This window comes from Strongylocentrotus purpuratus, unplaced genomic scaffold (genome assembly GCF_000002235.5).
Source record: "Strongylocentrotus purpuratus isolate Spur 01 unplaced genomic scaffold, Spur_5.0 spur5_scaffold_2, whole genome shotgun sequence".
In the NCBI taxonomy this organism is placed as follows: Eukaryota; Metazoa; Echinodermata; class Echinoidea; order Camarodonta; family Strongylocentrotidae; genus Strongylocentrotus; species Strongylocentrotus purpuratus.
The window spans coordinates 934595-998180 of record NW_022145605.1 but is presented as its reverse complement, the minus strand read 5'-3'; the positions used below and the strand labels follow the sequence as shown (position 1 = coordinate 998180).

The window sequence follows — 63586 nt, the reverse complement described above, 5'->3', positions numbered from 1 at the left end:
CATTTTTTAGAGCTTCCCCTTTTTAACTCGGATAAGCACACCTTTCATTTACACATGTGCCTAATAGGGTCCCCTTTTCCTTATGATAAGGGCCGTTAAAAAAACAGCCCCTTCCCTTCTCATAAGGGCCCATTTTCACCTATGAAAAGTGTCCCTTTTCATCTCTGGTAAATGACCTTTTTCAGACACGAGAAGTTAATTCTTTTCACTTCAGATAAGTGCGATCTTCATTTCCGACATTTGCCCCTATTCAAATCTGAGAGACGCTCGTTTAATTTTGAAAAGTACCCCTTCCCCTCCTGATAAGTGCTCTTTTCAACTTTAATAACTGTCCCTTTTTATTTTGAATCGTGCCCCTTTTCCTTTCTAATAAGGGACCTATCCCCTTTTCATAAATGCCCCTTTTCACCTCTGATAAATGCCTCTATCAAATTCTGATGGATGCCCCTTTTCCGTCGATTTTTTTTTCCATACTCATAAGTGCCCTTTAAAAAAATCTCTGGTGAGTGCCTCCTGTCAGGTGTAAGAAGTGCCCTATTTTAACCTTTGGTAATTACCCTTTGGAGTTTGCACCTTGACACATGCTCCTTTTCTTTCAGTGTCTTTATCCCTTTCGATATAAAGTGTCCCCTTTACCACTCATCATTAAACATGCCCTTAATTAAAAGCGACTAAGAGTAATTTCCCCCAAAACTCACGCGCTACGCTCGTTCACATTTATAGATGATACAATTATAATTTTTTGATGTTACTTAACAAAGGTCTTTTCAGTCTTTCGGTATGAGAATGTGGCATGTGCGTATAATCCCATCATTATTGGGGTTTTTCCTCTTTATATGGAGTTGCAGCCTCTCTTTCCCCGAAAATTTATAAGATGTAATTGTTCACACTGCAACCTCACAGATCTTACATTATTCTTCTCGCTCGCTTTGCTCGCTCGCGAATGATTACTAAGACCATTACACCCAACTGCAAAATGTGATGCTTAAGCAATATCTTATATAATATATACAGAAAAACAAATATGGAAAACGTCCCTGATAATGTAATCACAATGTAGGGGTATATACCAATGTCTAACGCTTTGAGATGTCGCTTTATAGGTGCCCTTTTTTTGTTGGTTCCCCCAGCTTGGAAGTCGCTCCGCTATCCCTGCTTATGTATTAGCGTTAGCACGCGCCAGCATTAATTTCGCGTTTGCGCGCACAGGGGGGGGGGGGGGGGGGGGATTTCATTGGGGGATGTGCGCCCTTCTGAAGCCGGAATATTTTTGATTTTTGAAACTGGATTCGTGAGTTTTGGTTAATACTTTTAGGGGGAGTTTGATTTCATTTCATAACACCTGCAGTTAATGCGGGATGGGGTTGCAGCCTCTCTTTCCCCGAAAACTTAAAAATTACCAATATGCATTTTGTATATCTTATCTCGTATAATTATTTGGTGACAAATAACACTTTCACAACATACATGATCTGTTCAAATTTCCGCTCGCTCGCTCGCCAAATTGTGAAACCAGAAAAGCGATATTAGGGCAAGAGGGTTCAGCCCCCACTGAAGAAAATGTCATAAAATTTGCGCGCGAGCATAAATTGAAAACGGGGAATGTTGATATCGGACAAGAGACGTGACGTGAGCCTGCCCCTTTTCAAAATCGTAAGTCGAGTTGAAATAACTGTCTGCGCGATTTTCAAATTTCCGGTAACTTTACCAAGACTACCGGGCCAAATTTCTTATCATTTTGATGATTCCAGAACCTAGTACACACCAATACTATATGCTAGATGATCAACCTTGTCTGATCAATTCCACAACGTTTCTTTCACAATGCAATCGCATGGCCAGAACTGGCCTTTATCTTTATACAATAATATCATAACTTTCTTATTTTTAATAGTTTTTTGCTCAAACTTCCAATGACCTGTTTCTCTCATTTTTTGCTTCTATTCAAACCAACTTAATATCAGGGCGCACTTTCCCTTTTCCTTTTCAAGAACGATGTTATAGAGTATAGACAGATAAAGTACAATCGAACGAATGAAAATAATATTGGGATGACATTTAAACAACAAGAACAACAATAATACTTATTCTTCATGTTGAGTTGATAAAAAGTACTTGATTGATAAGAATACGATTTCCCTTATCATGACGAAATGCTTATCTCGCTTTATCCCATCTCTTTGCCCCCCCCCCCCATTATGACACACACTCTCTCTCTCTCTCTCTCTCCTTTTTTTTCTCTTTCTCTCTCTCTCTTCCTCTCCCTCTCTCTCTCTCTTTCTACGCTACGGAGACGAGACCAAAATTGAATATTATATTTTTATCTTTTGTATTTCATGTTTTATTGATCCCTTTCATTTCAATTAAAACATCACATAGTATCAACATAAACTATGGATCATCATAACAGTAGAACAATAGAACAATGACGTTAGATGTAAACATGTCTAACATACATAAACAAAACAAAACACATCAAAATAACTAGTTGTCGATTACTAATATTAAGAGATTACATAAGATTACAAGAGATAACCAGAGCTAACGTTCATGAGAAAGAAAAAGTATGAGCAGGCACATAATGGCCAAATGTAAAACAAACCTCATTCTATTTGTTCTACTGTTTATCTTTTCAATTTCACTCAAAGGCACACGTCTTCGCACTTTGAACGTTCGAATTAACTTTAACATAAACAAGCTCTGTAATTCCTACCGCAATTTGTTCACGTCAAATTTACTTTTTTTTTTTAAAACTGTTTTTAATTATAATTTCATTTTCTTTTTAAAGTTTCATAATGTTTATTTTAATCATCTTTTAAATAATAATAATACATAAGATTTGTAAGGCGCAAAATCCACTTGACAATCAAAATTTGCTCAAGGCGCAGCTTGTGCAAAAGATGAAATATATGATAAACACAAGTGCAATAGGAAAGGTAATGGTAATCAATTATATGCTAAATTAAACAGACATTTCTTAAGATTGTTTTTTAACACTTCACCAGAATTGCTATTTGTAATCCATTGAGGGAGAGTATTCCATAATGAAGACCCATCATGAGCGAAAGTTCGCTCCCCCAGTTTGTTTTAACCCTGGGAATATCTTCTCTCCCATTTCACTTTATTCCCTAGCAGTATGGATATAACACTTACAGAATGGTTGTAAATTACTCATGATTATTTTGCTTTTGCTTCGATGACGGTTTGTCAAAGGAATGAGATATTTCAATATAGGGCAAATAAAGGTCCCACTTCAAGTTTGCATAATTTATTCAAACAGATGCAGATTACAAAGAACATAAACAGTAAAACGAAGAAGACTGCCGAAAAATATGCATGCCTCTTCGTGAATTTGAATACCTTAAAGTTTATCAGGGCGGTGGAATTTGAATGCATTTACGTGCGTTTTTAATTTGAACGCGCCTTTTACACGTTTATGTGAAGAAAAACAAATCATGAAATCGCATGCTAATACAATTAAATTGAATGAACTAGTGAGCTTTTTTAATGTTGATCTTGGTGATCATTCAAATTCGCTCGAAATGGAATGATGTTAAATCGGATGCAACGTTGAAGAAATTGGGAGGGAAAACCTATATTACAGAAGTGAATGAGAGTAGGCTTTGTATCGCCGAACAACACCTGGACCGCTGGAGTAAAGGAAACTAAGAATAACCAAGCTTCGAAAACCGAGCTGTAAGGCCATCAGGGCGTATAGCCAAGTCGAAGGAATATCTAGTCTTCTAGTAGATCGAGTTAGTTCTTTGACGGTAGATGAAGATTAGAGTCAGGATGAAGATCAGCACACCTATACCTCCAAATAACTGAAAAACTATCTCAAATGAGTTCGTTATGTCGTATAATCGACCTGTGTAATTCAAATGGAGATAGAGAGAGAGAGAGAGAGAGAGAGAGAGAGAGAGAGAGAGAGAGATATGTAAACAGTTATCAATTCATTTATAATTTCAATGTTGCGAATTACTTAGCCTGATATAAAATTTTAAACACGGCCGGTTATTTCATAGCAGAAATATATAAGTCTTACGGGGCAGCCAAACGTTCATAGAATTTAGTGGCGTGTCCATGGAAAGGTGAAGCTGGTGTAGCCCTCACCTCCAGCCTTCATCCTCCAGCTTGCAGGTTCAGCTAAACAACAAAACTCGGTCTTAGTTCTCTAATCAATAATCTACGTCAAGCTCATATCGCATAGAAAGTGTGAACATAATTCGTTAACCTTCTTTTACAATATGTTGATAATTATAAGTTGGTAGCCAAGGGCGACAATTTATTGTCATACGCGGGGGGGGGGGGGGGGCGTGGGGGGGGGGCGTGGGGGGCGTGGGGGACATTTTTAAACGCGTAAGGACCAAGCCTGCGAGAAGATTGTCAATTTTTGATAAGCGAGTGAATCTCAGTACTCTAGAACACTTATCATAATCTAAACAGTGAGTTGATGCCTTAGCTGATTTTTTTTTAATGTATGTTTTTGCATTTTCTTGGTCCCCCTTATTCTTTTATCGGCGTGTCCTCCACCGCTATCCTTCTAGAATCATCTCCCTAATAATTGTGTATGTTTAGAACTATCTGCTTACCAGTGATGTAGCCAGACGACGCCATTCCTATACCAGTGAAGAAGAAAGAACTTGCTAGAACGCCGGGGAAGTTGCCTTCTGAAACGCTAGCAGCTAAGCAGGCATAAAATGCTATATCGGCACCATACAGTCCAAAACCCGCGATGAATGAACAAGCACATAAATAATAAAATGTCGAACTAATGTAGTATAAGAAAACGGCAGTAGTTAAAATGAGCGTAAATATACCATAGAGGATTGTGGCCCAATGTGGGCGTGTTCTTAACACCATAGTGATGAGTAAGCGAGTCAAAAGACCTCCAACCACACCCACTATAAGGAGATATGGGGCGCGGTCAGGAGGGATCCCTACACTGACAGCAAAAGATACCACAAAGAGAGACCATCCTGCGAAGATGATGTCAAGAAGAAGTTGGCATGGTAACATGATGAAGACAAACTCACGTTCTTTCCACAGAGCTTCAAGCGCTAATGTTTTTATCATTATGTCGAGGAAATATCTTGGTTCGCAGGACGACATCCCATCGTTCTCATCTCCTACACTTCCATTATTATCCCATTCGAAGTCTCCGTCTTCACTTTCTTCTTCCATACGCAATAGACTATGCTTGTTATACCTGGATTTTTGTATTTTATTCGACGGAACATGACATGGTGACCTGAAAGTAGCACAAAGTGGAATAGTATTAGCAGTGAGTCCACCAAGGATCAAGAAGGTCCCTTGTAAACCATATACACCTAGGAGCTCGTATGTCAGTAGAGGCAAAATAATCGCTCCCACTCCTAGACCAATTGAAGTAAGGGCGTGCATAGATCCAAACTGATCTCCAAAGTGTTCTTGCAAGACGGCATACGAAGTTTGGAAGATCATTGAGTTTCCACAGCCTAAGACAGAACAGAGAAATGTAGAGAAATGATTATTATCAATTGGAAAGTAGGATGAACCATGCCTTTTCTTCAATTATCAAGACGGATCCAAAACGTTTTCTGAACGTGAATGGTTCATACAAAATGTCCTAGGGGAAAGTGGGCGTAGGACAAAGAGAGAGAGAGAGAGAGAGAGAGAGAGAGAGAGAGAGTGAGAGAGAGACGGAAAGAGAGAGAGAGAGAGAGAGAGAGGGAGAGTGAGAGAGAGAGACGGAAAGAGAGAGAGAGAGAGAGTGAGAGAGAGACGGAAAGAGAGAGAGAGAGAGAGTGAGAGAGAGACGGAAAGAGAGAGAGAGAGAGGGAGAGTGAGAGAGAGAGACGGAGAGAGAGAGAGAGAGAGAGAGTGAGAGAGAGACGGAAAGAGAGAGAGAGAGAGAGAGAGAGAGAAAGAGGGAGAGTGAGAGACAGAGAGAGAGAGAGAGAGAGAGATAGAGAATTTGTGTAGGGGGGGGGGGGGGGAGGTGAAAAACTATTGCCCTGTGTTTTTTTTCTCCGTAGCATGTCTTCTCTGCTTTTTTCCCTCCTTGTAGAACATGAGAGAAACAGTTCACGAGCATACTCAATAGTGGACTATACCACTGACCAAGAAGTTAGCAAAACACATGCTAAAACTCGTGATCGTAGCAATCAAAGTAATTACATGTACCTACACAAATGTAAACCATTAATATATGATGACCTACCTGCAAAGGATAATAAAATGCCCATGATAAGTGGTGATTGTGTGAAGAAGACACACGAGATGGATAAACTAAAGATGCATCCACCCGCTACCGCTATGGTTTGTTTGCTAAATCTACCAGCAAGACGTTGTGCCACCGGACCTGTAAGGGGAGAAAGAGAGATCGTTTTATTTTACCTCACGTTTCCAATGAAAGATTTTTTCTTCAAATTCTAACAAGCACAAAAAATGTTCAATGTTATTGACAGAAGTTCAGATGAATTGAATAAATGCTATCAAGCTTTAGCATAATTATGCATAGCCGTGTTGATCGTGGAATAAAGATAATAAATTACGGGTTTCCATAAAGCATAATAATACATAATTACGAGATAATCGTAATATGCTTATCTCGTATTTGAATATATCCATATATTATAGTAGATGCGCTGTATAAATTATCGTGGTTATTATTATTATTATTATTTTTATAATCGATATTATTATTATTATTATTTTCATTATTATTATATGGTTGAATTACACAATAAACACTATCGTGGACAGGCATAGAAGCATAATAATATCGATCTCTGAACCTCTTGATATAAGTTTGACAATATCTTAATACAGAGGCTTATACTTACACATAATATAAGTCACGGTGAAATGAATTGATGATATCAACCCAGCGACAGAGTAAGAACAACCTAGTTGTGCTACCATGGCAGGAATCATGACTCCAAAAGACTTAAAGAGGCCTTGGTGTAAGAATTGGTACAGAGTCTTTGACAGGATAATGATGTAGCGCCATTGATCTTCATGATGTATTCCTTCCATCGCATACACCTTCATTGGAAACTCTGAAAATTCAAATTAATTATTCTTCTTTCGTTCTCTTTTACAGTAGCAGTATACTAATATCAAGTGCTATAGCGCATAATAATCTGCATAATTCACTTTGCAATTTGTGGTTGTTGTAGTTGGTTAAATGGTTAAAAACATACATTGACGTCCTCCTTAGGTATCAGCAAACATCATAATCAGTGTTAGAGCCTATAGCAAACGTATTGTAGCATCGATGCCCTTTGATAGCTCTAATACAGTAGTCAAGATCGTATACACTATGTGTTGTCTGATTGGCAGCCAATGCAACAGGCCGGTTTACTACAATATTCAGATTGTTGTATGCCTATTAACAAAGGTCGTTCTTGACAACCTGAAAGCTTGCCATATGCTTGCCACACATAGCAACAAGTAACGTATGCAGATTGGATTCCTAGTATTATAGTTCGTTCATAGACATCAGGTTTAATAATGGAATAACTCGTCACTAGGTCCCCAGGAAAGAAACATCCATACATTTGAATAAGTTCGTAGACCCTTCTATAGCTTCAGCAAAGGGCCATGAAAATGAGTTTTGCTGCGCGATTCTGCACGCTCTGAATTAAGACATTGCATCTGAGATGTATTGACGGTGCCAGGTAAAAATGTCAGAGGAAAAAATGTCAGAGGAAAAAATGTCAGAGGTAAAAATGTCAGAGGAAAAAATGTCAGAGGAAAAAATGTCAGAGGTAAAAATGTCAGAGGTAAAAATGTCAGAGGTAAAAATGTCAGAGGAAAAAATGTCAGAGGTAAAAATGTCAGAGGTACAAGCAAAACAAATGAGTGCCGTCATAATATCTCAGCACTTTATCACTCAGAATGTCAAGACGTACAGCTACTGCATGGGCTAGTCTATTATATTCATTTCTAAATGGATGTGTTGTATATCGTACATGTCCTGAAGATAATATAATGTGGAAAATAGATTTTGATTTTTTTTTTTTTTTTTGGGAAGCAATCAGAGAAGGTTCATCATCTAGCATAAACATGTAAGTATTGGTGTGTAGTGCAAGGTTTTGGAGTCATCAAAATGATAAAAAATTTGGCCCAGTCTTGGTAAAGTAACAAGCACTGTAAACAGAAAGATATTGATATGGGACTACACAAACATATGGCATACAAATCGGGCAGGCATACAAAGATGTTACTTGTTATATCTGGGATATGAAGTCATTTGAAATAGATTTTCAGGGAATAACTTTTTGCTTTGATGTTCTATTACACTTGCATTGAACGCTCACAAATAATTTTTTTTTTACCTTTCCCCAGAACTCAACCTTCTCTTTAATTGATGTAACATGGGCGGCTTTCTGCTTTGTATCGGAGTAACAAAGCTGCTTATTGATTTTCTCCCAGACTATTTTATACCGCAATAGTAATCGACAATATTTTATTGCAACGCGCGCACTTCGGGAATGTGATGGTGCGGTTAGCATTGATAACATGGCTTTCTGCTTGTTTCAGAGTATCAAAATACCAAGCCCTCAAGAAAGTGGAATTGTCGGAAATATGCATTTATTGGAAATTACATATAATGGTAGACATTGCCACGCAGTTAAAATGTCCAACAATCTTCAAATACGAAGGAGAAGTAGGAGGGGGAAGGTTCATAGATATCTGATCCTATTTTGGGGGCTGTACTGACTTTTCTTTTTATTTAATGATTACACCATGGAGCGACAACTCAGCCTATAAAACATGGCCAAACTTCTCGATTTTAGAAATCTTTTTCCCCAGAAGTTTGCTCAGTGTACCAGTACCATTTGCTTATACAAAAACATAATATACTGGTATATAAATATTGAATAAGGCAGACTAATGGGACGTGGATGGTGTACTCCGAGTTTCAAGCCTTGCAAGCGGTCATCAGACAACTGATAGCATACATGATTCCTCTACAACCAGGGCTCAAATTAATTTTTTGGGGCTCAAATTAATTTTTTGTCCACGGGGGCTCTTCCCCCCAAAAAAGAGCCCCCGTGAGCCTTCTCACGGGGGCTCTTTTAGTACTGACGGGGGCTCTCTGTTATACAAATATCCATTGAATTGGTACCTATGATACTCCTCAATTATTTGCTATTTCATCATTATCATTTCAATCAGCATTTTCCCTCTTACAAATTTACAAGCTACATAGCTGTTACTGGCCTGTGTATATAATATATACGCATACAACACTGATCTTTATGATGTCTTTAACGTGACATAATCTTCTTCTCCCCTTGCAAACGAGAAAGAAAACAAGGTCATTAAAAGGGATTAAGCGACAAATAATGATTGTGATTCAAATTGATGCGAATATTTGGTTGAATAAGCACTGCTATTCACCCGAATCTTCTTTGTAAAAACAACTTTTACAATTCTCAGCCATGCTTACTGAGTTGAGACGTTCCATTCAATGTAAAATACTCATTACAGAATACACTTCTCCTAATCTGAAAGTGATCTTACAACACAGTGGCAGATTTGCATGGCTGAGATTTGTAAAAGTCGTTTTTACAAAGAAGATTCTGGTGAAAAGCATTGCTTATTCAAAAAAATCCTTGCATCAAGTTGAATCACAATGATTATTTGTCGCATGATCCTTTTATTAAATAACCTTGTTTTTTTTTTTTTAATGATTACACCATGGAGCGACAACTCAGCCTATAAAACATGGCCAAACTTATCGATTTTAGAAATCTTTTCCCTAGAAGTTTGCTTAGTGTACCAGTACCATTTGCTTATACAAAAACATAATATACCGGTATATAAATATTTAATAAGGCAGACTAATGGGACATGGATGGTGTACTCCGAGTTTCACGCCTTGCAAGCGGTCATCAGACAACTGATAGCATTCTTCAAAGTACATGATTCCTCTACAAGTTACAACCTTGGTATACGCTCAAAATAAGACTTAACTAATACAATACAATAAGACAGCGGTGAAATAACGACTGCAGAATATCCCTCGCTGTTCTTTTTCGATAAGCCTGATATATAGCCCGGGTGTAAACATAACAATCTTGTCACATGCTTTTGTTTTTATTTTAAACTCTGACATTTTTACCTCTGACATTTTTTCCTCTGACATTTTTACCTCTGACATTTTAAACTCTGACATTTTTACCTCTGACATTTTTACCTCTGACATTTTTACCTCTGACATTTTTTCCTCTGACATTTTTTCCTCTGACATTTTTACCTCTGACATTTTTACCTCTGACATTTTTACCTCTGACATTTTTACCTCTGACATTTTTACCTCTGACATTTTTTCCACTGACATTTTTACACCGAGCCGTATTGACTCCATAAAAGAGATAGTTGGCATAGTCAAGTCTTTATGAAACAACAGCTCGGATTGTATCCTAATATGCTTTCCTGTTTAGGTATAATGCGGACAATGTTCAACAGATAATGGTGAAGTCTGTGACAAAGATCTGATACATGTTTACCCATCTTCAATAACGAATCAAACTTCACTGGTCTAAGTACTTTCTGTGATCCATGCAAGATCGTTCAAGCCTTCGTCGAATGCGTGTGGTTACAAGGTCTCGGGAGTTTACTACTGTTCAATACGAAGCTTCCACGTTTAGCATACAGTTAAACACAAATTAATGTGTGCATAGTAAATTTGATATAAATTTGCCTCAATGGAAAGTTACTATATTATTTTATGCCTCTGAATGCGGATAGCTTGCTGGACCCAAGAAAGACATTGTATGTCTGTTTTATATCCCTCATGAGACATTGCATCTCACTATTACAAAGAAACATGTACTGTGAGCATTCAGCAGCATAGACCTACATTAAATAAAAAGGGGGGGGGGGAGGTGAATGACTTACCAGAATAAAATTCCTTCTCCTTAAATTCCAGAATAATCTAAATTCATCCAAGTCAAGTGAATTTCACAAAAAACAAGTTTTTAAATGTCAGAACTTCCAAGTAACAGCGTCAAACAATTCGATATAAGTCTCAAAGTCAAAACAAAAACACGAACGTATTTACATGGATGGCTTTTCCTTGTTTTACTTGATGAAAATATTGATCGTACAGCAATGAAAGTGATATTGTGGCTGCCGATCTTTAATGACGTTCATCGTGTGGGAGGCTCTGGTACTGGAAGTGGCACTCCCAGTAGTGACCGTTGTGGTGGGCTGCCCTTGTGGATTGAATGGAAATTGATCGGTATTCAGAAAATAGTATCAATTCTTCAAAGTTCATAACAGATTTTGTGAAATGTCATGCAAGCAATATGATACAAATCATAATTACCTGGCAAGGGCATGGGGAAATAAAGTTTTTGAGCATAAAAAGGGAAATCAATGGGATAAAAATATATAAAGCAATTGGTAAATAGTGAGGCAATGACAACACAAACTGATAACCAAATTGGCAATTTGTGTAATGATTTTCTAAGTTCAATATTTGTTCATAGTTTTAAAAAAGTTATAACTTCCTTATCCGATTTTACTCATGTTTGCGTGTGCTCCGTTTCTCTTGTTTTCTTACATCTATTAAAAGCAAATTATTTTTGGAGTAGACTTAGCCTTCTAGTTATAGCCAGAAGCAAAAGAATAGTAAGCCCGTGGATGCCATTCACGTCAGAACCACACAGATTCTTGTAAGGTGATATACCAGTATATGCATAGCAGGTAGAAACATAATCTGTGTTTCAATGTCAAGAGCGTTGTGGGTAGTTAAATCCTGGGTCAACATGGCGTTTCAATTAAGGCTACAGAAACTTTTGATCTTAACAAAATGATCTTGCCTTTGCCTTAAAGCTTTCAGAATAGGAATGAAAAAAAATCTTCTGCAGAAAAGCTGCACTTCTGACGTGAAAGATCGCAACAGTCAGTGCTAGCTGTTGTGATCTGTCACGTCAGAAATTCTGTCCATCAAATCATCAAGTCTCAGATTGAGTAGATCCAGCACAATGCCGAAGGTTGATTTATTTAGTGAATAGATGCGAGGAAAGTACGTTCCGAACCGATGAAGGGAGGGGGCCAAACTACTCCCCTCCATCCCCGAACAATTTTAAACCAAGAAAAAAAAAGGGGGGATGGCTTTTCAGTAAAGTGAACGAATTATTGCGAGGCAAATAATTTCTTTAAATATCGTGAAAACATAAATAAATTATGGACACTTTCTCAAAAAAATTCTGCTCGGCCGCAAGGCGAATTATCAAATCGTGATGATAAGAATAGATTCAGAAGCTAAGCTTCATAAAAAAATATAAAAAATTCAGACAAAAAGAATTTCACCTACATTCTAAGAAGGTAAACCCCATTAGCCATTATAATTAATTAAAAGAAGCTTTTATTCACTACATAAAGAATGAAATTACGTATTTTAAAACAATTAATATAATATCAATTTTGTTTTAAATCATATAATTTACAGATTTTGAAGTTCCATTCGAATCTGTATAGGGCCCTAAACAATTAATTTCTCTCTGAATACATGGATAGTCAAATTAGCTCACATGTCCCCCCCCCCCCCCCCCCATGCAAAGGCCCGGCTAGACATGCAACTGTTCCATACATAATTTACTGTCGAGTATTTGTGCCATTGTTTCTCCAACCATAGGGTCTGCCCGATTTTCCTTTCTTTTCCCAACGTGGGTAAAACAAAAAGATTTGGACCAATTATCTATCAAAACGCTTTTATCTAGGCCTACCTACTGGTTGTTATTAGGGGTCTTGAAATAGCCTATCCTAGTCTAGAATCTTTTTAATACTAAAAATGTAATTTTTGTAATGATATCATGATATTTGATTTTTTGATCAAATGTGTATTATCTGATAAAGATTTTTAAAGTTATATAATAAATATTGAAAGTTGGAAATTACAAAAAAATTATGTATGGCGCATTGAAATATGAAAATAGAAAAACAAACGGAGGGCCATGATCGCCGTAGCATGTAACAGACCTGGGACTTGATGATAGTTAAATCCCATCCTTTTGTCTCTTCTTGTCCTTTCCCTTTTCGTTAGCCACTGTCTTCTTCTCTCTCCCTCCCCCTCTCTCTCTCTCCCTCTCTACAGTTTCTATCATTTTCTTCTCTTTCTCTAGCTCTTTCCATTTTTTGAGCATGTTAACATTGCTTTAACATTGATGATATTGTGCTTAAAATCCCATCAAGTTCGGTGCAATGCGAAATCATATATTATTCAAGGCAAACAAAGAAAAACGACAGGGTTAATGTATACAAATGAAATTAGATGGTTAAAATGGGCCCTAGAATGGATTTACGGTTGTCTGTAAACAAATTATTAATATATCACTTTGAATAATGCACATCTCGTGGCCTTCAGTTGTTTAATTGTTTAATTATATTTAATTATGTTAAATTATTTTCGTTCTCTGTAACTTCTCATGTAATTTCTTAAGCTTAATGTATTTACCTTGTTAGGCGCCTAGAGCATATCTCGGGGTGGATATGTGCGCATTATAAATGTTGTTATTATTATTATTACAAAAAGGTCACTTTTTCTCACTCTCTTCGCTCACTTGCAATTGAATCGCGAGACCATTACACGCAAAGGCAATTATGGCATGGAAAAAGTATACCTACATCCAGATCCACCTAAAGATATGAAAAACGTCCAAGATGATCCTTGATAAAGTATTAACTGGAAAGTTGGGGTTTCTATGCCTCAAACTGTATTTTCTCCTGCTTTGTGTTCATACTTCGTGGTTTTTCTGTTTTCTTGGAGTGCCCTTTTTGTTGGTGCCTCATTTAAAGATGCCCCATCACTCCTGAGATGTATTTCACCAGTGTTTCTATTTTATTGGTTTTCTGTATAGAAAATCAATCGACCTACCTGCATCATTTTTTCTATGCCATTAATGTATAAAGTTATTGAAATCTAGATAATCAGGAATACTTTTATACTTGAAGACATAGAGAGAGAGAAAGAGAGTGAGAGAGAGAGGGAGAGAGAGAGAGAGAGAGAGAAGCGAGATATATATAGAGAAAAGGGGGATATCTAATACAAACTTAATTTGCTTTAAATACTCAGATTATATAGGCCTATAGTTAACAAATAAATCATTCTTACCCTTCCCAAGTTTTTTTAAGGTATGTGATAAATTGATTTGTCGTAATTTATATTTCTTGAGAATGTGACATTAAAGATAACATCTAAAAGAATTTTAGAAAGGCCCTAATTCAAGCAGTCCACCATACAGTCCATCACACACAAAACATCAAAATGCACATTGAAGGATTTGAATGATTCAGTTGTTAACTGTACAATCATGTAGAAGAAAAATATACTGCTTATTCCGCTTCATTAACATCAGACAATTTTATCACCTTTTCCCCTTCTCCTGTTCGCCTCTAACACTTTATCTCACAAACATAAATATAAATACACCCCATACTACATAGTCTATACCCACATACACTATATTCTTCTCTTTTACATTTTATCTCACTTCCGTGTATAAAATCCCAAGTTTTTCATACTCCATCAAATCAACGCACAATATATCTCACCCAAGTTACACGTCAGCTGCTATTCTAACCTTCGTAAAGTAATTTCCAAAAGAGCGTTGATAACGTATAGACTCCGTCAATAATGAAAAGTTTGTCGGAAGAAGATCTTTTCATCAATATCTTCTCCTAAATTGTGCTTCAGTCGGAGTCAAGATGAGACGAGATTTATATCGTCCGACTTCCGCTGGCTTTGATTCAGTAGGGCGTGGCGTGACCTTTGGGCGTGACCCTCAGCAGACGATGTATGTAACTACGCACGCAAATCTTGTCTTCGTATGAACTTCATGTAACTTTCAAATTAAAAAAAGAAGATAGTTACCGAAATCAGTCTTATATTTCTACCAGGGGCAATACGGAGTGCCTTTCAGAGTAGGGACGCACCAACAAAAAAGGGCACCTATAGAAATGGTAACCTTTAAGGTGAAAAGAAAATGTTTAGATATTTGTATATTATACCCGTATATTATCAGGGATGATTTTCAACATTATCTCTACATGTGGTCCAAGATAATGCGTCATGACAATACTTCGCGGTTGTGATGTGTGAATGCTGAAAGATTTATTAGAATTTCACTTGAAATAGTAATATAAATGCAGTTTATGATTATATTGCTATCAATGTATAAATATTGTTCCGTTTCTGAAATTATAATTTGTTTTCAAAATGGTATTATGTTTATGATGATGTACATTTGCCGTTATTGTAATGCGTATTTGTTCTTGTATTATGTACATGTAGAATGATTGTAAAACCAGTGGAAAAAGAATTTCCTGAATGGAGAATAAATGACGATCAAATTAAATTAAATTAAAATTGAGAGCAAGTGAAGCGGAGGACCAAACTTTTTTTTTGATTTGTGGGGTCGCATATTGTGACCATCCGATTGCGACTGATTGGGATTTATTATTTAGATGAAATCACCAATCATGATAGGATTCTAAGCAAAATCTCATAATGAAAAATATATAAGACTTTTAATATGTTGCTTTAATAATGAGATACTACAAATGCAAGCGAGCAAGTAATGGGGAAATTTGAGAAAAAAATCATGTTATAGTACGTATCGTACACAAATTTTAAGCGACATTGGGAAATATAAATAAAAGGGGCACGATCAAAGGTAACAAGGGGAATTTATTAAACAGAAAGAGTTGTACTTATCAAAAGGGGAAAGGGCACTTATTACAAAGGAAAGGAGCAACGTGTCAAAGTAAAAGAGGCACTTATCAGATGTGAAAAGGGAAACTTATAAGATGGGGGAAAGGAACGTTTATTTCGTTACAAAGGGGCATGCGCAAGGGACACCTATCAGATTTGAATAGGGGCGCGTATCAGAAGTAAAGAGGGCACTTATCTGAAGTAATTCGCAATTTGTGGGTACCTGAATGTTGGGGTGCGCCTCTGATTTCAATGATTATTCTATCTGAGGGCAATCTACGAGATTACAGGAACCGTGTACGACCTAAAAATATTAAAATAATCGAGTAGCAGGTCTTTTTCTCATGTTCAGTGTGGACATTTTTGTAAGGATGACCCTTTCTATCAACCTTCAAACTTTTCGGTTTTACCTGTGAGAATTGCTATATACGAAACTTGTACTATACAGTGCGTATCAAAAAAGGTAACCAAACTTTGTTAGCTTCTTATTAAAAAGCTGTAACCTGTGTTACCTTGAATCATAGTATATTTGTAAAGAAATACTAATACCCTAGCTGTCTAATGATACCATTTCCATAATTGTTCAGCCCCTCTAAAATGTCGGGAGCCCAAATTTCGCCACACATTTCACCTAAATTGTACCATAATGTGAAAGAGGATGTCATTTAAGACTCACTTCTGCGCAGATACCCCCCCCCCCCCAAAAAAAAAAAAAAAAAAAAAAATGTGTTTGAAGACAAATATTGATATAAGAATACAAAATTTGGGTTTTCTTTTGTCGGTAGAAAACCTAAATTTTGCATTCTTTCATCAATAATTCGACTTCGAACATTTTGTTTTTGAAAATCCTTGCAGAAATGTGTCTTGAATGACACCCTCTTTCACATTATGGTACAATTCAAGTGAAATATTGCCATAAATTTTTGGGGCTCCCAACACTTTAGAGGGGCTTTAAGAATTGTCATACTCTCACAATTTTAAAGAAGTGTCTGAAACCAAATATTTTCTAATTTGTTAGATGTAAGCTTCATATGATAGTTTTTATTTTCTTTCTTGTTTATGCGCTTTGTATCAAATGAAAAGGCGCTTTTTTAATGTAATATAATTATTATACTGTATTATTATTGTTAATAATAATTACATAGATATAACTGGAAAACTGTCAGATGAGCAAGGCGGAAACCATTAGAGGTGAAAAGAGGCACTCAATAAGAGGAAATGGGCCACTTTATCAGGTTTGAAAAGGGAGCTCATAAGTGAAAAGAGGGACTTTTCAAGAGAAAAGTGCAATTAAGAAAAGTGCGCATATAAAAAGTAAAACGGGACACATATTCAAAGGGAAATGGGGCACTAATCTGAGGTAGAAAGAGGAACTTTTGTGGTTCTTGTAAAGGATGAGGGCACCGCCTCTTTTTTTTTTGTGCGAGTGTGTGAAGCAATATGCATTAGCCCGTATGGAAGAAGAAGAAAAAATATAGAATATACTCGCTTCTTGAACAAGTATAGTTAGTATAAACTCATTAAAAAGTTATTACTGTTAACTGCCACGATGCCATAACAAGGAGTGCTAGTAACTTCTTGGTCATAACAATACATGTATTGACCCCTTTTTCGCAGTATATGTAGCACACTAAGGTTCGTTCCATAAAATATATAAGTACGCAACTCGCAGTCATAGGTAAATAGGGGCTACAATACCGCTAACATGGCAAATTTTGACTTTAATTCGAAGATTTGACTAAAATCCCATTGCTAGATGAAAAAGGCAACTTGTCAAAGAATTTTTCAGACTGCCTGTAGTATCCCTCACTGAGAACTGCATTCAAATTTATGTTGTTGGGTTTCGTTCGTGTCAAATTCATTCAAATTTAATAAAAAAATAACCCAAATAAAATAATGCAACTTTGATAAAAACATAAATAATGCAACAAAAAAAACCCGGGCCCAAATAGATGAATAAATAGATTTATTCAAAACCCCCGATTGTTTCCCCTCCTTTTTATTGACGGGGCCTTAATTCCAAGCGCGTAGCTAGGATTTAATTTTTAGGGGGGGGGGGGGGGGGGCGGTAATGAGCACGCGAATTCCTCCCGCGTAAAAGCTATGACGTTTCATTAAATTATTAGAGGAAGAAGTGATTCGTTGTACCGTTCTAGACTCTTAGGCCCGAATTCACAAAGGAGGTTTGTCGACAAACCGAGGTTTATGTACGTCATATGACGCGTTTTGACGCGTTTTTTTACAAACCTGGTTTGTAAATAACAAAAGGAGGTTTGTCGAAATAAAAGGAGGTTTGTCGACAAACCTCCTTTGAGAATTCGGGCCATATTCTTTGTCTGAATTTAAAAAGTGTTTTTGTCTGCTCCTTTTTCTTCGTACGCCCTCTAACGTATTTCTCTTCTCTCTTTCCTTTTTTATTCTCCTCTCTCTATTTCTTTTTTTCTTCTCTTCTCTCTCTTTCATTTTTTCTTCTCTTCTCTTTTTTTCCCCTTCTCTTCTCTCTCTATTTTTTTAACCGGCGTTTTTTAAATATATATATATATATATATATATACATATATATATATATATATATATATATACATATATATATATTTTTTATTGATTTATTTATTGATTGATTGATTTTTTTTTTGGGGGGGGGGGGCGACTGCCCCCAGTGCCCCCTGGCTACGTGCCTGCTTAATTCAAAAGAAACACCAATACATACAAACACTTTTAGACATTGTTAGAATGACAGTACATTTACATGAAATATCTACACATGAGGCATTCCCAACATGGCAAATTCAATGAAAATATTTATTTCAAGTACAGTATTTCTACAATATTATATTTATAAACCTGTTATTGCATATATACAATCAAATTATATGAGCAATAAATAATGAAGTCATATTCTTAACCAACATCAGAAAAGTGTTTTGTAAGGTACTATACATAATTTAACCCCCCCCCCCTCCCCCTCCCAAATTCAACATCGTATTTACAACAAAGTACCTTACATATAATGTAGTTGCGACCTACAACAAACACAGTAATGTTATTCAAACATTCAAACAGTGTATGAAATGCTAGATAATAAACATGTACAGGTATGTATTATGGATTTGGAACATACATATCCAAGGATATACATGTATAAGAACTGATAAATTTGTCTACAATTTGTTTTCCATTAAACTTAGGTTTTCAGGACTACAAACCCTAAGGAAAGATTACAAAGAGTCCTTTTCAGGACTCCTCAATCCTCCCTCTCTCTCACATGGTGCACCCGCAAGCCTACGGTACTGTATAAACTTAACTTGTTTGCTGATTACTCTTGCCAAGTTGCCATAAAGTACTCCAATTTTTTAAATATTTTTTAGAAGGACCAATTTGTTTGCTGAATCTAGTCAATGTCTGTAATATCATTCCATAAAAATGAGTGATCTCTGCATGTAAACATGGTGACTTTATACCTTGACATGTTTTGTATTACATAAAGTCAGAGGTGATATAGTGAGAACTAAAAAAAAAAAAAAAAAATTCCCCTCAACATCATCCCAAGAGGAATAGCCCACGATCAAGAAAGAAAGAAAGAAAGAGAGAAAGAAAGAAAGAGAGAAAGAAAGAAAGAAGGAGAGAGAGAGAAGAAGAATATAGGACAAATTATAGGAGAATTATAATCATTCAGGACAAAGTCATGAAATATAACAACATATGGCTTCTACATGTATGCAAAGATATAGCACATACCTTATTTCTGCAATGTAGGTCTACAATGAAATTATATTCAAGGTGATGTGTTTATAAGATTGACTAAAAACGATGGCAAAATGAAAATTGTTGATGTAAACTGAAAACTGTCTGTAAACTAAAAACAGTTCACATTCATGCGTGCAACAAGCCATGTCCATGGTTAGACCACATTTTTTTCTCACTCAATTGTCCCTTGATAAGGAATTGGCAATAGCACTGCACATGTGAACTATGAATAATAATATTAATGATATAATAATGAAAATGAAAACAACACAACAAAACAAAAAAAAGCCTGAGAAATCAAATCGAGTCAGGTACAAAATAATTATTCCCCTACATCAGAGATTTGTCAGGCATTAACAAAAATATACATAAAATGAGATTGCAGACCAAGTAAGACATATCGTCCCTATTTTCACAAAGTGACGGTAGTGAGGAAAATCGTAACGCAAAGTGAATGCAATATTTTTTCACTACCGTCACTTCGTGAAAACAGCGACGATATTCATGCTGGTGACTTATCTTGGAATTGGCGAACATTTCCAAAATACCCCATCCCTTCCACTTTTTGAAAACTGATGATTATTTTACAATTCTTTAAAAATCATAAGTAGCAGCATATGGTGCCAGATAAATTGAATATTTTTGAGTGAACAAAGTGATTGAGCACTATATATTCAAACCAATAATTGTACTAATTATCCAGAAGCGTCATATCGGTCATAATTTGTTTGTTTGTGTCATGATGGATCGACTTATAGTCTAAAAAGGTTTTGAAATAATGGTTTCTGTTATGTTTTACATATTTTTGGCAGGACGCATGCAATGTGTATTCAAGTAGCTGCATTCAATAGTGCAAGAAGATTAATAACACTCAGTTTTTATATAGCGCTTATCACAATCACCAAGTGCTTCCAAACTTAAAGATTATTACCCCGACTTCAGCTGTTCTGCCATTACGGCGCTCGAGCATTTCAAAGAATTAACTCCTGCCAGGTAGCCATTTACATCACCTGGGTTGAGTGTAGCAAATGTAGATCAATGTCTTGCCAAAGGACATTAGTGCCGCGGCGGGTCTCGAACTGCGGACCTTGTGATCGACAGTCCGGCGACTTAACCACTCGACCACGGCACCTCTAAAGTATCGTAATTTTAGTGATGCTCTTTCCCTAAAAAATGTAGTAAAATGTTGTGAAATCTCAAAAAAAAATGATATAACATAAAAGTTGTTAAATCATCCACGTTGGAAACAATTCAATTAAAACTTTGAATATTGTGACAATATCCGACCTAAAAGATCACGTTTCTAGCTATAGGTGAATAGTTGAGCTGGCCAATGTAATGATTCTCAAGCTTGAAGCTGGATCTTGAAACACAAGCAATCAATACTTTCACATTCAGGAGCCTGGCAAGCACAGTCCATACCTGCACACTATGTGACAAGAAAGAAATCAACAAAAACAACATTAATAATCCATGTATAGAGCAATAGAACCGCATGGCAAATATCAGTTACTCTTTTCACCTGATATTACATGAATATTACATGGAGCTCTTCATTTCAAAATCAAATAATGAGAAATACTAGATTTTACAGGGATTGTTAACTCAGTATATGTAATTAGTAGATTAAATTGTTTACTATTTCTTTTTGAAACAATAAATGAGAAGACATATATAATGTTACTCATGATTTACATGTGCACCTTGGGTGAAGGTATGAGGGAAATTGTTATTGAAGAAAATTGAAATAAGTTCATGTTAATAACAAATGGATTGATTGCAGCTCAAACACATCTCATCATAGTTGCAGTTGACTCTTAATATCACACCTTTTATTTATCAGAATTTCTCAATGATTTCACTCCATTTTTCTCAAATTGTTCACTAGTCTGTTTCCCTCAAATAAATTGAAAAAAGGATATGTTACTTCTTTAATATAGCTAGGCTTTTAGTAATTATCCATGGTGACCTTTTAACAACCTATACTATAACAGTACTTTTAACTATGGTCTAGGTTCAAAGGGATACAATCATTAAAAAATATTGCTGATATGTTTAGGTTACATAATGGTACCACTATGACTTCTGATAATAAAAATTGCTCCTGTAAATGCACATTACAACCAGGTGACTTGTACATGTAAGAACATGTAGGCTAGTCTATGCACATGCAGCACAGATGATTTAAACTAAGAATTCAAGTGGGCTTCAACATGAAATCATTGTCCCCTATACGCACTTCAATCCTTCACCACATGAGCCTTTTTTTTTTTATTTGGTCCCCTTTAAACCGTCAATATGAAATCAAACCAAAGAATGATCTTGGATAAAAATTTCAATTTGACACAAACTTTCGCAACATGCTACATGAACACAAAAAAAACACATCAAGAGAATGCATTAAATTTATTCAATTTTGTTTTTAGAAGCTTTGAAAAAGCAGCGCGCTTCTTTTGTCTTACCTCGCAACCATCAGAGTTGTCACAGCATTGCATACAGGCCTGGCAAGTAAGGCACTTTTGAACAGAACATTTCTGGTCAGACATAGAAAGGATACCGGTAATGAGTATACGGAACAAAAACAGACAGAGAGAGGGGAAGGGGGGGGGGGGGGAAGAGAGAGAGAGAGAGGAGAGAGAGCAAGAAAGAGACAGAGACACAGAGAAAGAGACAGAGAGAGAGAGAGAGAGGGAGAGAGAGAGAGGGAGAGAGAGAGAGAGAGAGAGAGAAGGGGGGGGGGGCACCACACACAAAACAGAGAGACAGTGGGTAGATGAAGAGAAAACATGTTTTCCAAAATTGACAAGAACAAGAGGAATAGAGAAGATAGGAAGGAAAACAAAAAGAGAAGATAGAAAGAGAGGGTAAAGGGCAACATATGAAGGATGGTTCAATGAAATACAGAGGATGACACAGCAATGGAAAGGTAAAATTACAAATGAATTAAATATAGTAATAGAGTGAACAAAAATAGAAAATGTAAGTATTAGTGTAGAAAGATTAATAGAGAGGGAGATTATATGGAGAAAAGTAGTGTGTGAGTTAAACAGAGATAAAGAAATCAGTGTAGAAATATTTATAGAGAAAGAATAAATTGAGAATAGTAAGTGTGTGAATTAACCAGAGATGAAAATATCAGTGTAGAAGATTTAAAGAGAAGAGTAGAATGATAGAGAAATTGTTAGGGCGAAGAAAATAAGGAAGGAAAGAAAGAAAGAATTAAAGAGAAGGGTAGAATGATAGAGAAAATGTTAGGGTAAAGAAAATAAGGAAAGAAAGAAAAAAAAAAGAAATAAGAAAATTAAATGAATGCATGAATTAAGGAGAGGTACAAATTTCCAAACACCATAATCACCCCTTCAATCATTTGCATTTACAGAGAAGAGTTCTGGTGCAGGTGAACAATTAACTGTGAATGTTCTTATTGTTTTAATTTGAATGTGGAAGAATACAAAAGTAGCTATGGATATATGAAAATCATTGCTCTTGAAGTAGTCCCATATTCCTGATACATGACAAGAGACAGTTAAAAGTTATGAGATTGCTGGTATGAATCACCAATTATTTTTTCACTCTTAGCTGTTGTTTCACTCTTTGCAGTAAACACATCAAATACATTTGCAAAAAAACCACACAAGCAGTTCCTGTTTTTACAACAACTATAACTGATGATTTGAACCGGGTTCTCATTTAAACTAGTATCCCCAGCTAACGTAAATGCATTTCCCAATTTCTGTCATCAGTTAAGAGTACAATGCTTAGAAACAGTATTATTAGTGGTAAACACTTTATAAATATATAATTAGTATCATTAAATGGATGCACTATTTTGCCCTGTTTGAACATCATATGTTAAAGTGAGAATATCTGATCTGAAGGCAAAAATAAATATCATCAGTAACATCAGCTTTGGACAAGTCAAAATTCAATATACAAACTAGAGAATTGAATCACCCAGAAGATAATCAAGAATTAATGCTTCTAAAACAAGTTTTGAAAATTCTTTGTTATACTCTGGTAATTTTATAGGCAGATGCTACTTCTTAAAAGGAAGAACGTTTTATGCTTTGTTGAATTTTGATACACCTAGTTATATTAAAAGCAGATGTGTAAGTATCATGCACTTTGATGAATGTTAAATAAGTGTATTAATGAGACCATGTCACCAATTCAACAAATTCATTGTACTAGGTATAGAGAACAAAATAATTACAAACTGTTGATCCTTAGAAACTAAAACATCAGAACTTACGTCTGACTGAAGTATACAAATTGTTAAGGTGAAGTAGTTCAAACTCTATTTTAATGAGTTTAAATCCATTCTTCTAGTCCTGCGTTAAAAACTGAATTAGATTTTCATTTCTAGACAAATTGAGGGTTTTATATGATCCGTCCAAAATCATTCAATGCCTTTTTGACAATAAATAATGCTCAAAAGGCAAAATATTAGTTCTGGCTCTTAAAATAAAGACCAGTTATGGTCATGCGATTGCATTGTGAAAGAAACGTTTTGGAATCGATCAGAAAAGGTTGATCATCTAGCATATAAGTATTGGTGTGTACTGCAAGGTTCTGGAATCATCAAAATGATAAGAAATTTGGCCCAGTCTTGATAAAGTTACAAGCACTGTACACAGAAAGATGTATATGGGACTACACCCACACATGCGTTATATCTATCAGGTCCAAATAGATATAATAATTTACAAAATATATCAATTAGTAGGCGGTTTCTCGGCAAAATTTGTATGATCACTTATTAGTAAAAACATATTCTTTTACATGATTGGTAATAAGAGCTTCCATTTCATTTTTTGAGAGGGGGGTGTTTCCAAAACTGGTTTTTACCTTTAAACAACAGGATTGTATTTGTATTTGTGAAGGTACGAGTTGCTAAGCTTTGAAGACGCTTACCTTAGTAGCTGGCCCACACACAGCATCTAGGCATGTTTTAATGTTTGGATAAGCACAGCAGTTACAGGACTCTGCCAATGCTATCCAACAGTCACAGCATTGTAGACTGCCATCTTCTTGACCACAGGGGGCGCACTCTACACAAATACCTCTGGCCTGCATGTGATGATACAAACAGTGGAATACAAATTCAATTAGAGTACTTAATACAAGTTAAACTAGATGGAACTTCGACTGTGCGCAGTCGAAAATGATGCCTCCGTCAAAGAGCAATTTTACAAACCAAAACAGAAGAAATTTTTCAAATTCAAGTTCAATTGTAATACATTAACAGGTTCTCAGAATATTGTGATTACAAGCAATTTCTCATATACATATATGACCCTTTGATCTTTGACCTCATGACCCTAAAATCTACTCAGTTCATTGGCTCTGCAAGATGTCCTGAGTTAAATAGTAATCCATCTGTCAGTTCAAATGAGAATGTGTTCACAAGCTATTTTTGCATATATAATAAGCCCATGACCTTTGACCTTTGATCTCATGACCCAAAAATCTACTCAGTTCATTGGCTCTGCACGATACATACATGACCAAAGTTTGGCAGGAATCCATCAATCGGTTCTTGAGATAACGCGATCACAAGCTGTTTTTGCATACATAACGAGCCCTGTGACCTTTGACCTTGTGACCCCAAAATCTAATCAGTTCATCGGCTTTGCAAGTATCATACATGACCAAAGTTTGGCAGGAATCCATCAATCGGTTCTTGAGATAACGCGATCACGAGAGGTTTTGCATACATAATGAGCCCTGTGACCTTGGACCTCGTGACCCCAAAATCTAATCAGTTCATCGGCTCTGCAAGATACATAGTTTGGCAGGAATCCATCAACTGGTTCTTCAGATAACGCGATCACGAGAATGGGACGTACAGACGTACGGACAACCCGAAAACATAATGCCTCCCGATACTTCGTAACGGAGGCATAAAAATGGAAAAATCAAATTCTATGAAAAAAGGATCATGTGAGAAAGCTTTATCCTATTTTTTTTCTTTAGTTGAAAATAATTCATATTCATCATACAAATCTTTGTAGTTGTACTGTGCCCATACATTCAATCCTGGTACCACTCATTCAGAATGAGTAATAATAATAATAATAATGAACATTTGTATAGCGCCTTTTCTACAAGTAGATACAAAGCGCAATGAGTATACAATGAGTGTGATGTAATGGATTGTAATGCACGAGCACAATCAGCACATGCACGTGTAACTTTTTTGTTGCATACTATATATGCAAATACTATCATAAGCCAAATATAAACTGTTAAGAAAGGATCGAATACTCACAACCAAGAACTGTCTGATGACAAGGATAAGAACTATGACTAAGATGTAGCTCCCTACAGCAATGACTACGATGATTGGAATGGGTAGGGCAAGTTCATTAGCTGCTGTCTCCTCCACTGACTGCAAAAATAAGGTTTTCAGTATTAAAGAAAGAAATATGAGTAAGTTTAATATGTAATTATCCTCAAAAAAAAATTAGTGCTCACTACCCCCCTACCCCCCCCCCCCCCCCACCGAGCAAAATATCAGGCGACATGATTTTCAAATCTCTTGCGGCAAAAGAGAAAGAGATTACTTAGTGCTCACTACCCTCCCATTTTCTCCTCATTTTTTTTTAACTTACTGGTCTAGTTACACTTTGTCATTAAACAAACCATTTTGAATTGAATTGAAAAGAGGAAATTAGACAGAGGGAGTTGCATTTTATAACTATTCACTGCTTGATGAACAGATCCTAGTTAGATGATCCTATGCTGTATCATCACAAACGTAGTGCCACACCTTTTAAACAAGGGAAACGCTCTCGGCGAATTGCATTACGCAATTCGATAAGATGAAAAATTGAGGTTGGAACTTGGAACACTATTCATAGGCAGGGTGGCCCATTAGCAGGCCCCCCCCCCAAATGAAATCCTCTGAATAAAATCAGCATTTTGAAGTGAATATTGATTAAGAATAATGAACAAATAAGAAAAATTGATTAATTTATTCTCATATTAAGTTGTGAAAACATAATCCAAGTCTACTGACCTAAAATGACCTTTGACCTTGTGATCTGGAATTTGTGTCATATGACTTGTGATACTTGATAACTCTTGGGTACAAGTTTCATGGAATTTGAACAAACACTTTTGAAAATATGCTAAAAATTCAAAATCTTGATGTTGATGCCACAAAAAAGTCTAAGTTTGTTGAACTAAAATAACCTTTGACCTTAACTTAGTGACCTGAATTCTACTCACATGATTGGGGATACTTGATTACCCTATAGTCCAAGTTTCATTGACTAAGAACTTATACTTTCCAAATTATATCAAAAATTCAAAAACTTAACCTTAGGTTAAGTTTTCGATAATGATGCCACAACATAGTCTAAGTCTGTTGACCTGAAACGACCTTTGACCTTGACTTTGTGACCTGAAATTCAACTCACATGATTGGGGATACTTAATAACCCTATAGTCCAAGTTTCATTGACTAAGGGCTTATCATTTCAAAATTATATCAAAAATTCAAAAACTTAACCTTAGGTTAAGTTTTTGATGTTGACGCCGCCGCCGTCGCCGTCACCGAAAAAGCGGCGCCTATGTCTCGCTTTTTTGCTACGCAGGCGAGACAAAAAACATTTGTTTTGCAAATTGCAACCTAGTTCTGCTCATTTCATTTGATTTTACAGGAGAAAGTTTGGTTTTCTTTTTTAAGGAACAGATTAAAAAGTTATCTTTACTCACATCAGCCATTTCTTTTATCTTTAATCGAAGAGTTGTTGTTTTCCTTCCATCCTTGATGAGTAATTTGTATTCAGATGACGCATCAATTCCAAGAGGTTTAAAGGAGATGCTTCTTCTAGATATGAACAAAGGAAGAACAATTTCAGTCTAATTAAAAATAGTAAAGTTAAAGAGACAAAAAAGGCGAGGTCAAAGTAGCCACTGAACTGTAAAACGACTAAATGAAATTAAAGGAACAAATTTTCAACTACCTTTTCATTTTTTCTTGTTTAACAATTAAAAAGAATAACATAATAAACTTGCATGGAATTAACACTCCATAAAAATAATAATTCATGCTTGGTCTTGCCTCTTGGACATTCTATATCAGAATTAAATGTGCGCATGATGTAAAACTGAAACTACAGGCATTTCAAATAATTGAATAGGAGGTATAAAACGAACCTACAGCAGTCAGGCTATATCATTTCATGCAAAAGTTTGTGAACCTCTTATTGAATGCGTGTTAAAGATAAAGACCAGTTATGGTCACGCGAATGCATTGTGAAAGAAAAGTTATGAAATCGATCAGAAAAGGTTGATCATCTAGCATAGATGTACTGCAAGGTTCTGGAATCATCAAAATGATAAGAAATTTGGCCCAGTCTTCATAAAGTTACAAGCACTGTACACAGAAATATGGGACTACGCACATGTGCGGTTTTATCTCTCACATACCAATAGATAAACTAATTTACCAAATATATCAATTAGTAGGCAGTTTCCCAGCAAATTTTTTATCATCATGTATTATTCAAAACATATTCTTTCACATGATTGGTAATAAGAGCTTCCATTTCATTTTTTTAAATTTGGGCGTTTCCAATACTGGTCTTTAACTTTAATGGATGACGTCATCTTCCTTCATGCGCAGTAACAGTTAAAAAAATACAGCTGCAAGTATTTCAACACAAAGCTCAATTTTGAACTAAGAAAATCGGGAAAAAAGACCCTTAACTCTTATCGTGCCACAGTAATCCCCATTGTGCCATTTGGAGATAATCTGATTAACGCGAAGGTTCTGTGAATGGTGAGTGCAAAACACACAGCACAGCCCAATGAGCATGAACAATAACTGCTCTTACGAAAGCGCCCTTGCACGCACATGGCACTCAATAGTAGCGTGCATGCAGCCTCATGGCACACTATGGGTTAAACGCATCATATGGTCAATCTGGTAAGTAGAACCGATGTATATTATTAGCCTAGGCCTAATTTTTACGAGAATAAAGGTAAAAAATGCATCGGTAATGAATACGCTAAAATTTAGTATTTGGGGCAAAGTTGGCTGCCAGATTTGGCCACAAAGTTTGCACAGAAGACCCCATGGTCGGCTTCTGTCTCTAAATAGAGGAGCCAACACTACGTTGTTGCAGACAATCAGGAAAGATGCCAGCAATAGCCAATAGGAAGGGCCCTTGTCGGCGCCAATTTAGTGAAATGAGACTGCAATTCACTGAGATCTGATGAACGATATGCGCATGCACTGTAAGCTAAATATCCAGTCCAAGATGCGCCTTTTTGCTGACGATAGTGTGATCTACAGAGAAATTCACACTAAGAATGACAACTCCCTCCTTCAGCAAGACCTTCAAACCTTGTCTGACTGGTCAGCGAAATGGTTCATGGCTTTCAATGTCAAGAAGTGTGCCTCCCTTACCATCACGAGGAAAAGAACACCAATACAGCATGACTACCGGATTTCCAAAGAGATAATACCCAGGATAGACAAGTACAAGTATCTCGGGGTAACTGTTACCACGAACCTTCGCTGGAATACACACTGCCAACTCCTACTGAACAAGGCCAACAAAACCCTTGGGTTGCTGCGGAGGGCTTTCATCGAAAGGGTGCGGTGCGGTGCGGCGCGGTGTGGTGTGCTCAACGCACCCATTCGATAAAAGGCCCCCCGCTTTTCTCGAAAGGGTGCGTTGAGAACGGAGGACCGTCTTAGCACACCCTTTCGAGAAAAGAGGGGGGTCTTTTCTCGAAAGGGTGCGTCGACTAGTCTTTCGCATCAGTCGTTTAAAATGAGGATCTGGGACAGAAGGTAATAGTTGCCAATTTAAGTATATCGAAAATGTATTAAATAAAATGGAATGGTCTTGATTACAGAGTGGTCTCTTTCGTTATTACTATGTTAATGGGGGAGACAGAGAGAAGGAAAAAAGGGAAAGGGAAAGGGAAGATAAAAGGAAAGAAAGAAGATTAAGAAGAAAAGAGGGAAACGGGGGGGGGGGGGCAAAGGGCTCTTGCCTCCTCCTCATCCCCCCGCCAAAAAATAAATAAGAGAGAGAGAGAGAGAAGGGAAAGGGAAAGGGAAAGAAAATATAAAAGGAAAGAAAGAAGAGGAAGAAGGAAAGAGGGAAACGGGGGAAGGGCGAAAGGCTCTTACCCCCCCCCCCCCCCGGCAAAAAAATAAATAAGAGAGAGAGAAGGGAAAGGGAAAGAAAGAAGAGGAATAAGAAGGAAAGAGGTAAACGGGGGAAGGGCGAAGGGCTCTTGCCTCCTCCCTCCCCACCCCCTGCCAAACAATAAATAAGAGATAGAGAGAGAAGGGAAAGGGAAAGGGAAAGAGAAGATAAAAAGGAAAGAAAAAAGAGGAAGAAGAAGAAAAGAGGGAAACGGGGGAAGGGCGAAGGGCTCTTGCCTCCCCCCCCCCCCCCCCCTCCCGCCAAAAAAATAAATAAGAGAGAGAAGGGAGAGGGAAAGAAAAGAGGAAAGAAAGAAGAGGAAAAAGAATAGGAAGAAAAAAGGGAAACGTGGGCGAAGGGCTCTTGCCCTCCCCCCCCCCCCCGCCAAAAAATAAAAAAGAGAGAGAGAGAGAGAGAGAGATTTGAAAGCGAAAGGGAAAGATAATATAAAAGGAAAGAAAGAAGAGGAAGAAGAATAAGAAGAAAAGAGGGAAACGAAGGCGAAGGGCTCTTGCCTCCTCCCCCCTCCCCCGCCAAAAAATAAATAAGAGAGAGAGAGAGAGAGAGAGATTGGAAAGCGAAAGGGAAAGAGAAGATAAAAGGAAAGAAGAAAAGATGGAAACGGGGGCGAAGGGCTCTTGCCCTCCCCCCTCCCCCCTCCCCCCCCCCCGCCAAAAATAAATAAGAGAGAGAGAGAGAGAGAAGGGAGAGGGAAAGAAAATCTAAAAGGAAAGAAAGAAGAGGAAAAAGAATAGGAAGAAAAAAGGGAAACGTGGGCGAAGGGCTCTTGCCTCCCCCCCCCCCGCCAAAAAATAAATCAGAGAGAGAGAGAAGGGAAAGGGAAAGAAAATATAAAAGGAAAGAAAGAAGAGGAATAAGAAGGAAAGAGGGAAACGTGGGAAGGGCGAAGGGCTCTTGTCTCCTCCCTCCCCACCCCCCTCCCGCCAAAAAAATAAATAAGAGAGAGAGAGAAGGGAGAGTGAAAGAAAATCTAAACGGAAAGAAAGAAGAGGAAAAAGAATAAGAAAAGAGGGAAAAGAGAGAGAGAAGGAAAGGGAAAGAGAAGATGAAAGGAAAGAAAGAAGAGAAGAAGAATTTGTGTCCTGCCAGTGTCACAAATAGATATAAAAATATGCTCATCTGACGATAATTTGATGTATAAAACCCCTCACCTTCTTGGGGCTCCGCCCCTTGGATCCAACACCAATTTGTGTCCTGCCAGTGTCACAAATAGGTATATAAAAATATGCTCATCTGACCGTTATTTATTGCCCAAAACCCCTGAGCTTCCGGGGGCTCCACCCCCTTGACCCCACGCCAATTCGTGACCCCTGTGTCACAAATAAGGTATAAAATAATAATAATTTAATGTACAAAACTCCTGAGCTTCTGGGGGCTCCGCCCCTAGACCCAACACCAAATTGTGTCCTGCCACTGTCACAAATAAGGTATAAAATTATGCTCATCCGACATTAATTTTGATGTTTAATACCCCTGAGCTTCTGAGGGAGCTTCTGAGGGCTCCGCCCTGTGAAACAACGTGTGAAAAAACACGTTAATTTTACCGTTTTGGGGAGATAGACCCCCCCCCCTCCCTGGCGTTCAAGGGGGGGGGGGGGGGTACAATTTTTCAAATTTTCGAGGGCCCCAAAAAAAGATTAGTGCTCTCTAGTAATTTCGCGACTACTCTGGAACCGCGGCAGATATACATTTTTTCTTTCATGACTTTTTTCTTTCGAGTTTTACGCATCTTTTGAAACATTTTTTTGTTGAAAATTGGACGTATAGTTGCGGAGTCACGTGACCTTTTGTTTTTGCATGTCAGCCCTAAAATCGCTCATTTTTGTGATTTATGTACCAAACATATGGAAATACCATTTATTCTTTTAAAAAAAGAGAACACATTGGTTATTTGGTCTTGTTTTCAAGTTAATGCGTTTGTTTTAGGGTCAAAATAGTTGAATTGTGGTAAGAAATGAAATAAAACAACAAAAACAATATAATACATAAATACAAATAATCAAAACCAGAGATAACATAGGGATAAACTGGCTCTTCCAACTTTGTTGTATTATTATTCTAACAAATATATGTAGTGAAAAAGAACGCTTGAATATGAATTATATATGATTTATGGGTAAAAATGTGAATTCTCTGACCTTGTTTGCATAAATTACCATAAATAAGCAAATGAGTGAATGTTTCAACAAATTGAAATTACCATAGTTTTTTTATACACTTCACTTGACATGCATGCACATTTTCGCGGCGATCGGCTGTGAAACGGCCGAGATCTTAGGGGACCCCCCCCCCACCCTCAAGTCTACTCCAATCACATTGAAAAGAAGTATGACTTAAATCATCTCTCTCATCATTATACCGCTATAGTATTCATGTTTTTAATATTATTTATTATCCTTCCATTAAACAAGTTCATAGAGAAAATACTTATCTCTCTGCAATATTAAAAAAGAATCTTCATTAATATGTCTTAATTTGTATAGATAGCCTTGTGGTCGCCAACAGTGGCGTAGGTAGGGGCGTCTCCAAAGGGGGTGTGGGGGTGCGACACCCCCCCCCCCCACCTGTCAGGATATTGTCGGTAAAATTGCGCTGCCGTCGGGAAAAAAGAGAGGGAAAGGAAAAAGAAAAAGAAAGAAAGAAAGAGAAAAACGAAAAAGAGGGAGACTAGGAAAGAAAGGAAATAAAGGAAAAGAAAGAAAAAAAAAAGGCAAGAGCCCTTTGCCCCCGTTTCCCTCTTTTCTTCTTCTTCCTCTTCTTTCTTTCCTTTTATCTTCTCTTTCCCTTTCCTTCTCTCTCTCTCTCTCTCTCTCTTATTTATTTTTTGGCGGGGGGGGGGGGGGGGGGGGGAGGCAACAGCCCTTCGCCCCCGTTTCCCTCTTTTCTTATTCTTCTTCCTCTTCACTTTTATATTCTCTTTCCCTTTCCCTTTCCCTTCTCTCTCTCTCTCTTATTTATATTTTTGGCAGGGGGAGGGCAAGAGCCCTTCGCCCCCGTTTCCCTCTTTCCTTCTACTTCCTCTTTTTTCTTTCCTTTTATCTTCTCTTTCCCTTTCCCTTCTCTCTCTTATTTATTTTTTGGCGGGGGGGGGGGGGGGGGGGGAGGAGGCAAGAGCCCTTCGCCCCCGTTTCCCTCTTTTCTTATTCTTTTTCCTCTTCTTTCTTTCCTTTTATATATTTCTTTCCCTCTCTCTTCCCTCTCCCTCTCTTATTCATTTTTTTTGGCGGGAGGGGGAGGCAAGGGCCCTTCGCCCCCGTTTCCCTCTTTTCTTCTTCTTCTTCCTCTTTTTTCTTTCCTTTTTATCTTCTCTTTCCCTTTCTTTTTCCCTTCTCTCTCTATCTCTTATTTATTGTTTGGCAGGGGGTGGGGAGGGAGGAGGCAAGAGCCCTTCGCCCTTCCCACGTTTCCCTCTTTCCTTCTTATTCCTCTTCTTTCTTTCCTTTTATATTTTCTTTCCCTTTCCCTTCTCTCTCTCTCTCTCTTATATATTTTTGGCGGGGGTGGGGGGAAGGAGGCAAGAGCCCTTCGCCCTTCCCCCGTTTACCTCTTTCCTTCTTATTCCGCTTCTTTCTTTCCCTTTCCCTTCTCTCTCTCTTATTTATTTTTTTGCCGGGGGGGGGGGGGGGGGGGGTAAGAGCCTTTCGCCCTTCCCCCGTTTCCCTCTTTCCTTCTTCCTCTTCTTTCTTTCCTTTTATATTTTCTTTCCCTTTCCCTTTTCCTTCTCTCTCTCTCTCTCTCTTATTTATTTTTTTGGGGGGGGGGGGGGGGGGGGGGGTGGGGAGGAGGCAAGAGCCCTTCGTTCCCCCCCCCGTTTCCCTCTTTTCTTCTTATTCTTCCTCTTCCATTTTATATTCTCTTTCCCTTCCCTTTCCCTTCTCTCTCTCTCTCTCTTATTTATATTTTTGGCGGGGGGAGGGCAAGAGCCCTTCGCCCCCGTTTCCCTCTTTCCTTCTACTTCCTCTTCTTTCTTTCCTTTTATCTTCTCTTTCCCTTTCCCTTCTCTCTCTTATTTATTTTTTGGCGGGGGGGGGGGGGGGGGGGGGAGGAGGCAAGAGCCCTTCGCCCCCTTTATCCTCTTTTCTATTTCTTTTTCCTCTTCTTTCTTTCCTTTTATATTTTCTTTCCCTCTCCCTTCCCTCTCCCTCTCTTATTCATTTTTTTTGGCGGGAGGGGGAGGCAAGGGCCCTTCGCCCCCGTTTCCCTCTTTTCTTCTTCTTCTTCCACTTTTTTCTTTCCTTTTTATCTTCTCTTTCCCTTTCCCTTTCCCTTCTCTCTCTATCTCTTATTATTGTTTGGCAGGGGGTGGGGAGGGAGGAGGCAAGAGCCCTTCGCCCTTCCCACGTTTCCCTCTTTCCTTCTTATTCCTATTCTTTCTTTCCTTTTATATTTTCTTTCCCTTTCCCTTCTCTCTCTCTCTCTCTTATATATTTTGGCGGGGGTGGGGGGAAGGAGGCAAGAGCCCTTCGCCCTTCCCCGTTTACCTCTTTCCTTCTTATTCCTCTTCTTTCTTTCCCTTTCCCTTCTCTCTCTCTCTTATTTATTTTTTTGCGGGGGGGGGGGGGGGGGGGGTAAGAGCCTTTCGCCCTTCCCCCGTTTCCCTCTTTCCTTCTTCCTCTTCTTTCTTTCCTTTTATATTTCTTTCCCTTTCCCTTTTCCTTCTCTCTCTCTCTCTCTCTCTCTTATTTATTTTTTTGGCGGGGGGGGGGGGGGGGTGGGGAGGAGGCAAGAGCCCTTCGTCCCCCCCCCCCCCCCCCCGTTCCCTCTTTTCTTCTTATTCTTCTTTCTTTCCTTTTATCTTCCCTTTCCCTTTCCCTTTTTTCCTTCTCTCTGTCTCCCCATCAACATAGTAATAACGAAAGAGACCACTCTGTAATCAAGACGGCGTAAATATTCATAATTGAATGACACACGCCCTTAAAACTAAAACAACAACAACAACAACCATTCCATTTTATTTAATACATTTTCGATATACTTAAATTGGCAACTATTACCTTCTGTCCCAGATCCTCATTTTAAACGACTGATGCGAAAGACTAGTCGACGCACCCTTTCGAGAAAAGACCCCCCTCTTTTCTCGAAAGGGTGTGCTAAGACGGTCCTCCGTTCTCAACGCACCCTTTCGAGAAAAGCGGGGGGCCTTTTATCGAATGGGTGCGTTGAGCACACCACACCGCGCCGCACCGCACCGCACCCTTTCGATGAAAGCCGCTGCGGAGAACCCTGTCACCATGCACCAAGGATGTAAAGTCAAGAGCGTACACAGCCCTGGTTCGACCGCAGCTAGAGTATGGCGCTGAAGCCTGGAACCCCCACACTTCTGGTGTTGCCGAAGGTCTGGAAAGGGGTACAGAAACAGCTGCTTGTTTTGTCTTCCGCGACTACCGAAGATCCACGTCAGCTACAGGGCTTGTTTCCCAGCTGGGATGGGATAAACTGCAAACACGTCGTCTTCTAGCACAAAGCACCATGCTCTTTAAAATACACCAACAGCTAGTCAACATTTGTCTTCCTCACCTCATAACCAAAGCTACATACATCAGCAGAAGAGACCACACACTCAAGTTATCTGTTCCTGAGGCAACAATAGAATTCCTACAAGTACTCATTTTACCCCCGCACCTTTCGCATCTGGAATCAACTACCATTGAATACCTTGAATACCTTGAATACCAAAGCTTCTGGAAGAAAGCCGTCTCCAGCTGCCAAGCTTCCAGGTCTAACTTCATTGACTGCAGTTACTGCCCCAACAGTTGCTGCTTTCCAGATGACCGCCCTCCCTGTCATCAGTCAGAGGGTTGGAACCTCCTGTAGGTTCCAGAATGCTGTAAACCATATAGCAGCATGATTTTTTTACTTGCACGTCACTATTTTACTGTATAAAGCAATTGTACACCCTTTTGTTGTCTGCACCTTCACCTGCTGTCACAACACATCCCATCCCAGTATAGACCCTAGCTTGGAAAAGCTGCTTCAGGATTACCTCATCAAGTATCAAGTACGTGGTACGTGCCTACCCAAACAAGAGGCTAACATTTAACAAGTAACATTAACCATGTTAACAATTGAAAGAGACAGAAATTGTTCGTCTATAGATCTAGATCTAGATCTAGACTATACTAATTATTCAAGTCAGTGATGATCTAAGCGGCTTGCACGTGACCATGCTCAAGGGAGCTTCGCCTCAGCCCGCCAGCCAGTGCCTAAGTAAAAAGAGCTGGAGCGGTCAAATTTAGTCTTCTTCTTCAAGCTTTAGATGCAGTAATACAGTACAGGCAGCTGCAGCGCCTCGCTGTCGTACTGCACTGTTGAGTGAATTCAACTGACACTGACAGTGACAGTGCAGAGCGCAGTGCAGTGCGAGTGCATTGTATTTGTAATTATCACTGAGCTGAGCAAGAAAAGATCATTTCTAAAATTACAAGAAAATGCTAGAATAAATATGTTCTTAACCGAATAAGGGGATATGAGACGTCGACACTCACCTTAAAGCCCGTAACTCTATGGTTAGGTCTTGAATTTTGTCACTTCAATTCGGCCAGATCCAGTGCCATAATCAGCTCGAACAGCTCAGATCATATTCAGCGGCCATAACAACAGAGACGCTCTTTATTATAGGAAGACATGCTCTGACTTACTACCGTAGTGACGAATCCCGGACAACTCGCCACAAAGACAACCCGCCCGCGACTTTGCGTTTTACACCCTGGCCTGGACATTTTCCCGGTAAATAGCAATGAAACTGCTTGAATGAGTCTAGTCTACGCTCCTCGATCGGGCGCGCCAGTTCCAAATCGAATCGTACATGCACAGACGTACGTCGATGCAGCATTTATACACACCGTACGCAGCTGCAATACTGAAGATTAAGGGAGAAGATATAGGATTTCAAGTTCAGAACAACAAGTTAAGAAGCTTGCTGCACGATGGAATTCATCGAGGATGATGACGGAGTGGCAATGCAGACGCCTTTGCGGGTATGAATCCGCCTATGTTCAGATCTCTTTTTATCTACATGTGCATGTATTTTCAAATAAAAATTTCTTATAGTCATTTCTTGCATCTAAATCTTAACACACTGTCAAATTATCTGTTCAAATTTCTACTATTGTTTGCTTTCACTTTTACTACGTATTTCTTCTTTATATAACTATTTATGCATACACATACTCCTGTATCTTTTGTATTACTTCTCTGACATTGAAGGATTAGATTACCTTCACGAAAAAAAAAAGTATATGAATGTAAAGCAGTAAATAAAGTGCAAATGAATTCATGTAAAACTGGTGTATAATTTCCTTTATATGTTATGTGTCTGTACATTACACTAGACAAAGTGATGAATGGAAAAAGAGAGAAAGAGAGGTCTTATAAACAAATATCATGAATTTAAAATGAGAAAGAGAGAAAGGGAGAGAGAGACAGAGGTCTTAGAAACAAATATGAATTCAAGAAGTGAGAAAGAGAGGGGGTCTTAGAAACAAATATCATGAATTGAGAGCTAGAGAGAGAGAGGTCTTAGAAACAAATATCAAGAAATGAGAAAGAGAGGGGGGGGGGGGTCTTAGAAACAAATATGAAGAGAGAGAGAGAGGCCTTAGAAACAAATATGAAGAGGGGGTTAATGAGAGAGAAAGAAAGAGGGGTCTGAGAAATACATACGAGAGAGAGAGTGGGTCGAGAGAGAGAGGTCTTAGAAAACAAATATGAATAGAGATGGGGGGGGGGGGGGGCGGGGGAGAAATGGGTCTTAGAAAACAAATATGAAGAGAGATGAGGGGGGGGGGGAGGTCTTAGAAAACAAATATGAAGGGAGAGGGGTCAAGAGAATTAGAGAAATTAGGTCTTAGAAACAAATGACATGAATTTAAAAAATGAAAGACGTGATCCCACAATAATAGAAAATGGTACGAGTGCAATATTTAAATCACAGTTTATGTATTACATTACCATTACACATATTATGTCGAGTGTAGTCTGTGTATGTGTCGATATGTGTACACGTGTGTTAGGGGGGGGGGGTCCGAATCAGCAAATGGTTTGAAAGTAGGCATGGGCGTCAATCCAATTAGACCGTGGGGGGGACACAAGTTCAGACAGGGCGGCACCAGGTTATTTTGTTAGGGTGGCGAATGGGCGCGCCATGCAGGAGGGGGGGGGGGGGTCTGAAGATTTTTTTTGAAATTGATGCTTAAATGGTTCGCTTTGGTGCATATTTTTGCCAAATTAAAAAGAAAACAGTCTTTAGTTCAACTAACATGAAAAAGAATGCAGGGGGTGTCTGAGGGGGATGTGCCCCCCTCAGAAGTTGATTTTCTTTTTTTATTTGATGGATTTGGGGCATACTTTTTGCCAAATTAAAAAGAAAAACAGTAGAACGCAGGGGGTGTCTGAGGGGGGATGTGCCCCCTTCAGAAGTTGAAGATTTTTTTGAAATTGATGGATAGATGGCTCAATTTGGTGCATTCTTTTTGCCAAATTTAAAAAGAAAAAGAGTAGAACGCAGGGGGTGTCTGAGGGGGGATGTGCCCCCCTCAGAAGTTGAAGATTTTTTTGAAATTGATGGATAGATGGCTAAATTTGGTGCATTCTTTTTGCAAAATTTAAAAAGAAAACAGTCTTAAGTTCAACTAACAAGGAACAAGAACGCAGGGGGTGTCTGAGGGGGATGTGCCCCCCTCAGAAGTTGAAGATTTTGTTTTAAATTGATGTATAAATGGCTTAATTTGGTGCATACTATTTGCGAAATTAAAAAGAAAAACAGTAGAACGCAGGGGGGTGTCTGAGGGGGGGGGGGGTATTCCCCCCTCAGAAGTTGAAGATTTGTTTGAAATTAATGGATAGATGGCTCGATTTGGTGCATTTATTTGCCAAATTTAAAAGAAAACAGTAGAACCTAGGGGGTGTGCCCCCCTCAGAAGTTGAAGATTTTTTTTTAAATTGATGGAAAGATGGCTTGATTTGGGGCATAATTTTTGCCAAATTAAAAATAAAACAGTCTTAAGTTCAACTAACAGGAACAAGAATGCAAGGGGGGGGGGGTAGATAGATGAATTTGTCGTTTCTATTGAACAATCAGCCATAAGGTTTGGAAGGTACAAGGGATTAACTTGATTTTTTTGTTTAGATGGTGAAAGGATTTTCATCGTAAACCAATTTTTGAACTTCCGGTAATGTGAATGTAATATTAATGACGCTTCTATTAATAAAATATGATCGCCTGATTTGGCTTGATTTTTCTCAACACAGAGAGAAAGAGAGAAAGGAAGAAAAAACATTTTTTTTAACCCCAAATCATGGGGGGGACATTTCACGTCCTGAAAATTCGTGGGGGGGGGGGGGACGTGTCCCCCCGTCCCCCCCCCCCCCCCCAGGATTGACGCCCATGAAAGTAGGCTACGTCACGTCAAAAATTGAAACCCTGAAGAAGGCGGAATTAAACCACAAAAACCATAATATTATTTGGTTTCTCTCTTTCCTTACTTTGATTAATTCCTTCTCTAATTTCTCTCTTTCTTTCAAGTTAGTTTTGTTTTCTCTCTCTGCTTATGACATTCTTTGTTTCCTCTCTGTTCTTTAATTATTTATTGTTTTTCTCTATTTCCTTCTGTTGTTATTCGTTGTTTTTCTCTCACTCGTACGTCTCGATACAAAAGTACATGTACCGCGTACCGCGACACTGGACATATAGGACGTACGTTGAGCATTGCAGAAGAGCTACGTGCGCGCGCAATATCTTGTCATGGATAGACTTTTCCCAGTCGGTTCCTTGAAATTTATTGGGAAAAGGTCCAGGCCAGGGTGTAAAACGCAAAGTCGCAACCCGCCACAATACCCTGGACAACCCGCCACAATACCCTGGACATCCCGCCACAATACCCTGGACAACCCGCCACAATACCCTGGACAACTCGCCACAGCCTTTTCGGACAACTCGCCACACTTTTTTCCCCTCATGATTTCTAGATCTAAAATCCCTCATCTTAGATGAAATTGTCATTTTTCATGATTTTCGTGCTTTTATAAACACAGTTATGGCAGGAAACATGGAAATTGTGAGTATTTTGAGAGCTGTTCTAAAGAATAAAGATGATTTTCCTTGCGCTTATGCAACAAGAATCTATTTTGGACGAACCCAAGCCAGGCGTACTACGACTACGAGTTACGACTACGATTTTTAAGTTCATGTCTCAGGAAACTTTTTAATGGTAGGAATATGCTGCTATGTATCTTTGGCGTATCTTTACATTCTAATATTACCTGCCCCCCCCCCCCCCCCCATCAGTACGCCAGTGCTTCCAGTATCCTACCATAAAAAAAAATTCTGGGACAGAAAAATGCAGCTGTTATAGACCTCTAGATCAAAAGTATATTATTGTTACAAGGGAAATCAACTTTATTCTTTTTAATGACTGTTTATAAAAGCACGAAAATCATGAAAAATGACAATTTCATTTCAATATATATTATTGTTACAATTAGGGAAATCAACTTTATTCTTTATTCTTTGTAATGACTGTGTTTATAAAAGCACGAAAATCATGAAAAATGACAGTTTCATTTCATTTTAGATCTAGAAATCATGATGGGAAAAAGTGTGGCGAGTTGTCCGAAAAGGCTGTGGCGAGTTGTCCAGGGTATTGTGGCGGGTTGTCCAGGGTATACACCAGTTTACAGTTGTGTGCGCCATTTTAAACAAAGCCATACACCAGTTTACAGTTGTGTGCGCCATTTTAAACAAGGCCAATGACCTAGAGGTCATGTATTTATGCGTAAATTATGATTGCGCCCATGCAAATTATGATGTGAGCGCACAGCGCAGCGCGCAGGCAGTGATGTCATCGTTTTCAGATGAACACGTATTGTTGCGTCACAGTGAAAAGATTACACTGATGACATGGCCTAGTTAAATTTATTTACTCGATCATGCGCTCACATCATAATTTGCATATATGGGCGCAATCTTAATTTACGCATAAATACCAGAGGTCAGAGGTTATTGGCCCCAATTTTGGGGCCAATGACCCGAGGTCAACTGTCTGCGCATGCGCACTGATACAACTGTAAACTGGTGTATTGTGGCGGGATGTCCAGGGTATTGTGGCGGGTTGTCTTTGTGGCGAGTTGTCTGGACCCCGATTGTACTGCCCAATTTGATCGAGTGATGTGAGTATAACCAGGGAGGTGAGACTTTAACTCACATGCCCTGGTATAACTAATCAAACTATATCTATATCTACTGTATTATCATTATTCATTCCGAGTAGAATATCCAATTTGATTTAGTGAGTAAAGTAGACCTACATCTATATCTACTGTAGCTACATCATTATCATAGTCATTCAGAGTAGAATTATTGGCTTCAAGTTTTTTGTATAAATAATGCAGCCCCCACCACCCCCCCAAACAAAACCAAATAATCTCCTTTTTGTTCCCTTTTTCTGGGAATCAAAGAGATATATACAAAGCGAAGCAATTAATGATATTGCAATAACGTGCCTGTGCATGGAGGGGCAGGGGCAGAGGCGGCCCTCCCGGGGGGTGGGGGGGGGGGGCACAGTGCCCCCCCACTTTTTCAGATACCCCAAAAGTGCCCCTTTTTACATAGAAAAAGTGCCCCTTTAATTTTGTAAGAAGTGCCCCTTTTCCTTTGACAAGTGCCCCTATTAGTAAAAGTGCCCCTTCCCCCTTTTCACCTCTGACGAGTGCCCTTTTTTTATTTTTGACACGTACCCTTTTCCTTCGGCATGTTCCCATTTTCCTTTGCAATAAGTTTCCATTTTCCATTCTCATAAATCTTGAAATAATCTTGAATAAGTGCCCTTTTTAATCTTTTTTTTCAAACATGTCCTCATTTTTATTTAATTGTTCTAACTTTGTTTATTTATTTAGGTTTTTTTTTGCCTTGTAACTTGCATATATGAAATAATACGTACCAATACCACAACACAAGGAATGGTGTGGCGTGTCATCTGTACTGGTTTCTGCATGTTACAATTTTTTTTTTTTTGGGGGGGGGGGGGGCTGGGGGTTAAAAGATTTATAACTGATATCTGTGTACCTGTATAAATATGTATACTATAAATAAATAATAAATAAAAAAACAAAATTGCATTACCACAACGTGGCATAAAATTAATACACGATTACACCTGCTTATCATTTGTTATTATGAGTCTGCTTGACGTCATATTGTTGGAATTTGTATCTTGGAATCGTAAACAAATAATGTTTATTGTTATTATGTGTGTTTTTCAAACATGTCCTCAATTTTATTTAATTGTTTTAACTTTGTTTATTTATTTAGGTTTTTTTTGCCTTGTAACTTGCATATATGAAATAATACGTACCAATACCACAACACAAGGAATGGTGTGGCGTGTCATCTGTACTGGTCTCTACATGTTACAATTTTTTTTTTTTTGGGGGGGGGGCTGGGGGTTAACAGATTTATATCTGATCTTGTGTACCTGTAAATATGTACATACTATAAATAAATGATAAAAAAAAAACAAAATTGCATTACCACAACGTGGCATAAAATTAATACACGATTACACCTGCATGCTTATCAATTGTTATTTTGAGTCAGCTTGACGTCATATTGTTGGAATTTGTATTTTGGAGTCGTAAACAAATAATGTTTATTGCTAATATGTGTGTTTTTCAAACATGTCCTCATTTTTATTTAATTGTTTTAACTTTATTTATTTAGATTTGTTTTTGCCTTGTAAATTGCATATGAAATAATACGTACCAATACCACAACACAAGGAATGGTGTGGCGTGACATCTGCATGTTACAATTTTTTTTTTGGGGGGGGGGTGGGGGTTAACAAATTTATATCTGATCTTGTGTACCTGTAAATATGTACATACTATAAATAATAATGAATACAAAAATAAAATGCATTTCCACAACGTGGCATAATACATAATGGAGACAATGTTGATGATGTAAGGGATGGAGATGATGAGAGGGATTATTGAGGGATGGAGATGATGAGAGGAATGGAGACGATATTGATAATGAAAGGGATGGAGACAGTGTGAGGGATGGAGGTGATGAGAGGGATGGAGACAATGTGAGGGATGGAGATGATGAGAGGGATTGAGACGATGTGAGGGATGGAGAATTGGAGATGATGAGAGGGGTGGAGACAATTTGGTGATGTAAGGGATGAAGACGATATTGATGATTAGAGGGATGGAGACGTCTCCATCCCTCCCGTCTCCATCCCTCTCATATCGTCTCCATCCCTCTCACCATCTTGTCACCATCTCCATCCCTCCCATCATCTTCATCCCTTACACTGTCTCCATCCCTCACACCGTCTCCATCCCTCTCATCATCTCCATCCCTCTCATCATCTTCATTCCTCACACCGTCTCAATCCCTCACCAATCCCTCTCATCAACAGCGTCTTCATCCCTTACATCATCAACATTGTCTCCTTCCCTCTCATCACCTCCATCCCTCACCAATCCCTCTCATCATCTCCATCCCTCCCATCATCTTCATCCCTCACACTGTCTCTATCCCTCACACCGTCTCCATCCCTCACACCGTCTCCATCCCTCTCATCATCTCCATCCCTCTCATCATCTTCATTCCTCACACCGTCTCAATCCCTCTCATCAACAGCGTCTTCATCCCTTACATCATCAAACATTGTCTCCTTCCCTCTCATCACCTCCATCCCTCACCAATCCCTCTCATCATCTCCATTCCTCCCATTGTCTCCATCCTCTCATCGTCTCCATCCCTCTCATCGTCTCCATCCCTCTTATCATCTCCATCCCTCACATTGTCTCTTTCCCTCTCATCATCTCCATCCCTCTCATCATGTCTGTAGAGATATCTTCATATGGTCCTTGAGACAATGTGGTAATTTCATGGTTCTTTGTTTATTAACACTCAACTGAACTCCAATCAATTCCATACACCGGAATGTACAAAGTAGCAATAATAGTAGTAGTTTAGTAGGTAAAACAAAGTTTTCCTTCCTGAATCCGTGCCCACATCATATTATATCTGTAGTTTCCATGTGACAAGCCTAGCTACGTTTGTACAACAATTCCAGTCAATCTATGGTATCCTCAAAACAAAACTAAATTTGGCTTCTTATATCTTGATCCTTACAATGTCCATCCCTCTCATCATCTCCATCCCTCTCACCATCTCCATCCCTCTCACCATCTTCATCCCTCTCATCATCCAGGCGCGGATCCAGGGGGGGGCCGAGCGGGCCTTGGCCCCCCCCCCGCAAAAAAAAAAAAAAAAAAAAAAAAGAGAGAAGAAGGAAAAGAAGGGAGAAAGGAAAAAAAGAGAAAAAGGGAAAGAAAGAAGAGGAAGAAGAAAAGTAAAGGGGGAAGAAGGGGGGGGGGCTTGGGGGAAATCAAATTCAAACGTGGTTTATTTCTGATTCCACAACGGTGTATTACAAATAATGCTGAAATGACATAATTTCCGAAATTTTTCCTCACTTTTTAGTAAATTATACGTTTGTATGTGTTTGTTGGAGAAAAAAAAAATCCTAAATTTACAACCAGGCAAAAAATATGATTCTTGAGATTCCTACATGTCAGGGCCCGAGGTACGGCGGGAATCGAGAGCCTCGAGGCATCAAAATATGCTCATCTGACCGTGATTAAATGCCTAAAACCCCTAAGCTTCCGGGGGCTTTGCCCCCTGGATTCCATCTAGGGCCCTACGGCGGGCCCTTAGATGATCATCTGACGGTAATTTGATGCCTAAAACCCCTGATTTTTTGGGGCTCCGCCCCCTGGACCCCACGCCAAATAGTGACTTGCCAGTGTCACAAAATAATAAGGTATACACCAAAATATGCTCATCTGACCTTAATTAAACGCCTAAAACCCCTGAGCTTCCGGGGCCGGCTCCGCCGCCTCGACCCCACCTCTTTGAAATTCAGACAAGGATTAAAGAGTATAGAGAACGGTACAACGCATCGTTTTCTTTCTCTAATAATAAAACGTCAAAGCCTCGCGCAGGAGGTGAGGAGGGGGGGGGGGGGGGGACTGAATTGAGACGAGGATTCAGAGGCGAGAACGGTAATACGAATCTTTAATTATTTGATGAAACGTACAAGCTTATGCGCTTCGGGCGGGATGGAGGGGGAACTAAATTCCGATGAGGATTATTTTCGAGAACGGTACAATGAATCGTCTTCTTCTCTAAGGATTAAATGAAACGTAAAAGCTTCCGCGCTTCGCACGGGAGGGGGGGGGGGGGAACTGAATTCAGACGAGGATTAAGAGTCGAGAACTGTACAACAAATCGTCTTCTTTCTCTAATGATTTAATGAAACGTAGAAGCTTCCGCGCTTCGCGCAGGAGGGGGAGGGAAAAAACTAAATTCAAACGAGAATTATTTTCGAGAACGGTACAACGAATCGTCTTCTTCCTTTAATAGTTTAATAAAACGTCATAGCTTCCGCGCTTCGCGCAGGAGGGGGAGGGGGGCTGAATTTAGACAAGGATTAAGAGTCGAGAACTGTACAACGAATCGTCTTCTTTCTCTAATAATTTAATAAATCGTAAAATTTTCCGCGCTTCGCGCGGGAGGGAAAAACTAAATTCAAACGAGAATTATTTTCGAGAACGGTACAACAAATCGTCTTCTTTCTCTAATGATTTAATGAAACGTAGTAGCTTCCGCGCTTCGCGCAGGAGGGGGAGGGGGAGGAACTGAATTTAGACAAGGATTAAGAGTCGAGAACTGTACAACGAATCGTCTTCTTCTCTAATGATTAAATAAAGATTAAAAGCTTTCGCGCTTCGCGCGGGGGGGGGGGGGGGGAACTGAAATCAGACGAGGATAAAGGGTCGAGAACGGTACAACGAATCGTCTTCTTTCTTTAATAGTTTAATAAAACGTCAAAGCTTCCACGCTACGCGCAGGAGGGGAGGGGGGGGGGCTGAATTTAGACAAGGATTAGGAGTCGAGAACAGTACAACGAATCGTCTTCTTTATCTAATGATTTAATGAAACGTAAAAGCTTCCACGCTACGGGCAGGAGGGGAGGGGGGGGGCTGAATTTAGACAAGGATTAGGAGTCGAGAACAGTACAACTAATCGTCTTCTTTATCTAATGATTTAATGAAATGTAAAAGCTTCCGCGCTTCGCACGGGAGGGGGGGGGGAACTGAAATCAGACGAGGATAAAGGGTCGAGAACGGTACAACGAATCGTCTTCTTTCTTTAATAGTTTAATAAAACGTCAAAGCTTCCACGCTTCGCGCAGGAGGGGGAGGGGGAGGAACTGAATTTAGACAAGGATTAAGAGTCGAGAACTGTACAACGAATCGTCTTCTTCTCTAATGATTAAATGAAGATTAAAAGCTTCCGCGCTTCGCGCGGGAGGGGGGGGGGGAACTGAAATCAGACGAGGATAAAGGGTCGAGAACGGTACAACGAATCGTCTTCTTTCTTTAATAGTTTAATAAAACGTCAAAGCTTCCGCGCTTCGCGCAGGAGGGGGAGGGGGGGGGACTGAATTTAGACAAGGATTAAGAGTCGAGAACTGTACAACGAATCGTCTTCTTTCTCTAATAATTTAATAAATCGTAAAATTTTCCGCGCTTCGCGCGGGAGGGAAAAACTAAATTCAAACGAGAATTATTTTCGAGAACGGTACAACGAATCGTCTTCTTCCTTTAATAGTTTAATAAAACGTCAAAGCTTCCGCGCTTCGCGCAGGAGGGGGAGGGGGCTGAATTTAGACAAGGATTAAGAGTCGAGAACTGTACAACGAATCGTCTTCTTTCTCTTATAATTTAATAAATCGTAAAATTTTCCGCGCTTCGCGCGTGAGGAGAAAAACTAAATTCAGACGAGAATTATTTTCGAGAACGGTACAACGAATCGTCTTCTTTCTCTAATAATATAATGAAACGTCAAAGCCTGGGAGGGGAAACTCGCCCCCCCCCGCATTACGTCACTGTTGGTCACCATAACGTACCAATATTTGGCTCCCATAATTTCAAATTTGGGCCCCCCCCCCTAAGAAATCCTGGATCCGCGCCTGTCATCATCTCCATCCCTCTCATCATCTCCATCCCTCTCATCATCTCCATCCCTCTCATCATCTCCACCCCATGTCATGTAAATTGAAATTTAATTATTAAATTTTAATTCTTTGAATGGAATATCATTTTAATTTGATTCAATTTAGGTTTTATTATTTTTGTATGTTCTTTTTGGTTACTAAATAGTAATCAATTATGCTGCTTTATTGCTAATTTTTTTTTTTTTTTTTTTTTTTTTTGAGGGGGGGAGTGGAAATTCGTTTTAACCCCCACTCGACCCCCCCCCCCACACACACACACTTTTTCGTTGGGAGGAGGGCGAGTCCCTGCCCCACTTCTGGCACCTATGATCGCAAGAATGGCTGGATTTCTGAAAAAGGGGCACCTACAAAGGGACACATCAACAATAATAAAAACCATTTTTAGATATTTGTATAAAGGCCTATGCCTTGGTCAAGATTGTGAATACATTACCACGAATGACATCAATATTTGTTTATTTCTTTACGTGGAACAACATTATTGTTTAAGCAACATACTTCGCGATTTGGTGTGATGGACTGAATATCGATTTTCGAGCAAGCGAGCTAATAGTATAAGGTCCCATTTGAAAAATTACATGATGAATATTAAAGACAATTTAATGAAGAAAGACTGAAAAGTTCTTTTATGTAATTATGAGTAACATTATAATTAAAACATCTGAGAAAGAAAAGTAGGCACTTATCAGAAGGGAAAAGGACATGTACAAAATGATAAGGGGGCACTTTAGGGGAACCTGAAAAAGTGGAGGCACAGTGCCCCCCCAACCAAGAATGCCGCCTCTGACTGTGGGCAAAAGTGCGAAACTAACCCAGAAAATCTAGAAATAAACCAAATTTCAATTTTATTTCGCGGGTCAACTGCCCCTTCCCCATCAGTACGCCAGTGCTTCCAGTAGGCCTATCCTTCCATGAATTCCTACCATTAAAAATTATCAGAAGGGAAAAGGACATGTACAAAGGATAAGGGGGCACTTTAGGGGAACCTGGAAAAGTGGGGGCACAGTGTCCCCCCCCCAACCAAGAATGCCGCCTCTGACAAAACTAACCCAGAAAATCTAGAAATAAACCACATTCCAATTTTATTTCGCGGGTCAACTGCCCACCCCCCCCCCCCCCCCCCCCCCCCCCCCCCCCCCCCCCCCCCCCCCCCACTATCAGTACGCCAGTGCTTCCAGTATCCTACCATTAAACAAATTCTGGGACAGAAAAATGCAGCTGTTATAGACCTCTAGATCAAAAGTATATTATTGTTACAAGGGAAATCAACTTTATTCTTTGTAATGACTGTGTTTATAAAAGCACGAAAATCATGAAAAATTACAATTTCATTTCATTTTAGATCTAGAAATCATGATGGGAAAAAGTGTGGCGAGTTGTCCGAAAAGGCTGTGGCGAGTTGTCCAGGGTATTGTGGCGAGTACTAGTTGTCCAGGGTATTGTGGCGGGATGTCCAGGGTATTGTGGCGGGTTGTCTTGGGGCGGGTTGTCTTTGTGGCGAGTTGTCTGGACCCCGTAGTGACTAGTGCATGCGCTGCACGATCTAGATGCTACATTTCTTTCGTTTGGGAAGGACGTTTAGGAGATCGGAAAAGAAAGTCTCACTAACGTTAGCAGTGACAAGTCTATGTTGTTTCAAGGTTGCCAGGAAATTCGCAATAGAAGTAAGTTTAACAATGAAATATCATGTATATACAATATCATACTTAATTTAATTTAATTTAATTTTGATAAAATAATGACATAGGGGCGCTGGTCCTAGAAATATGAGGATAGGGTCTAGTCCTCGTAAACAAGGGATACAAACAAGGGTACCGGTATATACAAACAAGGATATCTTCATAAACGCAGACAAAATGTGTCCTGAAAAATAAGGGTTAATTGTCTGCATTTTCGAGGACGCTTTTTTTCATCGGCGCTCTGGGGGTTTCATGTTACAGAACGGCTTGCTGGCGATGCCAAAAATGGATTCCCCTAGGATAACCCTAGTTAACCGTCTACTAATATGGGTTGTCCGTCTTCCCAAGGATTTATTGCTCATCTTCTTCTTCTTCTTCTTCTTCCTCCGCTCTATCGGAGATCAGCAGCTACCATAATGTACAAAGTCAATGTAAAATGCATCAAGAAAATCATTGCAGAATCCGTTTTTTGCATCGCCAATGCACCGATTAAAAGTTAAAAATATGAAACGTCTGCGAAAATGCAGACAGCCTTATTTTTGAGGACGCATCGGTCCGTGTTTATGAAGACGATCCTTGTTTATGAAGACGATCCTTATTCTCGGACCAGCGCCCCTACTGATAATGTATTTTGCCGACAAAATTCTGGTGAGGTTATTGAGAAAATAGGAAGTTAGGCCTAGCCCTAGGCCTAGGATTCTTCTTCTTCTGTTGAAGTACAGGCCACCATGTTGTTGGTGTATGAATTAATCAACACGTCTGGAGATTGACCTTAAGCACTGCACTAGGCCTAGATCTACGTGTTATAATAGGCAGCATTTGAATACATGGTAGTCAATAGGTCTAGAATCTACACTCATAACACACAGATGCACAAAATCATACCGATGCGGGCTGATCGGCAAGTTTGACAGTGGACTCACAAAATTATTCTTTCTAACATCAGAAAATTGAAAAAAATTGTATTTTAGGCCTAGATCTAGGCCTACTGCTATTTAATTTATGCACTTGTCATTTGTAAGACGCACCTCTTGACCCCCGGGAATGGTGCGTCATTGTACCGATGTGAGTCGTACATTTTGATACCATGACGCACCTTCCGTCACAGAAAGTGACACACCATTACATTCCATCGACACACATTTGAGTCAAACATATGACACACCATTTCATGAAAATGACTAGCCAATGACGCACATTTGAGAAACACTTCTGCTTGGAGAAAGTGACGGTCCCATTGACACACCAAATGACGCAACGTGGTAAAGAAACTTACTATGACGCACATATGGGTCAGTATTGTGACGGACATTTTGCGGCCATGACGGTACTGTGCGTCGCGATTGTGGGGAACATGACGCAACCATGACGCACCATCCCCGGGGGTCAAAAGGTGCGTCTTACAAATGACACCTGCATTAGGACGCTAGTGTAGACTGTAGTAGATCTAGGCTTTCATCGAAAGGGTGCGGTGCGGTGCGGCGCGGTGTGGTGTGCTCAACGCACCAATTCGATAAAAGAGGGGGGGCTTTTCTCGAAAGGGTGCGTTGAGAGCGGAGTACCGTTTTAAGACACCCTTTCGATGAAAGCGGGGGGGCTTTTCTCGAAAGGGTGCGTCGACTAGTCTTTCGCATCAGTCGTTTAAAATGAGGATCTCGGACAGAAGGTAATATAGTTGCCAATTTAAGTATATCGAAAATGTATTAAATAAAATGGAATGGTCTTGATTACAGAGTGGTCTCTTTCGTTATTACTATGTTGATGGGGGAGACAGAGAGAAGGAAAAAAGGGAAAGGGAAGATAAAAGGAAAGAAAGAAGAATAAAAAGAGAAGAGGGAAACGGGCGGGGGGGGGGGGGGGGGCGAAGGACTCTTGCCCCCCCCCAAATAAATCAGAGAGAGAGAGAAGGGAAAAAGAAAGGGAAAGAGAAGATAAAAGGAAAAAAAGAAAAGGAAGAAGAAGAAAAGAGGGAAACGGGGGCAAAGGGCTCTTGCCTCCTCCCCCCCCCCCCGCCAACAAATAAATAGTAGAGAGAGAGAGAGAGAAGGGAAAGGGAAAGGGAAAGAAAATATAAAAGGAATGAAAGAAGAAGAAGGAAAGAGGGAAACGGGGGAAGGGCGAAAGGGAGAGAGAGAGAGAGAGAGAGAAGGGAAAGGGAAATGGAAAGAGAAGATAAAAGGAAAAAAAGAAGAGGAAGAAGAAGAAAAGAGGGAAACGGGGGCAAAGGGCTCTTGCCTCCTCCCCCCCCCGCCAACAAATAAATAGTAGAGAGAGAGAGAGAGAAAGAGAGAAGGGAAAGGGAAAGGGAAAGAAAATATAAAAGGAAAGAAAGAAGAAGAAGAAGGAAAGATGGATACGGAGGAAGGGCGAAAGGTTCTTACCTCCCCCCCCCTCCCGCCAAAAAAATAAATAACAGAGAGAGAGAGAAAAGGGAGAGGGAAAGAAAATCTAAAAGGAAAGAAAGAAGAGGAAAAAGAATAAGAAAAGAGGGAAAGGGGGCGAAGGGCTCTTGCCTCCCCCCCCTGCCAACAAATAAATAAGAGAGAGAGAGAGAGAGAGAGAGAGAAGGGAAAGGGAAAGAAAATATAAAAGGAAAGAAAGAAGAAGAAGAAGAAGAAAAGATGGATACGGGGGAAGGGCGAAAGGTTCTTACCTCCCCACCCCCCTCTCGCCAAAAAAATAAATAAGAGAGAGAGAGAGAAGGGAGAGGGAAAGAAAATCTAAAAGGAAAGAAAGAAGAGGAAAAAGAATAAGAAAAGAGGGAAAGGGGGCGAAGGGCTCTTGCCAACAAAATAAATAAGAGAGAGAAGGGGAAAGGGAAAGGGAAAGAGAAGATAAAAGGAAAGAAAGAAGAGGAAGAAGAAGAAGAAAAGAGGTAAATGGGGGCGAAGGGCTCTTGCCTCCCCCGCCAAAAGTAAATAAGAGAGAGAGAGAGAAGGGAAAGGGAAAGGGAAAGAGGAAGAGAATATAAAAGGAAAAAAAGAAGAAAAGGGGAAGGGGAAAAAGAGAGTAAAAGGGAAAGAAAAGAAATAAAGAAAAAGAAAAGAAAAAAAATAAAAAAGAAAAGAAAGGAAAGAAAAGAGAAGAAAGAAAAGAAAGAAAGAGAAAAACGAAAAAGAGGGAGAATAGGAAAGAAAGGAGGCAAGAGCCCTTTGCCCCCATTTCCCTCTTTTCTTCTTCCTCTTCTTTTTTTCCTTTTATATTTTCTTTCCCTTTCCCTTTCCTTCTCTCTCTCTCTCTCTCTCCCTTTCGCCCTTCCCCCGTTTCCCTCTTTCCTTCTTCTTCTTTCTTTCCTTTTATATTTTCTTTCCCTTTCCCTTTCCCTTCTCTCTATCTCTCTCTCTCTCTCTACTATTTATTTGTTGGCGGGGGGGGGGGGGGGGAGGAGGCAAGAGCCCTTTGCCCCCGTTTCCCTCTTTTCTTCTTCTTCCTCTTCTTTTTTTCCTTTTATCTTCTCTTTCCCTTTCTTTTTCCCTTCTCTCTCTTTCTGATTTATTTTTTGGCGGGGGGGGGGGGGGGGGGCAAGAGTCCTTCGCCCCCCCCGTTTCCCTCTTCTTCTTCTTTCTTTCCTTTTATATTTTCTTTCCCTTTCCCTTTCCCTTCTCTCTATCTCTCTCTCTCTCTCTACTATTTATTTGTTGGCGGGGGGGGGGGGGGGGGAGGAGGCAAGAGCCCTTTGCCCCCGTTTCCCTCTTTTCTTCTTCTTCCTCTTCTTTTTTTCCTTTTATCTTCTCTTTCACTTTCTTTTCCCCTTCTCTCTCTCTCTGATTTATTTTTTGGCGGGGGGGGGGGGGGGGGGGCAAGAGTCCTTCGCCCTCCCGTTTCCCTCTTCTCTTTTTATTCTTCTTTCTTTCCTTTTATCTTCCCTTTCCCTTTTTTCCTTCTCTCTGTCTCCCCCATCAACATAGTAATAACGAAAGAGACCACTCTGTAATCAAGACCATTCCATTTTATTTAATACATTTTCGATATACTTAAATTGGCAACTATATTACCTTCTGTCCGAGATCCTCATTTTAAACGACTGATGCGAAAGACTAGTCGACGCACCCTTCCGAGAAAAGCCCCCCCGCTTTCATCGAAAGGGTGTGTTAAAACGGTACTCCGCTCTCAACGCACCCTTTCGAGAAAAGCCCCCCCTCTTTTATCGAATGGGTGCGTTGAGCACACCACACCGCGCCGCACCACACCGCACCCTTTTGATGAAAGCCGTAGATCTAGGCCTAGTTCCGTATCCATTTTTTTAGCAGTTTAATATCCATTCTTAGCAAATGAATTTTAGCCCAATTTTTTGTCTACTTATTTTAATCATAATCATAGGTCTAGGGTCTATAGACTATTGCATTTTCCAATTGAATTTGGATCACATCCGACATCGTGAAACCTTAGTTTAGGGATTCGATGTCGACGTCGTCGCTCAGTACCGTCTCTACTCTGTAGTCCTGCACCTCAAACTGAAGCTATCAGTACAAAATTATGCAGACTTCTTGTATGGTTTATGGTATCGCGCATACGAGGAGTCTGCATAATTTTGGACTGATAGCTTCAGTTTGAGGTGCAGGACTACAGCGTAGAGACAGTACTGAGCGACGACGTCGACATCGAAGCCCTAAACGAAGGTTCCCAATGTCGAATGTGATCCAAATTCAATTGGAAAATGCAATATATGATTATGATTAAAATTAGTTAAAAATTGGGCTAAAATTTCTTTGTTAAGAATGGATATTAAACTGCTAAAAAAAATGGATACGGAACTACACTAGCGCCCTATTTAGATCTAGATCTAGATTCTAGTTGTCATCACTCGTCACTAAAGTAGTCTACCGATTTTGAGTGAAATCAGTTGAGTTTTGTACAGAGGTGTTTGAAATGTTGGGGATCAATAGCACAGCTTTTACTACAAAGCCAAGATAGTAATGTTACTAGGGGTTTCAGAGTGATGACGTCATGAGTTCGCACTGGGCGATCGAGAGCGAAAGTGTAGTAATCTCTGCGTGTCTTTCGATTATTACGTAAACTCCGTAGCCACACACAGCTTCGCGTTGCGAAGGCCCCACAATATCGTACTTGTCGGAAAACATCGTTAAAACTTCGCCTCCTTTTGTCTCTCTCCCCTCCGTGCTGATATAACCTAAGTGTTTGTAGTGCAAGGAGAACTGACGAAACAATGCAATGAAGTTTTAAAAGCTACGATTTCATCATTTTCCCGTAATCTGCTTCCAACTTAGATTCGTGAGTATGAAAAGTCTGCTGATTCAGAAAATGTATTTGTTGTTGATGTTTTATCAAATTTGAAATGCGGAAAAAAAACATTATTAAGGCCCGATTCATGAAAATAAACGATCAAATTTGAGCTTCGTCGTGAGCGAGCTGTGCGGAGACCGCTTGAGCTTGCAACAGACCCATGGGCAGGTCCATTTTTTGGGTGGGGGTGTTAAATTCAACAATATGATAAATACATAAATATTTACTTTTTTAAGCGAAATTCCGTGAGTTTAAACTATCGTTTTTGCCGGCGTAAAGGCCGCAGTATTTTTGGAAGAGAAAATATCAAAAAGAGTAAAAATTTAAAAAAAGTAAGTCAAAACCAGCACAAATTTGCACATATGGGACTACGAACGGTACAATAACTGTACCACTATGGTACAGGACATTTCACATCTTACCGACAATTTTATCTTGCATTGTTGACATGAAGACGAAAATAAACTTCCAAAAACAACATCTGCCGATAGCTCTTGATCTAAGTTTGTGCCAATGCATTGCAAAAGTAAAAGAAGGGCCCTTTTAACGGAGCTGCTGCGAAGCATCCAGCACGCAAAGTAGCTATATTGAATCCATTTCAATACACAAGAGAGTATAGATCACAGAAAACTACATAGGCTAGTATCAGTGCTGGATGGCCGAGCGGTCTTAGGCGGTGATTTTAGTCACATCAACTTTTGTACGCAAAAGATCAATTCCCGTCTTCGACAAAAGTTTCTTTAAATTTATTTATTTATTTTTTTTTAATGTCAAAATCGGGGTGCGGCCTATACGGCGCTGCGGCCTTATCGCCGGCAAATACGGTAGTTCTAGTAGATAATTAAGGACTTTGATTATGTTTGGTAACATTTAAAGCACATTCCTATATTTTTATTTAAAGTTCGGTTCAGGAAAAAAATCCAAATAAATGCGATAGTTACCTGTGTGAAAAAATGGTATTTACCACAACAACGATGAAAAACAAATCGGATGAAATGTTGATCTTGTGACTTTGTGTTTATTTTGGAGACAATAGATGACATGTTATGTATGTTTTGGTCATATAAACATTACAAATTGCCCCTTTTAAAAGAATTATACAATTTTAAGGACGGAATTGAGGCCTCGGATTTTATTCTTGCGCCACTTGTGTGAACTCACGCTAGTCCCATACGTTAAATGTTACGTTTGCTTGAGTTTAAAGTTGCATTTCTCCACGATTCTCTGTACTCAGGTTTTCTGATCATAAATAATGTGAAATCTATCTTCTTTGTGCAAGATTCTCGTTGATAACATATTTTATTTATTGTGTGGAACTTCTTTACTGTTCCATTTCTCATTTATTTACCTCCTCCACCTGTCTGAAAACCCGGCTGAAAACTACATTTAAACACTGTCAATAAATGTGCTTTATTAATGTTAGTCTAGATTTAGATCTATTTGTTATTCTAACCAAATGTTTCTGTTCAAATATTTCACTGATTGTTACTTCTTGAACTGGATAATCAGTTACATAACTTATTGTAGACCCTAATTTTAAAAATTGTTGTAAAAGTACTCAAAATTACAATCAATTTTCAAGTTCGACTGAACTACATTAACTTATTAAGTAGACTACCGTACCGGTACTAGACTCTAGACAGTAATTATTTTTTTTTTCTTCAAAAATAATTGTGCCTCCGCTAACAAAGGAGCCGGAGGCATTATTTATCAATTATTATTATGACAGTATTACATTACATGTTTTGTTTTGGAAATGAACGTAATGCGAACATTTCTTTGATTGATTTTTAATGTTTTATTTTATATTTGTTGTAGATGGCAAACACAGTGTCTGAGGAGCCAGCAAGTGCAATGGATGAGGCTAAAGACAAGGGGATTTTGTCAGGGACTAATCTTGAACATGATGAAGCTGAAGGTAAGTATCATCTTTCATTCTTTATAAATTAATTAGATTAATTTATTTTTGTTAATGAAATAATATTAAGTGGTGAAGATAATTTGGTAACCAAAATATATTATACTGTACATAGAGTCTATGTTTGAATTCATTTAGTTCATTGTTGGTTAACTCAATTTCATTGCCCTCAATCTGGATAATGATACAAAATAAGCTAAGGAAATAAGAATGGCGTTAATTTATTTATCTTTTCTAATTTTGTTTTGTTAATAGTAACAGCTCCTGTATCACCAGCAGCGGGATCATCAGCTCCTGGAGGCGGAGCAGGAGAATTGTCAATTCCAGCAGGATCATCAGCTACTAGCTGTACTAGCGACAGGATCTTAAGCTCCTCAAGCGACTTCAATCCCAGGAGGAAGCAATGGTAATTATTGTTGTCACTGTTTATTTTCAAATGGTAAATCATGCATGAATTAAATGAACATTTTAGTTTTAATCATTGTTGCCTTGAATCTTTATTAGTAGTATTTATCATGACAAAATAAGCTAAGGAAATAAGAATGGCGTTAATTTATTTATCTTTTCTAATTTTGTTTTGTTAATAGTAACAGCTCCTGTATCACCAGCAGCGGGATCATCAGCTCCTGGAGGCGGAGCAGGAGAATTGTCAATTCCAGCAGGATCATCAGCTACTAGCTGTACTAGCGACAGGATCTTAAGCTCCTCAAGCGACTTCAATCCCAGGAGGAAGCAATGGTAATTATTGTTGTCACTGTTTATTTTCAAATGGTAAATCATGCATGAATTAAATGAACATTTTAGTTTTTAATCATTGTTGCCTTGAATCTTTATTAGTAGTATTTATCATGACAAAATAAGCTAAGGAAATAAGAATGGCGTTAATTTATTTATCTTTTCTAATTTTGTTTTGTTAATAGTAACAGCTCCTGTAGCACTAGCAGCGGGGTCATCAGCTCCTGGAGTAGCGGCCGGATCATCAGCTCCTCAAGCGACGGCAATCCCCGGAGGAAGCAACGATAATTATTGTTGTCACTGTTTTTTATTATGGTTAATCGTCCCAAAATTAAATGAACATCTTATTTGGAATCCGTGATTTAAGATGAATGGAATATACATATGTTTTCAAATTTATGCTCATCCAATCCTCATCACTAAATAAGCATTGTATTTAATAGGCAGAAGAATCACAATGAATACACATATCACACAACAATTACTCAGTTACTAAATTAAAGCTATTGACTTGACAATAAATGACATAATATGATTCATAAATTAATAGTTTGCTTTCTCTTTTATGTTTTTCTCCTGCAGATATTGGGCCATACTGTACAGCCATGGATCTTCACCGGGACCTCTTCACGGGACAGGAGGATTTGCCCACTGTGGAGAAATTGCAAAAGAGAACAGAATGTCAAATATGGGAATTGCTAGAATATTGATCAAGTTAGGTGGTGTTTCTGCTAACGACCATTAAGTTTGTAATTATGTTAAAGAGGTTGTAGCAAAGCACAAACATATTTTAAAAAATGCTAAAGGTATTGTACAGGAACAGAAATTGTCCAGTCTACTAGATGGGGAATTCGTAGTCTTGAGAAGCAAGCAACTGAAGAAGCCAGACACTCCTAGGAAGAAGAAAATGAGAGCGCAAATCGCTGAAATCAAGACGGAGAACAAAGGAGTCAAACGGAAATTGGCAGGAATGGAAGGAACGATAGAAGACCAAAGGCATCGTCTGGAGTTTCTAGAGGAGGAGCTTGCCATGCGTAAAGCAAGACAGATAGAAATTGCTGATTTCGGCACCCTAAAGGATAGTTTTGTATCCCTGTGCAACAAGATGAAGAAAATCACGGCAGAGTTTGATCCAACTTGTCAGGAACTGAACGCCTACAAGAAAAAGTATGAAGAAAAAGAAAAAGAACTGCTTGAATTGGAGAAAAAACTTGTAGCATGTCAAGGAAAACTTCAGAAAGTAAACGCCAGGAATGTTAACAAGAGGATCAAAAGGAGAGATGAAAGCATAACAAAGCTGAAGGATGAAAATGCAGAATTATCTACTCTCATCCAAGAGTTGAGAGAAGATCTTGAACAGAGCAGAAAACCAACTCAGCTCATCAAAAGATAGAGTGCAATCCATGCAAGCGCATTCTAAACATATCAACCAATCTCAGAGAAAAGTCTATGACCAAGACAGGTATCTCCGGCGACGGCATACATCTGGTGCAGACGTGCAGGATCTGATGGACCTGAAGGAGAAAGTGTCGTTCCTAGAGAAGAGGAATAAGGAATTGGAGGAAGTGATAGGTTTAACCCTATTTAGCCCGGGGGGGGGGGGGGGGGGGGGGGGGCTTCTAAAGCCCCCTCCTCGACATTTTCGCGATAATTTTTAACGCAAGAAAATTTGTGACTTTTTTCTTTCGAGTCTTGCGCATCTTTTGAAAGAATCGGACCTACCATTACAAAGTCACGTGTCCTTTTGTCTTTGCATGTCAGCTCGAAAATCGCTTATTTTTGTGATTTGTGTACAAAACATATGGAAATCTCATTTTTCAAATAAAGAGATAAAACATTGGTTATTTGGTCTTGTTTATAGTTTAGGTGTTTATTCTGGGGTCAAAATAGTTGAATTATAGTTGGAAATGAAATAAAAACAACAAAAACAATAAAATACATAAGTTAAAAAAAAACAAAGAAATACATAAGAAATTATCAAAACAATAGATAACAAGGAATAACCCTGGTTTTTCAATTTTTGTGTTGTATTATTATTCCAAATGGTCTAACAAATATATGTAGTGAGAAAGAATGCTTAAATATGAATAATGTCTGATTTATGGGCAAAATGTGAATTTGATGACCTTATTTGCATAAATTACCATAAATATGCAAATGAGTGAATTTTTCAAAAAATTGAAATTACCATAGTATTCTATATACTTCACTTGACATATATGCAAATTTTTTGCGGCGATCGGTCGTTTCACGGCCGAGATCATGGGGGGGGGGGGGGCCTTAGAAGCCCGAGCTAATAGGGTTAATAAACTTCGCTGAAGAAGTGGACAAAGCCCTGAAAGCGTTTGAAGATATTACAACATCAGGAAGGCATGCACACACATTGCAAACATCAGAATCTGGCGCCACAAGACTCATCAGGATATCGAGTAAGGCCTTTCATCACCGGGGATGTGACAAGTCGGGAGTTGAAGATGTCTTTTCAGCCTTTCTGTCAAACGCTTGTGGGACGAAGAATCATCTTGTTTATTACATTGGAAATTGTGCAAACATCTTTTGAAGGTGCCTGCGCCCTTTATTTCCACGCTCCCCACATTCAGGAGTTTCTTTCAATGATTCGAAATTGTAACAACCTTCTCCTGGCAATCGAAGAGGACATCAGTGAGAAGCTCTTGGTGGCCGAGATACGAGCACTTGGCATATTTTACATCGCTGCCATCAAGCCCCTTTGGAAAGGATTATCACCTCGGGCAACATTTTCGACACGAATGAGCCACTCCATCAACTCCAAACCAAGCTCATGGTATGGAAGGAAGATGCATTCCCTCTCCTGGCAGGTGACAGCCTCTTCAACATTAGCACAGGAGATGACATCTCAAAGAAGCTCCTAGACAGCACTGATGCTGAAGCGGAGATGCTGACCACCCAAGCCCTCGAGTTGATAAGCTGTGCTGTCCTGCTCATCCTTCAACGCCAGTACAAAGACCAGCTACCTGGAGGAAAGTATTGGGACCTGGCTGATGACGTCAAGGCAGCATACCACAATGTCCCAAGCACCAACATGATTGGAGAGAGGGATTTTGCACAACTCGATCTGCTTGTCTGCAAAAAACCCTCTGCCAGAATCACCACTCTTGAAGCACTCATCATGTGGACCAACAATAAGATGCCGGAGTGGCTAGACTCTCTGTCAGAGAAAGAAAGAGGGAAATATATGAAGGCGGCAAGGCAGTGCTCAGACGATGTTCTTAGGAGATATGCCGAACGGAAGAAGGCTATCAAACAGCAGAAATGGGAAGCTCTTCAAAAGGCATCACAAAAGAGGAAGGATCTTGAGGAAAAGAGAATGAAGTCGACAGCAGACTTGGTCAATGAAGTAGTTGAGCTTGGTGGAGTGTGGACTTCAGAGCAGAAGATAACAGAAATGGTTGGAGACATTGAGAGCACAAAATCAGACGAACAAATAAGAAGAATACTGTACACACAGCTGTTATTCTTACAGAAGGTCCTTAAATGTCAAGGTCCGTCAAAAAAACATTTCCAGCTATCTCGTCAAGGGCAGCCGTTTACAAGAGGAGAGATGATGCAACATTTGGTAGATGTTGTGAAGCACAACAACCTACAAACCCAACCACAACCTGACCCAGTATAGGCCGCTTCAATTCATCAAGAGTTACTTGTAGGCAAGAGGATCGAACACCTCTTCCTAATTGAACATGTGAAAGTCTGGATCCATGGTGTGGTGACTGGTATTAGTTCTTACAAGACTGATAACCTGAAGACCCTCTTCTTCATTGATTATGAGGATGAGGATGAACTCAAGGAGTACAACATTCTATCTGACTTGAAGAAGAACGAATTAATTGTGAAAGATTGATTTCTGCTCAAGTGATTAATAAAGTTTGAAAAGAGAATTCAAAACTGAGCAGTATTAGGTTGAACAAGAAGGAATTAATTGTAAATATTATTTTCCGATTAAATGATTAGTAACATTTGAAAGGAGTTAATCTGAGAATTCAAAGCTGAGCAGAACAAGAAGGAATTAATCGTTTAATATTATTTCTGATCAAGTGATTAGTAACATTTGAGTCAATCTCACAAGTCAAAGCTGAGCAGTGTTAATTTGAACTAGAACAAATTAATTTTAATTTGGTGCAAATTGAAAATTGAAGTATACCTGAGAAGTTGTGATGAAACCAAAACAAATTATCATGCAAAGAAGATGTAACAAAACAAAAATAATTACAAAGAATATGCAATGGAACCATCCTTTAAAGAAAAGAATAGCAAATAAATAGGAACAAATTCAAACATTAAATAGATTAATTAGTCTTTATTGTATGTACTTATATGTTCGGAAACTTGTATGGTATGAAAGTTGGAAGTCGCTGTTTTTGTGTGTGTATTTGTCTGTATGTGGTGATGTTTGTAAGTGAGTGTGTGAGCATTCATGTTTGGCGGTGTGCATAAAGGTGTACGTGTTTTTTTTTTTCTTTTTTTGAAAACAAGAATTACATTTCTGTATAAATTTGAAAAACCTTGAATTAAAATATATTGTATCATACAAGATTTTTTCATTTTATTGAATAAATTTGCATAAATTTGCATATTTAATTCTTACTCTCTCATGTCAAGAAGTGTGAATTACAAATTCCTGTATCTTGCAAAGATATGCACAACATTTGTGAAAAATAGATTTCTGACTCATTTAATCCAATGGATAGACCCAGACCCATAGGGCTTTCATCGAAAGGGTGCGGTGCGGTGCGGCGCGGTGTGGTGTGCTCAACGCACCCATTCGATAAAAGGCCCCCCGCTTTTCTCGAAAGGGTGCGTTGAGAACGGAGGACCGTCTTAGCACACCCTTTCGAGAAAAGAGGGGGGTCTTTTCTCGAAAGGGTGCGTCGACTAGTCTTTCGCATCAGTCGTTTAAAATGAGGATCTGGGACAGAAGGTAATAGTTGCCAATTTAAGTATATCGAAAATGTATTAAATAAAATGGAATGGTCTTGATTACAGAGTGGTCTCTTTCGTTATTACTATGTTAATGGGGGAGACAGAGAGAAGGAAAAAAGGGAAAGGGAAAGGGAAGATAAAAGGAAAGAAAGAAGATTAAGAAGAAAAGAGGGAATCGGGGGGGGGGGGGCAAAGGGCTCTTGCCTCCTCATCCCCCCGCCAAAAAATAAATAAGAGAGAGAGAGAGAGAAGGGAAAGGGAAAGGGAAAGAAAATATAAAAGGAAAGAAAGAAGAGGAAGAAGGAAAGAGGGAAACGGGGGAAGGGCGAAGGAAAGGCTCTTACCCCCCCCCCCGGCAAAAAAATAAATAAGAGAGAGAGAAGGGAAAGGGAAAGAAAAAGAAAGAAGAGGAATAAGAAGGAAAGAGGTAAACGGGGGAAGGGCGAAGGGCTCTTGCCTCCTTCCCCCACCCCCGCCAAAAATATATAAGAGAGAGAGAGAGAAGGGAAAGGGAAAGAAAATATAAAAGGAAAGAAAGATAGGAATAAGAAGGAAAGAGGGAAACGTGGGAAGGGCGAAGGGCTCTTGCCTCCTCCCTCCCCACCCCCTGCCAAACAATAAATAAGAGATAGAGAGAGAAGGGAAAGGGAAAGGGAAAGAGAAGATAAAAAGGAAAGAAAAAAGAGGAAGAAGAAGAAGAAAAGAGGGAAACGGGGGAAGGGCGAAGGGCTCTTGCCTCCCTCCCCCCCCTCCCGCCAAAAAAATAAATAAGAGAGAGAAGGGAGAGGGAAAGAAAATCTAAAAGGAAAGAAAGAAGAGGAAAAAGAATAGGAAGAAAAAAGGGAAACGTGGGCGAAGGGCTCTTGCCCTCCCCCCCCCGCCAAAAAAATAAAAAAGAGAGAGAGAGAGAGAGAGAGATTTGAAAGCGAAAGGGAAAGATAATATAAAAGGAAAGAAAGAAGAGGAAGAAGAATAAGAAGAAAAGAGGGAAACGAAGGCGAAGGGCTCTTGCCTCCTCCCCCCTCCCCCGCCAAAAAATAAATAAGAGAGAGAGAGAGAGAGAGAGAGATTGGAAAGCGAAAGGGAAAGAGAAGATAAAAGGAAAGAAGAAAAGATGGAAACGGGGGCGAAGGGCTCTTGCCCTCCCCCTCCCCCCCTCCCCCCCGCCAAAAATAAATAAGAGAGAGAGAGAGAGAGAGAGAGAGAAGGGAGAGGGAAAGAAAATCTAAAAGGAAAGAAAGAAGAGGAAAAAGAATAGGAAGAAAAAAGGGAAACGTGGGCGAAGGGCTCTTGCCTCCCCCCGCCAAAAAATAAATCAGAGAGAGAGAGAAGGGAAAGAAAGGAAAGAAAATATAAAAGGAAAGAAAGAAGAGGAATAAGAAGGAAAGAGGGAAACGTGGGAAGGGCGAAGGGCTCTTGTCTCCTCCCTCCCCCACCCCCTCCCGCCAAAAAAATAAATAAGAGAGAGAGAGAGAGAAGGGAGAGTGAAAGAAAATCTAAACGGAAAGAAAGAAGAGGAAAAAGAATAAGAAAAGAGGGAAAAGAGAGAGAGAAGGAAAGGGAAAGAGAAGATGAAAGGAAAGAAAGAAGAGAAGAAGAATTTGTGTCCTGCCAGTGTCACAAATAGATATAAAAATATGCTCATCTGACGATAATTTGATGTATAAAAACCCTCACCTTCTTGGGGCTCCGCCCCTTGGATCCAACACCAATTTGTGTCCTGCCAGTGTCACAAATAGGTATATAAAAATATGCTCATCTGACCGTTATTTATTGCCCAAAACCCCTGAGCTTCGGGGGCTCCACCCCCTTGACCCCACGCCAATTCGTGACCCCTGTGTCACAAATAAGGTATAAAATAATAATAATTTAATGTACAAAACTCCTGAGCTTCTGGGGGCTCCGCCCCTAGACCCAACACCAAATTGTGTCCTGCCACTGTCACAAATAAGGTATAAAATTATGCTCATCCGACATTAATTTTGATGTTTAATACCCTGAGCTTCTGAGGGAGCTTCTGAGGGCTCCGCCCTGTGAAAAAACGTGTGAAAAAACACGTTAATTTTACCGTTTTGGGGAGATAGACCCCCCCCCCTCCCTGGCGTTCAAGGGGGGGGGGGGGGTACAATTTTTCAAATTTTCGAGGGCCCCCAAAAAAGATTAGTGCTCTCTAGTAATTTCGCGACTACTCCGGAACCGCGGCAGATATACATTTTTTCTTTCATGACTTTTTTCTTTCGAGTTTTACGCATCTTTTGAAACATTTTTTTGTTGAAAATTGGACGTATAGTTGCGGAGTCACG

General features: G+C 39.2%; 4 protein-coding genes across 9 annotated transcripts; 2 read left to right on the top strand and 2 right to left on the bottom strand.

Annotated features, from left to right (window-relative positions):
- Positions 1 to 2973: 2973 nt before the first annotated feature.
- Positions 2974 to 11252, bottom strand: LOC100892066 (monocarboxylate transporter 3). 2 transcript variants are annotated; one of them, XM_011664745.2, is made up of 5 exons: positions 10897 to 11252; positions 6828 to 7043; positions 6203 to 6343; positions 4593 to 5477; positions 2974 to 3868 (listed from the first exon to the last, which is right to left on the bottom strand). In XM_011664745.2, the coding sequence occupies exons 2-5, from the start codon at positions 7033 to 7035 to the stop codon at positions 3744 to 3746; spliced, it is 1359 nt and encodes a 452-aa protein (XP_011663047.1). In that variant the 5' UTR covers positions 7036 to 7043; positions 10897 to 11252; the 3' UTR covers positions 2974 to 3743. The 2 variants fall into 2 exon arrangements, with proteins under 2 accessions (XP_011663047.1, XP_003728401.1); XM_003728353.3 differs by lacking the exon at positions 10897 to 11252 and having other exon boundaries at positions 6828 to 7642.
- Positions 11253 to 18492: 7240 nt separating this feature from the next.
- On the bottom strand, positions 18493 to 36964 carry LOC757040 (keratin-associated protein 5-2). Of its 5 annotated transcripts, XM_030991383.1 has the most exons (7): positions 36144 to 36963; positions 35314 to 35483; positions 27185 to 27299; positions 25734 to 25853; positions 24377 to 24532; positions 21925 to 21996; positions 18493 to 20891 (listed from the first exon to the last, which is right to left on the bottom strand). In XM_030991383.1, exons 2-7 carry the CDS (start codon positions 35385 to 35387, stop codon positions 20808 to 20810), a joined length of 621 nt encoding a protein of 206 aa, XP_030847243.1. In that variant the 5' UTR covers positions 35388 to 35483; positions 36144 to 36963; the 3' UTR covers positions 18493 to 20807. The 5 variants fall into 5 exon arrangements, with proteins under 5 accessions (XP_030847243.1, XP_030847244.1, XP_003728400.1 ...); XM_030991384.1 differs by lacking the exon at positions 21925 to 21996 and having other exon boundaries at positions 36144 to 36964; XM_003728352.3 differs by lacking the exon at positions 35314 to 35483 and having other exon boundaries at positions 36144 to 36960.
- Positions 36965 to 48302: 11338 nt separating this feature from the next.
- LOC115926581 lies at positions 48303 to 56287 on the top strand. The gene is made up of 4 exons (XM_030991382.1): positions 48303 to 48415; positions 55493 to 55592; positions 55848 to 55998; positions 56180 to 56287. The coding sequence occupies exons 2-4, from the start codon at positions 55493 to 55495 to the stop codon at positions 56268 to 56270; spliced, it is 342 nt and encodes a 113-aa protein (XP_030847242.1). The 5' UTR covers positions 48303 to 48415; the 3' UTR covers positions 56271 to 56287.
- On the top strand, positions 56227 to 57924 carry LOC115926580. Its single transcript, XM_030991381.1, has 2 exons — positions 56227 to 56330; positions 56910 to 57924. The coding sequence occupies exon 2, from the start codon at positions 57235 to 57237 to the stop codon at positions 57718 to 57720; it is 486 nt and encodes a 161-aa protein (XP_030847241.1). The 5' UTR covers positions 56227 to 56330; positions 56910 to 57234; the 3' UTR covers positions 57721 to 57924.
- Positions 57925 to 63586: the final 5662 nt, after the last annotated feature.

Bases quoted from the DNA above. Each gene is read 5' to 3' on its own strand.
- LOC100892066 (XM_011664745.2), bottom strand. From the start codon at position 7,035: ATGAAGGTGTATGCGATGGAAGGAATACATCATGAAGATCAATGGCGC. The intron at 6,344-6,827 runs GTAAGTATAAGC...CTCCCCTTACAG, and splicing joins CACCGTGACTTATATTATGT to GTCCGGTGGCACAACGTCTT. The intron at 3,869-4,592 runs GTAAGCAGATAG...TGAATTACACAG, and splicing joins GTCGTCTGGCTACATCACTG to GTCGATTATACGACATAACG.
- LOC757040 (XM_030991383.1), bottom strand. From the start codon at position 35,387: ATGAAGTTAGACCTGGAAGCTTGGCAGCTGGAGACGGCTTTCTTCCAG. The intron at 27,300-35,313 runs GTATTCAATGGT...GTTCATATCTAG, and splicing joins TGGTATTCAAGGTATTCAAG to AAGAAGCATCTCCTTTAAAC. The intron at 25,854-27,184 runs GTGAGTAAAGAT...TTATTTTTGCAG, and splicing joins AGATAAAAGAAATGGCTGAT to TCAGTGGAGGAGACAGCAGC.
- LOC115926581 (XM_030991382.1), top strand. From the start codon at position 55,493: ATGGCAAACACAGTGTCTGAGGAGCCAGCAAGTGCAATGGATGAGGCT. The intron at 55,593-55,847 runs GTAAGTATCATC...TTTTGTTAATAG, and splicing joins TGAACATGATGAAGCTGAAG to TAACAGCTCCTGTATCACCA. The intron at 55,999-56,179 runs GTAATTATTGTT...TTTTGTTAATAG, and splicing joins AATCCCAGGAGGAAGCAATG to TAACAGCTCCTGTATCACCA.
- LOC115926580 (XM_030991381.1), top strand. From the start codon at position 57,235: ATGAGAGCGCAAATCGCTGAAATCAAGACGGAGAACAAAGGAGTCAAA.